Genomic DNA, 72,089 nt, shown 5'->3' on the forward strand with positions numbered 1-72,089 from the left:
TTCACTATGCATATATATAAGACAAGTTAAGTACAAAAATAATGAAAAAAAGTTTATCAAAAGCCTGAAAAAATCTAATGAACACGTGTCCTAATTCTAATGATTCATATAGCACAATAAATTAGTGCACGTAATACTGTTCTAATTTTAATAATTCATATCGACCAGTAAATTAGTTTGTTCAATATTGTCTTAATTTTATTGATTCATATAGCACAATAAATTTGTGCGAGTAATATTGTCTTAGTTTTATTGATCATATAGCACAATAAATTAGTACGTAATATTATCCTAATTTTAATGACTCATATATAGTACAGTAAATTAGTTCATGCAACATTGTCATAATTTTAATGACTCATATAGCACAATAAATTAGTGAGCACAATATTGTCCTAATTTTAAGGTCACAATAAATTAGTGAGCACAATATTGTCCTAATTTTGATGACTTATATAGCATAGTAAATTAGTGTGCGCAACATTGTCCTAATTTTAATGGCACATATAGCACAGTAAATTAGTGCCAAATTTGTCTAATTTTAATGACTCATATAGTACAGTAAATTACTAATTTAGTGTGTGCAACATTTTTCTAATTTTAATGACTCATATAGCACAGTAAACAACATTGTCCTAATTTTAATGACTCATATAGCACAGTAAATTAGTACGCCCAATATTATTCTAATTTGAGAAAATGATCAAAAGCCCCCTCAACCTATACTCGAAATCCCAACCAACTTCATGGGTGTCCCATTACCCACCTAAACTATATTTTTATCTATTTTCTACCCACCTAAGTGTTGACCTGTCATGGGAGGTGCTGTCACCGCCTCTAGGCGCGTTTGAAGCAAAATTTGACGAAAAATTTCCCCTTCTCCTATAGTCATCTTCCTCACTTTTAAATACCCATTACTTCTTCTTTCCCCACCATTAATCCTTGTTTCTTTAGTAAAAAATTCACGAATTCCACTCAAAATCAAGTAGGGTTTAGTTGTTAATGTTCATTTGTACTTCAAATCTTGAATTTAGGATTTGTAATCTGATGTAATTTCTTATTTAGGTTTCTAATTAGAAGTTTGAATTTTTTTGAAATTCATCAAAAATGGCAAATGAAAACTTGAATACGCTTTGTATGGATGAATCAGACCCAATGCTCAACGTTGTAGTGAGATGCAAACACGGAATTTTACTGAATTTGCAAACTTCTTGGTCGAAATTAAATTCGGGAAGAAGATTTTGGTGATATCACTTGATAATACAGAATCGTCTGATGTAAATGCTCTTACTTTTGATGATGCAGAATCGTTTGATGATAATCAAAAGTGGAGTGGGAGATGAAAAGAGGGTTTTTGGAATTTTCTTGCTTCCTTTGTTCTTCTTTCAGTTTAGGGAGAAATGGGGAGAAAAAGAAGAAACGGGAGTTTCTAGGTGTGGATCCCAGCGCGTGGAATCACGCAGCTTGACTTATTTGGTTTAAGTGTTGAGGTCAGCACTTAAGTGGATAGAAAATAGATAAAAATATAGTTTAGGTGGGTAATGGTACACCCATGAAATTGGATTGTGTAGTTAAAATTTCGGATATAGGTTTGAGGGACTTTTGATAATTTTCTCTTTCTAATTTTAATAACTCATATAACACAGTAAATTAATACAGGCAACATTATTTAGATTCCAAACTCTCAATTTGGTCAGAGGAAAAAATGAGGTGCATTAAAGGCTCTCTGCATCTACACACTTAAATTCTTGGACCCCATTTAGAAGGAGGAAAAGAAAAAACTACAGAATATGCATTTAGTATGAAAGAGAAGACAAGAGGGGAGTTAATGAGGGGATCATGAAATTTCAGAACAATATTGATATATACAACAAGACAAAACCAATATTCATGGTCAGAGCAATAATGGATGAGTTAGATCCATCAGAATTGTGACGGAGTGATAAATACTCTTTTATTGTTAATTAAAAAGTCTTGAATTTGAGTCTCTCTAAATACAATTTTTCTTTCGTTAAGAAGCGCTTTACCTTTCTTTATGTGAATCTAAATTTAATTGAACTCATTTATGAGTAGTGACTATCAAATGAAATAATAATTAATAATAATGGAGGTGATAGAGAACACTCAAAAGAGTGTAGAGGGAAATCTCTTATCTTGTGATAGGCTAACATGCCCTTCCTTTTCTGGCTCTAAATTTTGTCAATGAATTAAATGAATGTGGTCAAAATATATGGATAAAGTGAAATTAAAATTTAAATTTTATAATAATGATTAATAAAAATATTTTCTAAATTTAATATTCGTACTCAAGCCTTATATCAAAGCAATTATAGATATGCATAGGAGAAATGATTTTTTCATTTTTTTAAAGTTCTTTTTTTATTATATATTCACTTTTACACATAAAAAATATAAAAAGTCTAACATTTTTATTTAATTATAAGAGACACGAAATATCATTTCTTCCATATTATGTAACCCTACGCAAATTGACAACCTAAAAAATAATTGTACTAAACTTGGTAGAGTCTATTAATGTGAGCTGATATTTGTATTGTGTTGTCTTTGTTTGACTTTTTTCTCACAATCATGAGAATAAACGATTAGCTATTCAAAATTTAAACGTTATGAATTTTAAATTGAAAAAGTGCATCATGAATTGTATACCTAAGTATATATATACTTGTGTTATGAATTCTAAATCGAAAAAGTGTATCGTAAACTATATACCTAAGTGTGTGTGTATATATATATATATACATATATATATATATATACATACTTGTAATATGAATTCTAAATCGAAAAAGTATATCATGAACTATATAGCTAAGTATATACATATATATCTGTTTTCAATTCTGAGTCGAAAGAGCACGCTCTCTCTCACACACGCACACTCGGACAATATTGGAAATTTGATCCCAAAATATTGGAAAATACTAAATAAGTAAACTCATGATTGAATCCACCACCAACCATAATGAGAGATAAAAAAAATGTTTAAGTTTTGTATGGTAACTCAACAAAGGCAAAAAGATAAGTTTTTTTTTTTGAATTTTTATTCGGAGATCGATATTCATATTGAAATCCAGTTAAATTTAAATTTGCTCTAAAAAATCTCATATTAGGAGGTAAAAGCTTTCTCACAAAAGCAATTCCATAATCATGATAATTCGAACTCGAGACATCTGATTATGAATTAAAAAGACTTAACACTCTGTAACGATCCAATATCAAAAAAGAAATCTTAAACTAGAACGGAAAGTGATACTCCAGCATCGAATGCCTTTCTATCCTAACCAAACAAGACAGGGTGGATAAATGCTTTTTAGGATGGCAATGGGGCGGGGCGGATGTGGGGCGAGGTGGATTTAAAGCTATGCGGGGCGGGACGGGTTTAAGGTTGTGCGGGAGAGGGGGGAGGGTAGGATGTGGGGCGAATTGAAGTGGGTTCTTTTTAAATTAATGTGGGGCGGGACGTTGCGGGTATATGTGATTTCATGTGGGTTCAAACTTAATTTTAACTTTTTATATGTTATAAAAGTGATATAGCATATTATTAAAATAATTTTTTAACGTAAACTGTTTTGAATGACTAAGAAATTAGAAAGAAGAAAAAATTATCTCACTAATTGAATTTAATATTTTGTTATTACGTCAAACATAACCAATTCAAATCCATAAATATAATGATGATAACATATTAAAAGAGTTATAAAACATTGTAATCTTAAAATGATGTTATAACATGTTAATTTTAGTAATTAACGACTAACAAAATTTTAATTTCTTAAGCTAAAAACTTACTAAGCCTATTATTTGAAATGTTTTTACAAAATATGTGGGATGTGGCGGGGTAAGGCGGGGTTGAAAACAACAAAATATGTTATGTTGAGCGAAGCGAGGCGGTTTGAGATCTTAGCCGGCTTAAACGGGTATGCCCGCAATCGCCCTGCCCCATTGCTATCACCTAGTGCCATTCCCTTCATTTTCCCAAGACAATTGATAATTTATGTGGACCCAACCACATCAGTGATGTCTTTCTGTTCGTGGAAAATATAAATTAACTTGATTTGATTTGTTACATCAAAAAATAATTAATTTGACTCTTGAGAAAGAAATCATAACCATTTTAAAATGGAAGGAGTGTTAATTACAAGCAAAATGACAAGGATATGTATTAACAGATGACATATATAATTTTTTTTCAAAGGTAGATAACATATTTAAACTTTTTTATCAGTTTAATTTTCGTAGCATAGACCTCTAATAAGAGGTAACATGGCAAGAATGATTTCGCAAAATCATCAAACTTGTCCGTTAAAAAATAATGATATGAATTGACCCTTTATGTAGTGACAGCGGGAATGATTAAACGCAACTTTTTAACAACTGACATAAATGATTTTTTTCTCAAAGTTTGATAATATATTTGAGCATTTATAGCTTCTGAGAAAGACCAACATCAATTCACTAAGGAAAAATAACCTAATTACACAATCTTCTTTTCATAATTTCTAAAATTCCCTATCATTTTAAAATATTTCAAAAATCTCTCTTTTCTTTTTTTTTCCTCTCATTTTTCAGATACATTATTTATCTCCCTTCCAATCCAACGTTTTTGTTCCTATTTTTATGCCTAAAATCACTCTCATATATCAACAGTTACATCAATCACTCAATTTTTTAATTTCAAATCTATTATATCTCAAGTTCATCAATTTCAAGTTCCTATAGAGGTAAAACTATTTCTTCATCAATTTTTTATTTCAATTTTTCAGATTTTGTTTTTATTTTATTAAAAAAATTAATGTTTTAATTTACAATTTTCATATACATGTGAATTCTGCTCCGTCTTTTAGTATGATACCTTGTGTATTTTATTTTGATGATGAAAACTTTAATGAAAATAGATCTAATCAACTCATTATGATTTCGACGATGACGATTGGGCTGAATATAGATCTAAAAGCTTGTAGGATCCATTAACAATGAAAAAATGATAATATTTAGAAGACAAAGTCGAAGAAGGATGAAACTTCATCTTTTAAAGCGAATGTGAAAGAACCCCAAAAAAGGATAGAATTGTTGCACCTGCTATGTGGTGTGTTATCTTTGAAGAAAATGATCTAGGATTAACAATCTTAGGATGTTGGTTTCTGGATAAATGGTTACTTCTCTAAAAATTATTTTTTTGAATTTAAATTTTAATGTATTTTAATTTTGATCTCAGTATGTATATTTTCTTTATTTTTTAGTTATAATTGTAATGCTTGTGGTATACAATACATAATAGGATACTTTTAAAAATTATCTGACACAAATAAGTTTTATAAATTTAAGTATCACACAATTTTGTCATTCAAGAGGTTGTTTATTAAGTTAAAGATACCCTTTATATCTAGGGCAACTTTCACATATAACAAAAAAAAATTCATATTTGTATGCTATAACAAAGTTTGCATAATTGCGGTCCATACCAAACATAAAAATGTATAATTCGCTATACATATACAATTGTATAATTCGCTGACCTCGCTATACATATATAATTGTATGATTCGCTGGCGTAGATTGTATAATTCGCTGGCCTATTTCGCTGCAATTGTGTAATTCGGTAGCCTGTTTCATTACAATTGTATAATGCACAATTGTATAATTTGCTGTCCTATTTCGCTGCAATATCTGTATAAAATTTGCTTTGCATACAGTTGAATCGAAGTAAAATGTTTGTATATTGTATAATTATACGTGTATAGGAGGAAGATATCTGCTTTTCTCTCGCTTTATACAAAAACAGAAAACAATTTATACACTTCTGTTGTATAAAGCGAGAGAAAATTGTATTTCACTGCAGTTGTATAATTCACAATTGTATAATTCGCTGGCCTTTTTCGCTGTAATATTTGTATATAATTTGCATTTGTATACAATTGAATCGAAGTAAAATGTTTTTAAAATTGTATAATCAAGTGTAAAGCATGAAGATATATGTTTTTGCATGTGTATATACAATTTTCTCTCGCTTTATACAAAACAGAAACACAATTTATACACTTCTGTTGTATATAGCGAGAGGCGAGCAGAGGGAGAGTGGCGAGCGAGAAAGGGAGAGTGGCGAGCGAGAGTTTTGGGAGAGAGACGACTGGCAAACTTTGACAAACGTTTGGTATGGGGCACAATTAAATCAAACAGCAGCTACTCCATTTATTTTAGGTTCTTAGTTTGCTATTATGTACAATTATCCCTTAGATCCAACCACGACAATGTATATTTCAACATGTACCAATTACATAAATTAATATATCAAATATATTATTTTTCTTTTCTTTTATATGTAATATTTAACATAAAATTATAGTATATACGGTCGTTCACAATCATGACGTATCATATACATTATTATTAAAATAAAAAAATATATATTATATAAATATTTTACCAGATTTATAAAATTTAATAGTTTAACAGTGTGACTAAATTATTTTCCAGCAGAAATGTACACAAAGTTAAACAAATTTCTATTTTATTAATATATAATAGTAACACTTCATTATATTGGAAGTTGAATGTATTTTCTAAAAAAAATGTATCACTTTTCTTTGGGTAAGAAAGTACAAGATCGCATGTTGTGCCTTTCATGTCTATAACGTCCACAACGATTTCTGTTCGTGTTCTTTTCGTGACCGTCCAAGCATTCTTTTGTATTGAGATGACAAGACAATTTCTTATATGGTAATGGAATCATTGAATCTTTCAAAATTACTTATTTACCTTTCAAGGTAAACAACATAATGTTTCATCAATAGGCTTATTGTTTCTATTAAGTATCAATTTAACCGATTTACAATTTGTAGTTAGAATTATGTATCAAGTACAATTTTATATTTTTATGTATCATATTAAAACTTATCGTATCTATTGAATATAAATTTGATTGATTTATAATAGTTAGAATTATGCATAATACATATATTTGCCCTTAAACTTGGCTTTAAATTTTAAGTATGACCTCAAACTTTCATAGTGCACAAATAGACACTTTAACTATCCTATATTTTTTTATAAATACACACGCAATTTTTGAACCCAAAGAGCGTGAAATACAATCGCGCCCACGTGTATTAGTGAGCCACTCAATAACTGCCAACTAATTAAATATTTTACACGTCATTATTTTAAAAAAAAATTACACGTCATTTAAGAACTAAAAAAATTAAAATTAATTTTAATTAATATAGAGGGTAACGTTTCTAGAAGTTGTATTATCCACGTTTCTACCCATTTCACCCGTTTGTTCATCAGTCACTCAGCTCAAAGGTGAAAACCCTAGGTTATCAGGGGAATCAAAATCTTGGAATCAAAGGCGAAAATCATTCAACATTGCTACTGAAGTTGATGTTCATCTTCCTCGATTTAGTTCAGGTATGCCTCAATTTACCTCTTTTGAAAGTTTATCTTTGATTACAAAGTAGAATCTTTCAGTCACCATTAGTATAAAATTGTTATTTTCTTACAGATTTATGCATATGGGTCATATTATAGCTATTTTCACAATGAAGGTCGCTTTTATAAAGGTCAATATGTGTCGAAATTGGGAAACATCGTTTTCAGCATACATAAGGACCACTTCTCTTTGACCTAACTGAAATCGTATGCAAAAGATATTGGGTATGATAAAGTTGATGCTTTTTTTTATTGAAGACCCTATAACCCATAATTTTGTTAAGTTAGAAAGTGATAGCCAACTATATAACTTTGTTAAAGATTTGTGGAGTGGGTCATCTATTAAGTTGTTTTTGAAACATGTGACTAATAAACAAGGGGGGTCACTACTTTGGGACCATTTTCTATTGAAAAAAATAATCAAGAATTGGAAAATTGCTCTAGGGTTTCACACGGGATAGGTGAAGTTGAACAACCATTAGAAGAAGGAAATGGTGATTCTCTTGTTTTTGAAGAGGATGACTTAGATGATGTTCCAGATCAGGATGATAGTGAAATTGATGAAGAACTGAGAGCTTTTAGAGAAAAACTTAGGGAAGACAAAAAGAATGAAGCTGCAAAGAAAAAAAAGAGAACTAAAAAATCCTCAGAGGATCAAGGTGTTGAGCTTGGATAAGTTGGCATAGATAAGGGATTTGAAAATATCTTCAACAATAAGGCATCCAAATATAATGAAAAATTGGGAGTGATGAAGTGTTTATTAATTCATCAGATGAACCAAGTGAAGATAGTGATGAGGAGCTAGATGTTTTAGCACAAGCGGGTGTTGATTTACCTTCAAGAAGAAAAAGCAACAAACTTCCATTTCTTTCTTTGAGTTGGGTATGATATTTGAGAGTGCAACTCAATTTAGAAAGGTTGTTGCAAGGTTCAGTTAAGGCTTAAACCCAATGAACCTCATAGAGTTAGGGTAAAATGTGAAGGGAAGTGTAAATGGGAAATCTTTGCAAGCTTGGACAAAGATTATGGAAATTATTTTGTAAAGAAATACTATCCTGCTCATAGATGTATTTCAAAGAATAGGAACAGGTTGTGCACAGCCAAATATATGGAAATGAAGATGAGGGATAGAATAATATCTCAGCCTGATATGAGAGTTCATAAGCTTCAAGAGACACTAAGAAAAGAATGGGGATTAAAAGTGGGAAGATCAATATGTTACAGGGCAAAAATGAATGTTATTGCCAAGTTCTTGGGTGATTAAAAACTTAAGTTTTCAAGGTTGTTAGACTTTGCTGATATAATTAAGAGTACAAATCCTGGGAGTTCTTGTTGGGTAAGAACTGATAATGAAACAGTCCCTGGCTTACACTTGTTCAAATATTTTTATGTTTGTTTTGCTGCATTGAAAAATGGATGGCTAGAAGGTTGTAGGAAGATTATAAGATTGGATGGATGCTTTTTGAAGGGTGCTTGTAGAGGAGAATTATTAGTGGCTGTTGGAAAAAATGAAAACAATTAAATGTATCCAATAGCTTGGGCAGTGGTTGATCAAGAAACTAAACACTCTTGGAGTTGGTTCTTAAGCTATCTCATTGAAGACTTGCAACTTGGTGATGAAAATGGCATAACAATCATGTCTGACATGCAAAAGATATTTATTCTACTTTTTCTTTTTGTGTTACTATAACTTTTCACTGTTAGTTATTGTCACTGTCTGTCGTTAGTGTGTGAAGCAAGTGAAGTTAACTATTATTTTTGTTTATTTGTCTCAGTTTCTGCCAATGCATGTGGATGTTGTTAGTGTGTGAAGTAAGTGATATTGTTAGTGTGTGTGATAAATAAAGTGTCTTGATTTTATATTTCTTAGGGTCTTGAGGTGGCAGTGGAAGTCTTACTTCCTAATGCTGAAAGAAGAATGTGTGCAAGACATATTTGGGCAAACTGACAAAAAAGATGGAGAGGTGAGGAAAGGAGAAAAGCATTTTGGAGGTGCTCCAAAGCTAGTTTTGAGGTTAAATTAAGAGATGAATTTGAATATATGGGGAAATTGGGTCATAAAATATATGAGACATTGCTTGGATATAACAAAGAATATCGGTGTAGAGCTTTATTTAGTGAAAAATCAAAGTATGATGTGGTGGAAAATAATATGTGTGAAACATTTAACTCATGAATTGTTGGTCCTAGACACAAATCTGTGATTAGTATGCTTGAAGATATTAGGCATAAAATGATGGATAGGAATGGAGATATGATTAAGTTTGCAAATACTTGGATCAGTGACATTTCACATATGGCAAGATTGATTTTAGAAGAAACCCAAGAGATTGGCATGGCACTAAGGGTGAATTGGAATCATGACATTGGATTTGAAATCCAAGAAGGAGAGTATAGACACATAATTGACATGGCTAGAAAGACATGTAGCTGTAGGTTGTGGCAGTTGAGGGGCATACCTTGCCAACATGCAGTTTGTGCCTTATATCATATTGGGCAAGAACCAGAAGATCATGTGAAACTTTGGTACAAAAAAGATACATTCCTAAGTGCATATAAGTACTTTTTACAACTCATTTCCAATATGGTAATGTGGCCTGACACTAATAACCCACCCGTTGAGCCTCCTGAAGTGAAGTCAATGCCTGGAAGACCAGGTAGATGTAGAAGAAAAGATAAAGATGAACCAAGAAAAAATAAATGGGGGAAAACGTCAAAGAATGGAGTGAAGATGTCATGTTTCAAATGCCATCAAGTTGGGCGTAACAAAAGAACTTGTAAATCAGTGGTAAGTACTTTTGTCTTTCTTTTAAATTTTAATCAGTTTTATACTTCTAATTGTGTGTCTTTACAACCTTGTGAACAGCCCACACAACAGCCTGCAAGGCCCTTTCAACAATCACCAGTGAGGCAGCCTTCACAACCACCAGTGAGGCAACCTTCACAGCCACCAGTGAGGCAGCCTAGCACTGGAAATGCCTACTTCTTTATGTGCAGATACTTCAAAGGTTAAAAGAAGAAAAAAGAAGCAGGCAACTGCAAGGGCAACATCTTCTGCAACTGCATGGGCATCATCTTCTTCAGTTGGAATGCCACCACCTTCTTCAGTTGGAAGGCCACCAACTTCTTTAGTTGGAATGCAACCAGCTGCTTCAGTTGGAAGGAAAAGAACAAGAGATGTGGGATTTGGTGTTTACACAGACATACAATCTGAAAGACAAGTGATTAACGTATGTATATTGCCTTCTTTAATTGATTTTCTTACATCTTTATTTAGGTATACTAAATAATGCCCTATGGATTATGCAACCAAAAAGATCAAGTGAAAGAGTTATCTCAAGTGGAATAGGGGTAGCATTTAAAGATGCATCACAAACAAATGTTGATCTTGGATTCAAGCCACCTAGTTTAAAATGGAAAGGAAAAGATGTAATGACTGAAAATCAACTTCAACAATTGTCAAAGAAAAAGGTGCAAAGCAAATCCAAGGGAAAGTGGGTTCCATAAGAGCTCAAAGTCTTACCGATGTGTATAAATGTTGATCTAGAAGGTCTTTGTTTTTGTTTATTTTGGTAACTTTTTGTAAAGGCATACTCCAATTACTGATCATTTTGATGTATTTCGGGTATTTTGATGTATGTTTGCATAGACAAATATTTGGAGTTTGTTAAGTTGTGTTCAATGGATATTAAGTTGTGTTTTGTGAAGCCTTTTGGTGTTTGTTATAATTGATGTTAAGGCTGCCTTGATGTTAGGTGTTTACTATGTATGAAAGTGTGTGAATAATGCTATTCGATTGTAAAAGTGATGAATATTGAAGCCAATGTTGAAGAAAAACTGTCAACTCTAAAATAGTGCATTTCAATCCATTACTTTGATTGCTTAAAATACATATTGACAGCCCCTAACCCATAAAGAAAGCTATACATAATGATTCTGGCATAATTTTTTCAATCAGTATATCTAACATTTACTACATAAAGAACTCTCTATAAATCCAAGATAGTATCACAATGATCAGCAAAAGTCGATATTTTCTCCTATCTTTTCCTTTTCTTCATCATGTTTTTTTATCCTCTTTTGTAATCCCGAAATAGCAATTCTAGCGTGTTCAGCATAATCAAGTTCACACCACCTAAAAAAATTGCATCCAACCTGTTTAAGAAGAACAAATTCACTATCAAAATTGAATCTTGAGAACTAAAATTTAAACAAAAAAATATGTTTTAAACGGAACCATACCCGACTATCTTCACATCCAAGAAACCAACGACCTGGATTGTTTACAGACCAAGAAATCTTCATTATAGCTCTTTTTCCTCAATGACAAAAAAATTAAAAGTCATTTGCACAAAATATGAGCACAAATCGTTTTAAAGAGAGGAAAAAAATTTTGATTTGAAAGAGGAGGAAAGAGAAATTAGATTTTAATTTGAAAATATAAAGATATATATAAAAGGAATTCATTAAGGGTATATTTGTCATTTCTGCTTTTTTTTACCGTTGTGGGCCTCGAAAATAGTCATAACTCGCGCAGAAAACGTGCATAACACGCGTTTTTCCATGTAGAATTCGAGTGTGTATCTATAAAAAAAATAGGATACTTAAAGTGCCTATTTTTGCACTGTGAAAGTTTGAGGTCATACTTAAATTTGAAGCCAAGTCTAAGGACAAATATATGTATTATGTCTTAGAATTATGTATCAAGTACAATTTTACATTTTTATGTATCATATTAAAGCTTATTATTTGTATTAAGTAACAACATCATTTTTTTTTAATTGCAAAATATCCGCTTTATTATTAATAGATACAAAATTTAGAAAAAAGATATTATGGATATGATATATCGTTGCTTCAAATGATACCTTTTTTATATGTCTTCTCGTTTAACTTTGGCACACATCACAACTATTGATAATACTATTCTATCCAACACAAAATTTACAAACAATTAAGTCTCAGACACACAATAATGTATACCAAATTAACTTATAAAAAATTAAGAATAAAAAAATGTAACCAGAATTGAAAACATAACATTTTTCATTTGTCGCATCATAAAATAGGAACCTAAAAGTACTTCATAAAGTATCTAATTTAAGAATTATTACGCATGAAGCAGAAAAGTACTTCTAAAAAGCAAGAATCAAGAATCTTTCAGGAAGAAAATACATGTTTGCATCCATTTTTTCACCTTCAACGCACACAATTTCACCTGTTATTGCATCAAAATTTTGTATCTCTTCATCACTTTTATCCGATGTATCAATGCATAGTGAATACATATCAAATCCTATACTTCTTGTTTCATCATTCCTATGTACAATTTCACCCCCATATCATTCTGAATACACAATGGAGACAAATTACCTTCAACAATATATCTTCTCGATGTTTTTTTTCAATTTATCAATACCCAATTCAGCTGCAATTGTTGAAATAAAATTTACAAACGAAATATTTTCTCCAACCACTATCACATCACTTCTATATTGCTCATATCTAACATCACTTTTCCATGATCCAAAATGCCTTAACAAGATCAAAATATTCATTTCGAATCTTCACAAAATTGCATTCCAGAATTGTTTGAATCAAACTTTTAATTTTTTTCCGAAGAACAGGAAGAAGATTTCACAATTTGAAATTTTAAAATTATAATTTAGTTAGAGGTTTATGACTGATTGGTTAAAAGAAGAAACGTACGCGTGATTAGTGAAAATCAATTAATTTATGTTTTTAATCACTTATTTAATGCTCAAACTGATAACAACAACTTAATAATTTAAGTATCAATCGTTATTAATTAAAGTATCTGCTTACAATATTATGTATTCGAAAAACACTAAAAAAGGGAACTTTTAGTAATTAATGAAAGAGTAGGGATAGAAAGAAAATTTCTTTCTTATAGATCTGCTTAACTTTTGCCAATTTTTACCTTCAATAACCACAAGAAAGAAATACAAGTCCAGTAACAAAAAGATTGCTAATTCCACAGAACTCAAATAAAAAATAGTTAAAAAGGGAAATAACAAAGGAAAAATATTCAGAAACTAAATGATCAGCAATGACTCACACAACACCTCATTTCTGCAACAAGATGATTTCCTCAGTAACAATATGTTCACTTTGAAGGGCCTAGGAAAACAGACCTGCTAACACACTCTCCATTGGCACAAATACAACCAACATATACTACTACTATTAGCTAATATACGATCATATTCTCCGCATCAGCAACGCCAAATATACTCATTCATGGATACAATCACCTCTTTATATTTCGGAAAAACCTAACTTAAAAGTAGAAACAACCACAGAAGGATGAAATTCCCCTTCTAACACAGGGCAATAGGCTATAAATTATAAAAGCTGGTAAATACTGAAGCTGCACTTGAATGTCTCAGGTCATTTCACCATTAAAGAATGTTCTACAACTCGACATGTTTGACACAATAAGTGTATCTCCATGACAATCTCTACGTCAATGCCATGTTGTCAATGACCCTAAGGTGGAAAAACTAACAGAGTAATTTCGACAGCTTAGTTCTACAGCCAAAGGAATAAAACAACTATGAATGCCACACACTACAGATCCCAGAGCTCAGCAAAGGATAGTCGGTCAATGAACAGACCCTTCCAGTGTCAATATCTATATCTGCCATTAAATTCTTTTGCATCATCTAAAAGGAAGTTAGGAGCCAAAGATCTACAATTCACTTTGTCATCTCAGCAACCATGAAACACCCAAGTCTCTCATTCTTTTAGACTCTCAGGGGTCACATATTTTCAAACAGAAAATACTGAGAATTTCATGAAAGCATGTGTTAAAAAAATATCTCCCCACCCTCTCTCCTTATGTTTGGGGAAGATATTCAAAGCAATAAGACATCATAACTTATGCAAGATGTGCCAACAATCTTCAATGCCAGTAAAACTAACTACTAACACTAATGGACAATTAAAGTTGTCGAAAGATGCACTCAAGTATGCATGGAAAAACTAGATTCTCGGGTAGCTCAGCTCAGCACTTAGACAAACTGTGTGCATGAAACACCTCGTCATTAACGACTCACCATCCAGAAAAGTATTTGACCATGCAAATGATCAATTTTACCCGCATTACACAGCCTGGTCTATATGTGGCGGAATTTGCTTAATCTCGGTTCCTAGCTCTTGTTCAATTCTATACCTGTCAAAATAAAAATAAATAAATAAAACGAAGAGTGCAAACCAAATGACCTATATAAGAGATGAGCTACTTTATACTTACAAACTGAAGCGATCCTCAAATGTAATTAGGTTGATAGCTAAACCCAGGTGACCGAATCTCCCAGACCGCCCAACCTGCGCAAAAAGTAAATAAGAATGATATAATAGTAGAAAATAGATAGACGATTCACTTGGTAAGGATCTTCACGTACCCTGTGTAAATATGTTCTCTGAGTTCTTTGGGAAATCAAAGTTGATAACAACATTGACTGCTTGAATGTCTATCCCTCTAGTAAACAGATCTGAGTTCAACATGAAGTAATCTAAGTTACTTGATCAATCTACAAGATATATAAGCATTAATAATAAGCAAAACATGCGATTCATTATCATCATGCAATTAGTAAAGCAGATCTGCGGACAATATGAAAGTGACGAAGTTCCTTAACCAATCTAAGCGACATACATAAAAAGAGACCCAGTTATTTATCACCGTGCGCGAGCAGGACTTGAGGAAACGTTTTTATTTGGGGAAAGTAAAAGGATTCAGGGAATTAAGTGTGGATCATGAATATAAAGGCAAGATTTATATCTATAAATAGGCAACAATGCCAGGATCATCAGTGAGGACCCAGGATTTTCATTCGGGGGTTAGAAAAATAAATGTATAAACGTGTAAATACGCCTTTAGAAATGGGACCCTTGAATTCTTTTGGGTTTAAAACCACACTTTTAGCATGTTTTTTAAAATTTTTTAAAAAAACTTTAAAAGCAAAACTGATCATAAATAAATAAAAAGAAACTGAAACTAAAAAAGAAAAAAAGAGAACGCTATCTCAGGGATTCGAACTCGTGACGTGAAGCTTGATTTCAGGGGACTTGCCACTGCGCCATCAGTTTTGTTATTGAGGAGGTTCAAAATATATATATCTACAGAATTACAGAAAATTTATCTTAAATACAGTGTAATTTTTTGCCGAGGTGGTTCGGGTGAACCGCCTAGAACCCACATGGTTCCGCCCCTGATCATGCAATAGTAAAATTCAAATGGATGCTACACTAGGTCAGAATTTGGACAGTTTTGAGTAGAAGTCGAAAAAAAATATATTTTAAGTTGAAGTTGAAAAAGAGTTTGTGGTAGTTGAAGTTGTGTTTGGACATGAATGGAAAAAGGAAATTATGAAAGTAAAAAATTTGTGGTAAAAACGAATCACTTGAAATACACCTTTAAACCACTGACACTTGTAATTCAACTACTGAAATTCAGCATTGAAAAGTCTCATGGTCTAACAAAAACTTTGACAGTGTTATCAACGGCGAAAAATGCAAAAGATATCTAGTTGTATTACTTGGCGATAACGTACACTCGTGTGTGTACTGGGACTACAAATGTGTCTCTATCATTTCTCCGAAAAAAAATAATCTTGAACACAACGGGATCCCTCTTCTCATCAAATTGTCTTGTGTAAGGGTCGCTTCTTTGGTTAGTAGCCACACAAAACAAGCTACTTCGTGTGGTGTTCTAGTTTTCGAAATGTGCTCCCATGGCCAGTTAGTTGGCTGTCTGTTGATTAGGATGGCACTGACCTTGAATAATCCCCTCTTGTTTCCTATCCACCAAAAAAACGTCTTGCTCTGTTTATAGCCCACTAAACTGTTTAAGCGTGCTAAAAGATCAGTCTCTTTTTGTACAGTCACTGATTCATCTTCCAAAAATGATGTTCCATCCTTGAGCTGTCCACATTTTTTGTATAGTCCTTTGCTGCTATAGAACTATGAGTCTGTTTGGATTGACTTTTGGCTTTTGACTTATAAGCCAAAAGCCATAAGTTAGTAATCATAACTTATTGCTTTTGACTTACTTTTACTGTTTTAGATTTAAAATCAAGTGCTTATAAGTGCTTGTTTAATTTACACAAACACTGCATAAATGCTTAAAAGCTATTTTGGCTTAAAAACACTTAAAGTAATTCAATCCAAACAGGGTCTAAATTGAAGACATCTGGAAAATCCATTTCCTGAATGCCCAACACGTGCCAATGATCCTACAAAAGGCTAGTTTTGCTCCCATTAAGTACTTTGATCTTGGAATTGATCTTCAGTTCAGCCCACACAGTGTTTTGGGAGGCGAGAAGCGAAAAAAAGTGACGAGGGCTTGCTTCACAGAAGCGAGAAGCGCGAAGCGAAGCGCACTTTTTTTTTTTTTTAAAAGCGACATTTAGCATAAAAATAAAAAAATATAAAATAAATAAATAGAGGTAATATAGTCTTAGATTAAAAGAAAATAGATAGTCAATAATACTCATAAGTCATAACATATAAAGCAAAAAATCAAAACCATAATTACATCACAAAGACTCAAACTCCTATTCTTCAACAAGATCCTCAAACTCTTCAAGTGCCATAACCAAGGGTTATAATTGGTCATCATCTTCTTCATCATCAGAAGTGTCAAAAGATAAAAAAAAGAGCTGCTAGCATACACACTGATCACAAAATAAAAACGAAAAAAAAAGCAAAAGAATTGAAAAAAGGCAGTCAGTAATTGTGAACAGAAACAGAGCAGATCGCAGCAGAGATGAAGAGAAGAAGAGAAGAAGAAGAAAAAACTACAGCAGTCGCATCGTGAAGAGAAAAGAAACTCACAGAGATGAAGCAAAGGCGAAGATTGTATATTTCAGGAGAAAAGGAACTCATAGAGATGAACTAATAAACATCGGTTAAAACTTACCTGCAGTCGCGGTCGAGGTGTGAAGAGAGACACAGTCTCAGGCGCGATCGTGAAGAGAGAAGAAGCGAAAGAAGAGTCATGAAAGAAAAATTAAGTTATATTGTATATTTCAGATTTTTTTTTACAAAAAACCTATTTTTTTTTTAAAAAAACCCTAATTGTCGCTTTTTTTTTATAAAAAGCGCGCTTTATTGCGCTTTTGCACTTAGTGTCGCTTCTCGCTTCTTTATCTGAAGCGAGCGCTTTTTTCAGATCGCATCGCCTCAGGAGAAAGAAGCGCACTGGTGTCGCCTCGCTTTGAAGCGCGCTTTTTTGCGTTTTTCACAACACTGAGCCCACATGACACTAATGGATCTCTATATGCCAATGATCCTACAAAAGGCTAGTTTTGCTCCCATTAAGTACTTTGATCTTGGAATTGATTTCAGTTCACCCCATATGACACTAATGGATCTCTATAAACTAACCCCAAAAGGTGTAGTGACCTCTTTAGTCATCCGATTGTCTTTCTGTCCATATTTAAACCTAGTAATATTCCCCTCAAAAGTTAATTCTCATTGGTGAACTTCCACAACCATTTTTTTCTTGAGTGGAATGGATCTTCAAATTTTTGATACCCAAACCCCCATACTTCTTGCCAAAAGCAAGTGGTTTCCTATCTTTCTTTGTTCCCTTCCAACAGAAAATTACGCATAATACATAAATGTGTCTTTTAACTTGGCTTCAGCTGCCATCGAACTCCAACTTTGAATGTGCAGAAGCAGACACTTAGACTTGTACAAAATTGCACCCAAAGGTGTGACCTAGTGACCACTGAAGTGTGTGAGAACCATGAGGTCTTAGCTACTAATCCCAGCAGAGAAAAAAACGTTAGGTTATTTCTTCCTATCTGCCCTAGTTTTGGTGGATAAAGTTACCTCGTACCTGTTGTTGGTGTGAGGTGGCAGGTATCTATGGAATTAGTTGAGGTGCACACAAGCTGGCCCGGACACCACGATTATCAATAAAGATTATATAAAGTTGAACAAGTAGATCCATGTGTCCTACATGGCAATTCACGAGTATACACTCGATATGATTTGCATTATGTCATATAGGACGTGTATGTCTACTTATTCGACTTTATAAAAGTTAAAGCGAGTCCTAACTTCACCTCCTAGGATTGCAAACAAAAATCCATGTTTGTAACTACATTGATTGGAAGAGAAAACTTATTCTTCCATTGATGCGTAAGCTAGATATCCATTCAAAAGGTACCAGAATCACCCTTAGGTATGTATTTCAACTGATCTTCTTCAGCATCACAAAAGATAAGTGTGTGTTATCAATACGCTGTAGATGAGTTGCCTTTACACTGTCATTGCCAACTCCAGCTACATCAAAGTCTCTTATCCACCCTGCAAATTGGTTGTTCTTAGTTCTAATCATATAGTCGAGTCCTTCCATAGCAATCACAGACAGAAGGGGTGACGAAGGATCTCCTTGCCTGAGAACTCTTTGTGCTTTGAAGAACTCTGCTGGGTATCCATTTACAGATAAAATGATAGTTGAGATGAAAAATTTGATACGGTGTATCTATTTCTGTCCAAACTCCCCGGCAAACTTAGCCGGGAACTCCAACTGTCATGATCATAAGCTTTCTGTCAAGTTTGCACAAAATTCCAGATTTCTTTTGCTTAACCTGGAATTAACTATTTCATCCGCTATAAATAAGCATCCACGATCTGTCTACTTTTAATGAAAGTCATTTGTTGAGAAACTACCAGTTTAGAAATCACTTCTTTTAATCTCTCAAGGTGCTTTGGAGAACAACTTGTAAATGCTTCATGTCAAACTGATAGGCTTGAAGTCCCTCAATTCCTTAACACCTTTCGTCTTGGGAATGAGAGCTATAAAGGTTGCATTGAAGCTTCTTTCAAAAACTTCTTGAACATAGAAGTTTTGAAAATCACACTTGATGTCCTGTTTCACTCTCTCCCAGATTTGATGCCGGAGCCCATGGCAAACCCATCAGACCTTGAGCTTTGTGTGCTACATAATTTCAGACACGTTAGCACTTCATTTTCATCAAAGTTACCTTGTAAGACTTCACTGTCCTCCTCGATATGACGAGACAATTGTCATAATGACAAGTACACCTCCATTGTCAGTGTTTTGGGAAGCCAGAAGCGGAAAAAAGCGACGAGGGCTTGCTTCACAGAAGCGAGAAGCGTGAAGCGAAGCGCACACTTTTTTAAAAAAAAGCGACATTTAGTATAAAAATAAAAAAATATTAAATAACTAAATATAGGTAATATAGTCTTAGATTGAAAGAAATTACATAGGCAAAAATACTCATAAGTCATAACATATAAAGCAAAAAATCAAAAACATATTTAAATCACAAAGATTCAAACTCCTATTCTTCAACAAGGCTGCTAGACTGATAAAAAAAAAAAGGAAAAGAATTGAAAAAAAAACCAGAGGAGGCAACAGTCAGTAATTAGAAACAGAGCAGGCAGCAGAGATGAAGAAAAGAAGAGAAGAAGAAGAAAAAACTAGAGTAGTCGAAACTCAGAGAGATGAAGAGATGAAGCACAGGCGAAGATTGTATATTTCAGGAGAAAAGAAACTCATAGAGATGAACTAATAAACATTAGCTAAAAAAGAGATGAACAAAAAGTTACCTGCAGTCGCGGTCGAGGTTGAAGAGAGAGGCAGCCTCAGTCGAGATCGTCAGGAGAGAAAGGAGAGAAAGAAGTATTGTGAAAGAAGAGTCGCGAGGAGAGAAAGAAGGGAAAGAGTCGTGAGGAGAGAGAAGGTTATATTTCAGATTATTTTTTTTAAAAAAAAACCTATTTTTTTTAAAAAAACACTAATTGTCGCTTTTTTTTTTATAAAAAGCGCGCTTTATTGCGCTTTTGCCTTGGGGTCGCTTCTCGCTTCTTCATCTGAAGCGAGAGCTTTTTTCAGATCGCCTCGCCTCAAGATAAAAAAGCGCACAAGGTTCGCCTCGCTTTGAAGCGCGCTTTTCTGCGCTTTTCACAACACTGTCCATTGTATTGTTTCAGTACAGAGCTTCTGGTAGAAGCCAATGATTGCTCCTTCAATATTAATTGGCTCCTTAGTTACTTCTCCCTGAACCCAAAGTTGATCAATATTGTTGAATCTTTTGTGTCCATTTTCCACTTTGTGAAAGAACTTCGTGTTCCTATCACCTTCTTTTAACTACAAAGCCCTTGATTTTTGTCCGAAGAGATTTCTTCATGTTTGATTGGTTCCTCCAAGAACCATCTCCGTATCTATACCTAACAGTTTCTTCCTTTGGTAGTCTATTCTCACTTCTGCTCCACTCTTTGAATTAAGATTTAAGAGCTTTTAGTTTGCAGGCAAGTATGTAGTAAGGATTCCCTGAGAAGTTGAACGAACTCCACCTCTCCTATTCTGTTATTGAATCCTGTTGAACCTCACCACCAAATCTCAAATCCTTTTTTTTCCTGTTCCAAGAACAACCCAGTAAAGCTTGTGTTGGGACTTGTTTAATATTGTCATCCCATTCCTTAGAGATTAAAAATTCTAGAAGCTATCTCTGCATTGTCCCCTTTAAACAAGTATATGTGACATCTTCTAAATGTAGATCAATTAAGTTCATGTCTTCAAGAATACTATGCTGAGGAGGCTGAATCGCTAGTTGATATGATAGGATCCTTGTGAAATAGTAGCCTAAGGGCCTGTTTGGATTGGCTTTTGGCTTATGACTTATAAGCCAAAAGCCATAAGTTAGGATTTCTAACTTATGGCTTTTGGTTTATTTTTGTTATTTTGGCTTTAAAATAAGTGCTTATAAGTACTTTTTAAGTTTACCCAAACCGCTTAAAAGTTATTTTGGCTTTAAAACACCTAAAATAAGTCAATCCAAACGGGCACAAAGTTTGGTTGGGATTTTGTAAAGTCTTTCTGCACTGTTATGGTTCAACTTTAATATATATAGTAGTTATCAGTTTCAAAAAGAAGTAAATGTCTTCAATAAAATCAGCAAATTCCACCATACCCCCCTTGTTGAGATTTTTTTTTACAATTACAATGTGACATGTAAAATCAAAGCCAACTTTATAAATGAATGAGTCTCCACAAATTGGAAGAGGTGAGAACAAGAAGGGGTTACTGTTGACAGACAAATTAGCTTGTTGGATATTGCCGGCAAAGCTTCATAAAAATTTGGGTTGCGATAGACAGACTGGTGGTGTGAGTTGGAGGCGAGAAAAGCTGGGTTTCTGAAAATTGGAGCAAGGGTTTCTTCTCTTCCATGGAGCGAAGTTGAGTTTGGGATTGAGACTTACCATATTTGAAAATCAAAAGAATTATCATCCAAATTTGTTAAAAAACTGGATTCACTAAGGAGAAGCTTCCTTTGGTAAGGCTGTAACGAAAAGAAGGGGTCTGCTTGGTAAAATAGGAAATAATTTTACTTAGCAAGAAAAGGGGTTTATTGGAAATCAGATACCTAAGAATACATAATAACTGCTTATTAATGAAGTGGCTTTGGAGATGCAATGGGAGGAGCAAACTCTATGGAAAGAGGTAATTAGAGCAAGGTATGGGAGGAAAACTCTTTTTTTTTTTGAACTGGTAACTTTTTGTATTCCTCGGCATTAAGGGCTATGCTGGCCACCTCCAAAAAAATGTTACAAAAAAGGGGAAAAAACTAAAAAGAAATACTTACAGAGAACCTATGAAGTCCACTAATTGGAACTCCTCTTCTATATCCTGTTCCTTACACCAAAACCTAAAGTAGTAATTACTTTCCATTGATCTTCTGTATTGTACACTCCTTTCCTTCAATAATTCTCTGATTCCTTTCTTTCCATATAATCCACCAGATACATGCTGGAACTGTTCTCCACCATCTTTTCTGACTTTTGCTGCCTCCCCTTTTGATCCAGCAACTAAGAAGGTCAGAGGTGTATTCAGGCATAGTCCAATATTCATTTGCTATGCTTGTACACAGAGCCCACACCTGAGCAGTTACCTTACAGTGCATGAAAAGGTGTTTGTTAGTCTCTAGAGCTTCTTTACAAAGGAGGCATCTGGATACTATGTTGATGTGCCTCTTCTGCATTGCCTCAAGAGTCGAAACATTTTTTCCTAGCAATCAACCAAGTGAAGCACTTCACCTTGGCAGGAGCCACACTTTTCCATATTGTGTTCCAAGGTCCAATGGATGCTCTACAGAGGTAGGTCAGATGTCAGAAAACCCTATGGAGTAGGAGTTTGGAAAATCATCAGGGCCTTCAGGCCCATGATGGGACCAAATCTAAAACTAAAGGTTGGGAATGGTAGCAAAATTCAATTCTAGTAGGAATGTAAGACAGACCAAACCCCGTCATGGAATCATTCTCAAATTTCACACTATCTACAACGATCCAGATGCTAGAGTAGGTTAGTGTTGGACACCTCAGGGAGTGGGATCTATCCTTCAAGAGACTTCTAAATGACTCGGAAGTGGAAAGGGTGACATCATAACTGGAAACACTTGAGGGGTTCAGTGGCATACGAACAATCTGACATAATACTTTGGAGGCATAACAAGGATGGTTGCTACACTGTCAATAGTACTTACAAAAGAGATATCCTTAATCTTAGTGGGAGGCTAGGGGAGGTAGACTAACCATGGTTAATAGTGTTCTAGATGCAATACCTGCTTATATGATGTCTGTGCTCCCAGCACCAGATAAGGTCATACAGAGGATAGATGCTTTGAGAAGAAATTTCTTTTGGTGGGGAAATGAAGACAAAAAGAAGTTTCATCTAGTCAAGTGGGAAGAGGTCATAGAAAAAAAGAAAGAGGGGGGACTGGGGATTAGGAACATGAAGAAACAAAACAAAAGCCTAATGCTGAAATGGCTTTGGAAGTTTATGACAGGAGAGAATATGCTTAGGAGAGAGGTGATCAGGGAAAAATATGAAATGGAGAATAGGTGGATGACAAAGATGGTGACTACACCATATGGATGTGGTATTTGGAGATCAGTAAGAAATCTTTGGCCTCTGTTTCGTTCTAGAATCAGATTCCAGGTGGGTAATGGAATGAAGGTGTCATTTTGGGAGGACAGATGGATAGCCCAAAGAATCCTAAAACAATTATTCGCAGACTTATATACACTGAGCTATCAACAAAATGCAACTGTGGCTGATATGTGGACAGGACAGGGGTGGAACTTACATCTTAGGAGGAATCTAAATGATTGGGAGATGGGGAACATAGTGGCCTTCCATGATACAATGGCACAATTTAGTAATCTGACTAGGGAAGAAGACAAGGTTGTGTGGAAGATTGGCAGCAAAGGGGTTTTCAGTGTCAAGTCAGCTTACAAAGATCTCAATCATTCAAATTCAAATGACAGGAAGGAGCTCTGGCCATGGCAGATGATATGGAAACCTAAAATCCCATACAAGGTAAACTGTTTCACATGGTTACTAGCAAAGGAAGCAGTGCTGACACAAGAGAATATAAAGAAGAGGAAGTTCCAACTATGCTCAAGATGCTTTTTGTGTGAGGAACAGGCAGAGACAGTCAACCATCTCTTCCTGCATTACAAATGGACAGATCAATTATGGAGAATATTCAGTAGCCTTAGGAAGATCATTTGGGTGAAACCAAGAAACATAGCACAACTCGTAAATTGTTGGATAAATATAGGCAATACTACAATTACGGTGGAGAGATGGAGGATTGTCCCAGCTTGTATATCGTGGACAGTGTGGAAAGAAAGGAATCAAAGATGTTTTGAGGGCAAGAAGAACAATTTGCAGAATTTTAAGATGAATTCTATAGCTCTTTATTATTTTTGGTGTAAACAGAAAGTTTTAGTACAGGCAGAAGAACTTTTTGATGTTATAGAATATTTGTGACAAAAAGCACAGATGGAGTCAGACTAGTTTGTAATACTTTTGGAGGGGGGCTACTTTGATGTAGTATACCTGTGGATAAATAGAAAAGAAAAGTCATCATTCTCAAAAAGAAAATCTTAGTGGGAGGCAGCAGTATCAATGGAATTATCTCTGGAACTCTGGATAGGTATGATCCCTAACACGGTGAAGTGCCTTACTTGGTGGTGAAGAAAGCTTATCTTACACATGAAGTTCTACAAAGGAAAGGGAAGCAGATAGTGTCCAGATGCTTTCTCTGCAACAAAACAGGGAAACTGACAAGCACTTGTTTATTCATTGTAGCTTCACTGCGCAGTCATGGTCAATCTTACTCAAGCTTCATTGACACAAGATGGACCATGCCTGCGCACACAACCGATCACTAAGTTGTTGGAGTATGAGGGGAGACAGCAAAAGCAATAAGAGACGGTGGAGGATAATACATCTCGTGTGGACTATGAGGAGGAAGAGAAATGGCAGATGTTTTGAAGATAGATCCAACTCTATTCAGAAAGTAAATGAGATTGGAAGGTGGGGCTGTTGGGATAAAAGTTAAAACTAAAGGGGAAAAGAAAGAAGCAAAAAAAAACTCTGCCAAACGTATATATGGGCTGATGAGTAAAGGACGTCCATTTGACTCAAAAATAGAAAGAAATAAGGTGCACGGAAGGGGAGTCGAACCTAGATGGTCAAGAAAAAAAATTCATATTATAACATTCTCTTCTGTTTTTTCAAAAAAAAAATTCTCATCCAGACAAGTTCCCCCAAGCAGGTTTTTTTTAAAAAAATGACAAGGAAAACCCGCAGCCGCTACCCTTTGGGTGCGCACAAGGAAAAACCCCCGCTCCTATGCGCACAGTGTCCCCAAGCAGGTCTTGTAACTTTGAGTGCCTAGTAAACAACGTTTTTCCAATATATTACACATATATATAGGATCTTTTCGAGATTACCTGGTGCAGGTGATTCCCCTAACACCAACGTAGGTCTGCCTCTAGTCACAACCAAATGACTTCCATACAGGAACCATTACCATCAAATTTCTCTTGATATTTGACTACTCGAAAACATTTTCTAAAGACAACGATCAACAGGTAAATATGCTTAGAGGGGGCATCAGAATCGATCTTCAATGTTAATATTTGCAATGAGACACTTCATCCACAATCATAGGAGCAATTTCAACAATTAACTTCAATGACCACCTACCACTGACTCAGCACTTACAACAAGAAGCACCAGCAAGTATGAGTACTAGCAGTTCAACGTAGATACAATTACCATACCAGTATAGACAAGGTTCCTGCAGGCACCATTGCGGAAGTCATGAAAAACCCTGTTCCTATGATCTTGAAGCATCTTCGCATGGATATAGAAGCATGAATAACCCAGTTCCGTGATCTTCTTGGCAAGAAGTTCTACACGATTTACAGAGTTGCAAAAAATTATTGATTGGTTTATTTGAAGCTGCAAACACAGAAGAGAATGTTATAATATGAATTGCTGTAAGTTCTCATATCACCATTAATCATTTGGTGAAGGACCAACCTTTGAGAACAAAGTGTTTCAGGCAATGAAGCTTCTGTCTTTCTTCAACAAAAGCATAAAACTGGGTAATACCCTTGAGTGTAAGTTCATCCATAAGGTTGATAACATAAGGCTTCTGCAAGTATCTATCTTTGAAGGCCTTGACTGTAACAGGAAATGTAGCAGAAAACATTAATATCTGCCGACTTGCAGGCAAGAAGCGGATCAGCTGCTCAATGGAAGGTAGGAACTCTGGTGATAGCAGCTTATCAGCCTGAAGGACAATAGTAAACATATAGTGTCATCCCTGTGAATTCTTTTTGCGTGGGGGCTGGGGTGGGTGGGTATGGGAGGAAATGTTCAAGATAATCATTTATTCCAGTGAACTCTAATAGAATGTGTATTCATGTAAGAGACAGTTAAAAATTATTATTCAGGAAAGGGAAGGATTTTATAGCTTGATTCTTGACTTTCTAGGTTCCAAATGAAAGTCATAACTACACTAGCTTAAAGTATTACTTGTATATTCTTCTCCAAATCAGAAATAAATGTTATGGACATGTCAAAAATGTTATGTTGATTAGACTTTCTTAATATTGCACATGAGCTTCCCCGTATTCAACAAGGTTCGTGAAGAACTGATAACATTTGGCAATCACTATGGCCTTTTGGTTGTCCGCAATCTAAGAGAAAAATAGCCATGCGGCTTCACAGAAGGAAAAAGCAAAAGGAAAAGGGAAGAAGAAGAATTACCTCATCCATGACAAGCATGGAGCAATCTTTCAAAACACACACTCCTTTCCTTGCAAGGTCAAGTATTCTTCCAGGAGTTCCAACAAGCAAATGCACTGGCTGATACAGTCTCATTATGTCGTCTTTTAAGCTTGTCCCCCCAGTGGAAACCATGACTTGAATTTTTAAGTGCTTCCCAAGTTCTTTGCAAACTTGAGATGTTTGAAGAGCCAATTCCTGAGTCGGGACAAGGATAATAACTGCATATGGAGGCATCAAAAGTAACTTAGTGAACCAATTATAAGGATCCAACCTAAAGCTTACTAAACTAAATTGCATCAAGAAACAGTGTTTTTTTCAAAGAAAAGGACAAATATTTTATTTTGCAGCGGGGAATCGATTTCTAGGACCAACAAAGACTACTTAATGTGTAGTATCAACTACATTTCACATGACCAAACTTTTTTAGCTTCTAACATGAGAAAATATTTGTAGCAGTCTATGCATTACAACAGATATCCAGGAAACTATAGTACTGAATAACTTTCTGATGTGCAGTTAAGATATTAACAACGTATCCCATTATACTAATATCTGTAACTGATGAAACTTGCTGTCAGAAGCTCTTGATGGCAATTTATTTAAATCCACCACTTTACCTATTGAGCCAGCATCCTACTAGCATATAAGGTGCTCACTCAGTGATAGACTATCCCACCAAAAATGGTTTCAGTACACATCATTAAAACACTCCCATAAGAAGCAAAGACATGTGAAGATTATATGAGCTCATTCAATGTGCAACCGATAATAGTTGGAGAAAGAGCATTGTGAAGAGTTGAACTTCGTTAACTAGTAACCACTCCACCCAAAGAAAATAAACTTGAGTTAAAAGATGTTGAGTGTCATCACTTAACTATATTAGGCTCAAGCTGAACATCATAACATACACAAACATGTTGCTACATTCTTTAAAGAGTATAAGTTTCATCCATAGATGGTATAAAAGATATCAAGTCAGATATTTTTTATAGGTAATATGCCAAGTCACCTTAAACAAATTACATGTAATCGCTTTCATGGTTTAGCAACCTAGAAAACAAAAACAGTAAAGAACCTCTTGGAGCAGGATAAATTATACCAAACGTGTAAAAATTATACATTGCCGTGCATGAGAACTTCAATTTTTTCCCTCCCTCGGAGATCCCATTTTTTTGCTCACTTGGTGACTCAAACCCACAACCTTAAGGTACAAATTTAATTCTTTTCTTTCTTGCCTACAATATTAATTCTTTTCTTAAGTTATTTTACAACTTGACATTAAAACTTTTTTTTAACAATATCATGACCGTGAATTTAAGTTCAAGATATTTCCAAATAAACCAAAAGAAAAGCTACTAAATGTTCTCTTATTATAATTCAAGTAGCAATTAACTCCAAAGAATCTCTTTGCAAGAGATTTATTGTTGGTGATTAAAGGTATGCACACATAAAGGGGTTGACAATCAAACAGTTTGTTATGTTAGGGCTTTCAAGAGGATTTAAGCAATTGCGTCATAGACAAATCCATACCAATAGTGTATGCAGGTTAAAATATTAAGGAGGTTGCATCATCAACAAGAGAAGTTAGATTCATAACCCAATCCGCGCAGTGTAATATCATGTTCGCATGTTCCCAACAACAACATACCAGTGTAATCCCACAAGTGGGTTCTAGGGAGAGAGATTGTTTTCGATAGAGATGTAAGCAGATCATACCTCGATTTTTGTGGGGTAGAAAGGTTGTTTCCACTAGATCGTAGACTTGACAGACAAGAAAAGAAATCGAAGCATGGTAGCAAGAAAATATGACAACAAAATATCAAGATGCATGTGAAGCAACAGGTAGTAATACACTTAATTACGTGGACTCTTCACTTTTGATGCCTCACCCATGTCGGATTCTCCAATAATACACTAGTTTTGGAGAATCCGACACGCACCCATTGACATTTTTGAAGAGTCCGAGCAACATAGGTAATACACATAGAAGAAAAGGAACAAAACAAGTACCAAATGACACTACTAATAAGGAGAAACATAGAGGAGGTTATCCCCTGCCCCCTAAATTGCTCGAACTCTATTGCACCTTTTTCGACATGACATAGGTGTGGGTGTGGGATACGTACCAAATTTGGATACTTTGACAAAAATCTATGGAAAAATTTGAGACAAATACAATGATTTCATAATCAAAACAAAAGTGAATTGTGAAATTGAAGAAAATGGAGTACCTTATATTGAAAACAATATGTCAGTCCTTTTTCTTAAATCACCTTCTAGATTCTCCTCTTGATCAATATTTTCTCCACATAATACCTTGTAAATTTTCCACATAATGTCTCCAAATTTAGACACTCTATTTTTTTAGATATTTGAAGCCGAATCCCCGCACCTGGGTCCATACCCCTGAATCTTAAAATTAGATTATGAAAGATGCGACCTCTAGATCTGCACCCAAGTCCGCGCAACTTAGTTTCCCACTATATGCCACGATACTCGGCTACCTACTAACCTTGTAGACTAATCCTCAACCTCCACCCCTTCCTATCTTGGATCATGTCCGACTGGCTGGATTATTATCATATCATGTCTAAATTCTAATCACCACCCAGTTCTTCTTTAGTCTACATCTACTTTTCTCTGAAATCTTGTTACAACCAACTCCTCACTAATCCTTATTGGTGCATTCGCACACTTCTTCACATGCTTAAACCATCTCAGCCTTGCTTCCCTCATCTTGTCCACCACCGGAGTTATTCCCACGTTGCCCTGTATAACTTCATCCCTAATCATCTATCCTAGTATCCCAACACATCATGAACCTTCTCATCTTTGCTACATTCATCGTTTGAATGTGGGTCTAGCCAACACTTCACCCCATACAACAATGTCGATCTAACTAGCATGGTACAATTTACCTTTAAGCCTTCACAATATATTCGTATCGCACAACAGCCTGGATGTGATTCTCCATTTCATTGACCTGCTTCAATACGATGTGCAACATCATCATCAATCTTCACATCCCTCCTCGGATTATAGACCCAAGATACTTGAAACTTTCTTTCATGGGTATGACCTAGGCATTGATCTTCACTTCTACCTCCACATCATGCGTTGTTTCACACAACTTGTACTACAGGTACTCTATTTTAGTCTTGCTTAACCTGAAATCTTAAGACTATAGTCTATTGCCAAACTTCCCGCCTATCATTAACTCAACTATGTCCCTTCAATTAGTACTATGTGATATGCGAATAGCATACAACTTTTTACTGGTCTTTTTAAGAGAAACAAGAATGCCTACATGATGGGGCCTTGAATTTATGGTTTGCAAAATTGCAACCTCATGAAAGGCGGAACATTTTAACAGACTAGTTTGAAATTGAGTACCTCAAAATATCACTTTTTTGACCTGTAGATATGTTGGTGATTTGGTTTACCATGGCACCCATATTGTCATATAGTTACCATACTGATACATTGCAATTTTTTACTAGAAGGAAAGGGGATGTTCTTGAGGGGCTCAAACTTAGTTCATTCAGTACCTTAGCTATAAGCCCAGCTTGTGTAGTGATCGAATAAGTAAGCAAATTAAAACTGCACTATGTAGGTAATTTAGTTTTTGTTACAGTTCCCAGAGAACCAACAATATAACAGCTATGCAATTAGATAAGAACCTTGAATGACATTGTTGTCCTGATCAATTTTTTCTAATGCAGGGATGCAGAAGGCAGCAGTCTTCCCAGTTATATTCTTAGCCCTCGCCAAAATATCACTTCCTGTTAGAACAATTGGAATACTCTCCTCCTGGATTGGTGATGGCCTCTCAAATCCCTTTTCGTAAATTCCCATAAGCAGTTCACGCTTTAGAAAATAGTCTTCGAAATCGTTTCCCTTGGTTGCTGTCACATCCTGCCAGGAACAATAACTATTGTAAGTGCACAAACTTCAAGTTGAGAAGCAGCAGTTGAAGGGCGATTAGTGTAGTGTAGAACATGACTTCTATTAAACAATTAAAATCACTGCGGTAAGGAACCATGAACCACATCAATGAACACGACACAATTAACCAAAATCCTTGGAGACTAAAGTATCATAGTGATAGGAGCCAGTGATGTTACGTTACGTCAACTTAGTGTTAAAAACATGTATTATATTTTTAGTAGAACCATAACACACAAAAACGATAAGATGTTATCACAAGAATAGACTCAGATTCATTGAGCAATTGCGTGAACATAGTGAAAAGGCCACAATTATGAGCAAAAACTGCACAAGCTTCATATAGGAGAACAATTTTCAGCAAATTTCGACAACTTTACAGAAGTATTTGTTTTTTATCTTCCAGTATCTCTGGATCAATTTGTTTTCCTTATGAGAGGCGATTGCACAAGTGTATTTAATAGGTTTTCAGGGAAAATATTATGGGACTAAAAGATCAGACATAGGTAGCCTTCCCTATTCCTTCAAAGTTAATCTTGATGTGATTTGAAGAGGAACGCCACGAGATTGAGATAGATATATTTGATTTTTTTCCTTATAATTGAGCAAAACAACAAAACCTCCCATAACCCAACACCTGAACAGCCATGCAACATCTGTGTCCGCAATCTGAAGGCACCCCTCTCTTTCAAGAGGATTCGCTTTCACGAGACGTTGATAAGATCCATCCATTTAGCAGAATATTAGGATGACCTAACCTTATAAGTTAAAAGGGAAGGGTGAGGTTCAAGTGAGTAGAGGCTTATAGCAGATACCTGGTAATAGTTGACAAATTGGAATTAAGATGAGTATTTTGGTTTGAAACTGCTCCTGAAAAAAGAAGGGATTTACGCCCAAGTTAAACTTGGTGATGGAAGTCTTACTTCCCAAACTGACTAATGTTGAAGAACCAAGGGATTTACGTCTAAGTTAAACTTGGTGATGGAAGTCTTACTTCCCAAACTGACTAATGTTGAAGAACCAGCCGACAAGTTGTGGTTAGGAGTGACCCAGAGCTTGCTTGTTTTTCCCATACTAATAAAGTATATTGCTGGTTTTGTTTGTTTCTCAATTCTAGTCCAAATATCTATAGAGTGGCTCAGAGTTGTCAGACAAGGAAATAACAAGGTCGATAGAAAAGAACTGTCACAATTAAGGAAAATAGGCAGAGAATATTATAATATTCCAATAGCAGGGATAATTAAGAATTAAAGCACCACATTAACCTCCATACAGAAGCTAGATGGCATTTAGCAGATATTATTTGTCCTCTGCCAGTTTCTTTTTGGTTGTAGGGTCATGGGAGGAATAAGATAATCTATGCTACCTCAAAAACATGAACTCCAAAAAGGAATGTTAAATTACATAAATACCCCCTCACTTAAAAAGATAATACCCCTCATTTTTTAAATAAACCTGCCTAAACACCCCTAGCCCAACAAACACCTGCTAATATTCACCACTTTCACTGGACAGATTGCAAGTTCCCCTGCATCTGCCCAACGTCCAAATATTGCGAACCAACGCAACCTCACAAACACCTGTGAATAGTCACCTCTTTCACAGGAAAGACGCCAAGTTTCCTTTGCCCAACGTCCAAAGATTTGCCAACACATGCAAGCTCACCAACACCAGCGTATAGTCACCTCTTTCACAAGAAAGACGTCAAGTTTCCCTGCATCAGCCCAACGGCCAAATATACGCCAACCAACGCATCATCTGCATATTATCCTATTTATATTCTACCACACGTACAACACAGTCTCCCATTAGTAATCAACTTCTGGAAAAACGCATAGGTCTGCCCAGTTTCCTCCTCTTCTACCAGCGTATTGTTTTGTTGTTCATGCCTACATCTGCACTTTGTAAGTCACTTGACCTTTTTGCGCTGTTTCTCCAGGAAATTATTGATCTTCTTTCGGCAAAACAATTGGACTCGACTTTGACATATTTCACTCGCATCTTAAATTGTAAGTTTCCACTTTCCTTGTATATCCTGTAATGCTCTTCATTGGGCTACTTGCAGCACACTTTTCTTGGGATAACATTGCTGCAATCTACTTAATGATTCCTTTGTATTTTACTATTACACGTTACGGCCCGGAATTGATATTGATTTTTACTTTCCCCTGTGCACCTCTAACTATCCAGATTCATCACACATGGCGACGAAACTGATTATCAAAGCAGAGTGTCCCCATTAACAAGATACTAAGACACTCTGTTAATTGGGTGATGAAAGAATTAGTTATTTAAAAGGGTTCTCTGATTTCATACAAGAATTCACGCCATGAAGGTACTTTCCAAACAGTAATATTAGCGGACGACGAGGAAACACTTTTACTTAGGTTGTATGCTAATGTTCCTATCTACTCCCCTTAATACTTATGTAATAATATTACATATCAATTACATCAATACTAGGGGACGAAGTTACAAGCGGCACTATTTAATAAGCAAAATCGACACATAGGACTTCTTAAGACAAATAAGAGTTACTAGATTGCTAATGGGCTGTTGGATCGGGTCAACTCCAACTACACTTCCGTGCACAAAGTGATTAAACTATCCATTACAGACAACACAATCATAAAGGAGAGTGGCCATGTTGTTTCAACACACAACTTCTCTGAAGGCTTTGTATTTTTGGAACGCAGAAAAATTGCCATATGGTGCCATATTCAGTAACTCTTCACATGACTTACTGAAAATTCTCGATTTCTGTTACAAATACCTATCACTAATTTTTATTTTTATTTTGAAAATGGTAATAGTGTATTCTTCAGCATTAAGGAGATGTTGGTGACCTGCAAACAGAGGGGAACAAAAGAAGAGAAAAAAAAATACTTACAAGGGTCCTAATAATTCTACAATCTGTTCTGTAACCTCTAAACCTTCCTCTTTACACCAAAAATAAAAGGATGCAATACAATCCCATCTAACCTTCTGAATTAATTGGACCTATCTTCAGAATTTCTACTATTTCTTTCTTTCCATACTGTCACCAAATGCAATGTGGAATTATCCTCCACCATGCCTGTTGACTCTTGCTCCCCCCTCTTCTTATCCAACAACTCAACAATCTGCCGTATGCTCGGGATGGTCCAGTTTGTTTTTGTGAGACTAAGGAAGATGGCCCAAATTTGTGTTGTAAAGTTGCAATGCAAGAATAGATGTTGGTTGGTCTCTGCTCATTCCCGCATAATGAACACCAAGATACTATAATCTTTCCTTTTCTCCTAAGCACTTCATGTGTCAGGCAAGCCCTTCTAGCAACCGACCATGTAAAGCATTTTATCTTAGTTGGTGCTAAGGTTCTCCATACCTTACTCCATAAACTCTGCTTAGAGTTGCGTTGCTGTGGACTTCCCATTTTGTATGCTCCGTTAACCGTGAAAGCCCCATCTTTACTATGTTTCCATCTCAAAGAATCAGGAGCATTGGTGATGCCAGGGATTTTTCTACTAGCTCTAGCAATTTGGCCACTCTCTCCACTTCCCAATCATTCAAAAACCTTCTGAAGATTAGATCCCACCCTTGTGTTCTCCAACATTCATTGATATTTGCATCAGGATTACTACATAGTAAGAACAGATATGGAAAGGATTCTTTTAGAGGAATCTGTTTGTTCCACGCATCTGTCCAAAACTTAGTTCTCCTGCCATCTCCCACTTAAATGTACGTACTAGCTTCAAGTTTTGCCATAAGTTTCTGATAGTTCTCCAGATCCCCACCCCATAGGCACCAACACTAACATTACTGCACCAAGGATTGTACTCACCATACTTGGATTTGATGACATCCTTCCATAAAGCTTGCCCCTCTTCATTATACCTCCATAACCATTTAATCAAAAGACTATTGTTTTGTTTCCTTAGATCTCTAATACCCATGCCTCCTTTGTCTTTGCTTTTCAAGGGCTATCACTAATTTACCTCATCTCTATTCAGACTAGCTTGGCGTGTTAGTTATAGCGAATCCTATCATTGTAAAAGGCAATAGCAAAAGACGTGAAATTGTTGTTACAAATGAACTCTAATTTGTCATTATGACAGGGGTCATACAACTGTTACTCTATAGGGAGTTTTGTAGTAAACGATGGCGCAAATCTGGAAAAGATGAAAGATGATCAACCTATTCTTGGATTATGTGATATGAAATTCTCAATATATAAAGGTATACCAAGCCTCTTCTATCTGCTTATTGTTTAAATGTAGAGTATATTTGTTCATTCCTCATTTAATATTTTGTTATCCAAACAAAGTACTTATGGGATACCGACACAACCCGTGAGCACTATGTTGATCAACCCAGTGTTTAAAAAAGCACTAGATACTCACTCCTAGTAGACAACCTAATTTACTAATATGCTCGACAATATTTATTTTGAAAAAAATATTTGTTATGACTGAACAACCATATACCAAGACAGGGATATATATAAAAAAAAATCATATACAAGGAAATATTAGGTGAGAAATGATTGTTATCTTTTCTAGCATAATGAATGAGGAACAAAACCAATACATTACATTAAGCTAATGAAAATGACATTGGTTATATTTGCTAGGTTTGGTTGAAGAAGAGACAAGCTGGCCATCACCATGCAACATATGAAGAAAATACAACTATTTGTAGACTTAGATATTGATAATTATGATACAAAGTTATTGACTTGGAACTACTAAAAGGTATCATTTATTTCTGGACGGCGTCATAACCAGTACCAAATGTTCCTTCGAGCAAAATTATATATTAACATAGTAATTAGAGCTGTGGCCCTAAGTTTCATGCATTTAGTTCAAGACTTTTAGTCGCGTGTGATGGAGTAATGTTTAGAAACTAATATTTGATATCTGAGAAACATCCATACAAAGTCTTCACTTACATATTCAATATATTGAATAATGGTAGTATGCATACAATTTTTGGTTAAATTAGGTAAAAGGTACTATGCACATAATTACATCGATATATTATGATGAATAAGTATGCTTACTGTTTCACAATTGAAGGCATCACAAGACAAGGCAACGATGTGCAATGCACGTGCAGTAAATTTAGTTTATAAATAAAAGTACCAAGAACTACCGATACGTACGCAAGATCCTGGAATCGTTTCTTTAGTTTTGAAATGGTAAATATATCATACACTGAGACACAAAGAGTGCAGTAAAGTTACATAACAAAAGAAGCAATAAAGATCCCTAGCTATCTATGTAATGATTCTAGAACTGTAACAAGGTTTCTGCTTCGTTTAGAAGGATGATGCAGATATTATCTTAAGAGTGGCATTGTCTTTTCATTTGAAAACTCTACTTTTTTTGCCACCATATACATGCTAGAATGGTGTTCCATATAATCTTCATAGCTTTTGACAAATCTTTCCTGTTCCGTCATTTCAAAACATGTGCACTCGACCTGGAATGACCCATTTCAACCCAGACAATAGAACATTTGCCAGACCTGAGTTACCATGGAACAGTGAACAAAAAGATGGTCAATTGTCTCAGATATTTCTCCACACATGTCGCATAAACTGCTTAGCTGGACGCCTCTTCTTTGCAAGTTATCACTGAATGAGTCAAGCTTCTTTCATCACTAACCAAACAAAACATATTACTTTGCAGGTGCTTTTAATTTCCAGCCTAGTTTCCGTGGAACATCAGGATTGCCCAAAGACCTTCGTTTTAAAACCATGTAGCAGAACCTACTGTGAAACTTCCATCCATATTTCCTTTCCATACGGCACTGTGTTTTAGCTCTTGGAAGCTGAGGAGAACATTATAAAACCAGTCATCCCACTAAGCTCCCAGTAATTTAAACTCATTCTGAAAATAACATTCCAACAATTGTTTTCTTCGCTTTTGAACTACTGTGTTGTTGGTATCTTGAGTTAACTAATGAATATGAGATAACTGGTCTCTCAAAATAGTTCCTGGGTCCTTTTATGGACAATTTATAATGGATAAAAGGATCTAACGATAGTAGAATGTTTTCCCAGTCATTTTCTACACACCAAGAATGAATTTTATAAAAATTGACTTTTTACAAGAAACGTATTCCTTTTCCCTTCAGAACATACTATTTAAGGGCAGCCCAGTGCATTAAAGTTCCCGCTATGCGCAGGGTCCGGGGAAGGGCCAGAACATCCACTTTCTCACTAGAAAAATTGTACACCAGGCGTAGCCCTTGAAACCTATGCAGGTTGATAAACATGGCACAATTCTGCCAAAAAAAATCTGCAAAGGATAAATATGTGATTGACTAACTACATTGCTTCTTCCATAACCAGAGAATCTGATACACAACATATGACCTCTTCTCCTGTAAATTATCTTGTGTTAGGCATGTGTCAATGGTTAGCAATCTATCCAAAGCAGGCCAGCTTTGAAAATCTGTAGCCTCCCAAATCATCTTCCAGGGACAATGACTCTCAACTGCTATGTTCTGTGTTACCAGCTTTTTGAAGCATGCATCAACTGCAAATTTCCTATATTTACAACCTATTCAGATTGTTGAATCTTCAACACTTCCAATCAGCACCACTGTAATTAGTATCTCGAGTAGGTAATTACTGTTCCTATTAAGAAATTGTTATTCACTACCACCCAAATTCAACTGCCAATATTGCTCTAACTTTTTCATTTTAAAGCAAAGGGTTTGAACTGGTATCTGAATTTCAAGACTTGCTGCAGATGACCCAAGGATTTGGTTTAATGGTAACTATAGTACAATGGTATTGTGCTAGGCGCACATCACGAGTTTGAACCTTGCATATGAACCAAGTCTAGCATATAAAAATTGAGGACGATGGAGGAGTGAACCTATTAGTCACGAGTTACGAAATGGTATACAGAGGACTTCTTGATTATCAAATACAAAATATTTCAAAGCTCCAGGTGATCTGTTCAACTAAAAAGTGAAGTTGGCGGAAGGGGGAGGGGGGACAAGAGAATTTCTTTGCTAGGAAAATAGATGCTTTCACCTTGTGGGATGTAAGTAGAAAAATTGGGGGATTGAACATTACAAACTTAAGAACGCAAAGAAAAGCCTTCCATGGAAATGACTTTGAAGATACAATACTGCTGATAAAGCATTACGAAAGAAGGTGATCCAACAGAAATATTGTCAGCAGGGATACTGGAGTACTAAACCTGTTGGGCCTTCTATAAGGATTCACATTTGGAAAGCTATCAGAAAATATTGGGGAGGAGTTTGTTGTCAATACTGGGTTCAGAATAGGTAATGGGAGGAAAATATCATTTTGGAGTGATAATTGGTTAGGACATGTCCCTCTTAAAGACTTGTATCCAGATCTACTCAGTCTGGTTTCTTCACCTGATGCTACAAGTGAAGATGTATGGAATCAGTTGGTTGCAGTCTTTTTAGACGACCAAATGACTGGGAGACTGTGAGAATGGACGATTTTCTGAAAACACACAGCATTCCATGGTACAAGCAATATGGATGAAAGTAATGTGGAATAGAAGCAGCAACAAAAAGTTCACAACTAGATTTGCTTTAGTTTTGTCAAATAAATCTACACTGGTGTGGCCTTGGAAAGCTATGTGAAAGACTAAAGCTCCTTTTAAGGTAATCTGTTTCACTTGGTTCGTGGCTAGAAAAGCATGTTTGACACATGAGAATTTCAGAAAAGAGGTTTTCAGTTGACTTCAGGTGCTATTTGTGTCAGGAGGAGGCAGCAATAACAGTCATTTATTTCTTTATTGTAAGTTCACATAAATCTTGTGACAATTGTTTTTGTCTTTGGTTAGGATCAAATGGGTAATGCCAAGAGATAATAAGGCCTTACTATGGAGCTGGTTCAATGTAATAGGTAGCTTTAGAAAGAAGTGGAGGAATGTTCTCCCGACTTGTATTTGGTGGACTCTACAAGACAGAGGAACCACATGTGTTTTGAAGACAAGTCATCGTCTACACAGAATATCAAGATGAAGTGTGCTCTTTATATCCATTATGTTTGTGCTAGCTTGCAAGCACCTTGACCAATTCCAATGGGTACCAGCTACCTCCCAACACAGATACCGGCCATGGCATGGACAGATGGGAACAAGTCACCTATTTTTGTCTCAGTAGAGGAATTGAGCCCGAAACTTCATGGTACTCAACCCACTTAATTGATCACTAGACCACACTCTTGGGTGAAAATGAAGTGTTATGTGTCTTCTATTCTCTATTGTAACTAGTAAGTATAACTATATAGAGGATGGAAAAACATTTTTTTGAATCTTTAGAAGCCTTGTAAGATTAGCAAGGCCTTTGGCACTTGTAATATGGATTCCGCACATGTTACCTTTCTCAAATAACAATTAAAAAAAATTCGCTCGAATGAAATAGTTGGAGGTGGTTGAACATGATGAGAGAAAACAAATAGCGGGTCAAAATCATTGAGACGTATAATTGCTTCAATTAAGGACGAGCACTACTCAAATCTTTAGATGCATTCTCACTATAAGTAGTTGAACCCTCTAAAAGAATCAGGATGGGATGCACAAGAGCTTCAAATGGTTGTAACACCCTGCTTATGACTTCTGAGGATAAAAGTTAATAAGCCAAAAATGGTGTGTAAATCTGCAAGTATCAAGGGGTACAGGATTCATTTGGTCCTGAGTTCCTAATGTTTTTTTACATGATCTTAAATGAAATTCTGAGCTTGTTAGACCTTTAGCTCTTCCAAGATAGAGGAAGGTAATTGAGCATAGGCCCAACCTCAAAATCCATGGCAATGTTGCAAAGTTGCCAACATGATCAGTAAATGAGCCCCACCACATACGGCAATTTCTGCTCCGACAAAATCCCTACTTAGCTACCATAAGTAATTAGAAGCATCCAATTCCCCAAAGCTCCTCCATGGGCCTGAAGCTAGGCCAATGAACAGTCTCTTCTTATATTTGGTACAGACAATAATAATAATATCAATTCTATGTAGATGTAAAATGGTGGATAGAATGCTCAAAAACAAACAACCCAAGAGCTGAAATTTTATAGACATAAAGCATGACCAGGTTTTCCATGACAAAAATTGATTATGAGATGCTTGTAGACTACATCAGATAAGTCGCATAAAAATAGCATCTGATCTTTAAAGGTGTGAAATCAAGATGGAGTAAGTGAAACACAAAGGAAGTTCAAAATAAATTATGTTAGATAAGAAGAGAAACAAACATGGCTGTCAAAACAGTCATTTCATAGAGAATAATCAGATATAAATTGAACTGCATGAGCATGAGATGACAATTGCTAATTTACCTCTGTCCTGTATCGAGCATCAAGTGGTGGTATCTTCAACCTAGCCTTCCAATCTTGTGAACTAAATAAGAGGAAAACAAAAATGACTTATTTCTCAATATCACAGAGTGAAGTTTAACTTTTGAAACATAAAACTCATAGTTACCCTAACTACTATTATCAACCAAAATCTTAAGTTGGACTTCGGGGAAAGAAAAGTTTTTCATGATATAATCTATTTGATCTCTGAATTTATAATCAAATCCATCCCTCCTTTCCATTACCACTGCCATATGTAAACTAAACCTCCCTTCAAAGTGCAGGCCCTTTTTGGTCTGTGGCCTCAGAAAGACTCGCCGCTAATAATTTGCTTCCGACAATAAGACATAGTGCCCATTTGGATTCACTTATTATTTTAGGTGTTTTTAAGCCAAAATAGTTTTTAAGCAGCTTTGAAGTGTTTAAGTAAAATTAAAAAGTGCTTATAAGCACTTATTCTAAAGCCAAAATAACAAAAATAAGCCAAAAGGCATAAGTTAGAAATCCTAACTTATGGCTTTTGGCTTATAAGTCGTAAGCCAAAAGCCAATCCAAACAGGCACATAAAAAGGCTCTTCCCGCAAATATTTGTGTTGACCGCAAACATCACAATGAGACCCATAACTTTCTCCTTCATATTGTCCCATCGCAATGTTGTAAGGAAAGTGTGGTATCCCTGACATGACACTGTCCTATCACTGCATCGTAAGGGAAAGTCTAGTATCCCCAGTATTCTATTCTTTTTCGGAGTATGCCATTGTGTTATTTTAGAGAAAGGAAATTGTTTAATAAAACTAGAACTAAAGAAGTGTTGTACTAATTACAAGTGAGCAGAAAAAACAAAAGAAAAATTCTAAGAGGCTAAGTATTGATTTTGTTTCATTTAAAGTTCCCCTGTACACCAAAAAGAAAGCAAAAGCATGCAGTCGTTAAAAAGAGTTGGTTTGTTACTCCCTTTGTCCCTATTTATATGAGACACTTTCTTTTTTAGTCTGTCCCAAAAAGAATCCCAAAAAGAATGACACATTTCCTTGTTTGGCAAATGTTTAATGACACTATCAACAATTTACCCATGTAGGGATCTACTTATTTAGCAAGAAGTCTGCAAAGGTAAGTACTATACTATTATTTAAAATTTTATTTATTTTAAGGGTAGTTTTGGAACATTGCAAAGTGTTCCCACATTTCATACTCTGTGCCCAATCAAACTCCGTGATCCACAACAGTGTCTTGTTTCTTCTCCTTAACCTATGTTTCAACAGTTTAACAATATGCGGCAAAAAGTATCTCATTTTTTTTTGAAGCTGGTAACTTTGCCTATATATGTTAAAATCCGAATCTTATAAGAGTTGTAGAATTTACAAAGTACTACCTACATCTATGATTATGTGATCCTATGTCTATAATGAGTCTAAAACATCAATGATAGAGATATGATCATTTAAAAGTAACTGATTACACAAAAACATAGTAGCAAGATGCAATTGAACTTAATCTGTTGCATATTGTTCTCTATGCGCTCAAAACACCTAGAATTCCTCTCCTTCCATATTATCCACAAAAAGCTTGCTGAGACTATCCTCCACCTGCCTCTATTCTTGGACAACAACCCAACTTGTTCCCAGCTTGTTAAGGACTCTTGTAATGTTCCCAGCTTGTTAAGGACTCTTGTAATTTTCCCAGGCATGCTCCATGCTATTCCTCTGAGGTTCAAAAACAATCTCCATAGATGTCATGCGATTCTACAATGTAGGAATAGATGGTTCACAGTCTCTGCCAGCTCCCCACAAGTATCTCATTGTTTTTAAGAACAGAAAGCGCAAAAAACAACTAGGTCCATGGGGTTGAAGTGCAAATCATGAAATGAAATGCACACTTCTTTCTTTGAACGACTTATAGAAACTAGTGTACCAAAAATATATAAATTTAGTATTCTCTTTTTTTAAAAAAAATAATCGAGAAATCCGTCTGTGACCCGCCCTTTGGACCAATCACAGCCTTCTAAACTCGGTGGATAATGGGCCCACCCCTCTACCCTTCTCCACTTAAATACTGGCTTCGCTTTGTATGGTGTGGGGCTTGAACTTGCGACCTAAGTCACAAATCTTCCCCCTTTTGCCACTCGAGCTAGGCCTTGGGGGTAAATTTAATATTCTAACAATCAAATTTCAATTAAAACATACAATAATGACGATACTAATCCAACTCATTAATGAGATCCAAAGAACCAATAGTTTCTCATTGGGATCACTTTGCACAACAATGTTTAAAGCACATACTTCTTTAAAGCGCATGACTTCACCCATAAAGCGATAACCTATGGCTTCACATATCCCTACGATACTAGGACATGTTGGTTTTAGAATTTGGTACAGTGAGGATTGAAGCAATATGAAGAGGAAAGAGAGGATTTAGTTTTTTTTTTGAAATCGGTAACATATGTGTCACACAAACAGGAAAAACACGTGAAAGTGGAGAGTAGGAGAGGGCCTTTCTTGCTGAGGTCTTTCTATCATAGTTTACTGAAAGAAAGGATTTAGTTTTTTTTTTCTGAAATTGGTAACATGTGTGTCTGTATACATATATATATATATACATATACATATACATACATACATATACATATACATATACATACATACATATATATATATATATATATGTATATATATATATATATATATATATATTAGATGTACACCATAACAGTGCTATCTACAATTACAAAACCCAACCATGCTTAGGACTACTGCTTCACTAGGAACATATCATATAAGTAGTGATTCAGTCTCCTCTACATAGTTTTCTTCACACCAAAAATGAAATAAAAGAATACAATTCATCTAGACTTTCTGCTTCTGTCTTTAAGAATTCTATAGTTCCTCTCCTTCCAAATTTTCCACCATTTACAAGCTGGGGAAGTTTCCACCACTTCTTTTGTCTCACTACACCACCATTATAGTTCCAGAACTTCAATAAATTACAGTTTCATGTTGGCATTGACCATCTTACTCCTGCCGTATCCGAAAAAGTTGCAACAATTGTCCAGTTATAGGACAGTGTAGAACCAGATGGCTATTCTTTTCTCTGGCTGCACAGCGCATACAACATCTAGAGCATAAATGAAATCCCCTACTTCTTTAAGTTTTCTTGAGTGAGACATGCTTCTCTTGAATAACATAAAACTTGTAAGGAGTCTAAGGCCTCATCTGTTTGCACTTAATGGAGATTTGAATTTGAATGGTCCAGATATTAGGTCATTAAGTGTGCTTATCTTTTCTACTTAATAATTTCTTAGTGGATTTGAAGGGTCTATGTGACAGAGTCTTATTCTCATTCAAACTCTTTTAAAGATACTTTTATTTTCGTAAAAACATTGTGATCCATTTTTTTCATTAAAAAAAATCAAGTCTCTCTCCTTCACCAACTTTATTATTTATCCAAATTATTTCCCTTAAACTTTTAATTTTTGTTCTTGCTACGTGTTTATCAAGAATTTATAAAATTTATTGAAAAAATTTATTTGATTGAAGTGCAACGCAACTTCATAAATGTATTGTTGAGATTGAATGATAATGCATTTATAAATTTATTTTAAATCATTTAAATGTATCATGTTCGTTATTTATTTTAGAGAAGAGTACATGAGCAAACATAGAGATGTTTCACTTATTTATTTCCAGCCAAAGATGGCCACAAGGAAGTAATGGCTCTCCAATATCATAACCACGAGTTCTCCAATTAGAGTTGCACCCAAGATGTCAGATAAAGAGGTAAACTTTCATGCTAGAATTAAGTCGAGACTTGTAAACAATCTAAGCTAGCTTGGGATATGAAATGCGGTTATAATTTAAGCTAGAGCACAATCAAGGTCCTAGTATCAAACTAATGGCCAACATCTATGTCAACATGAAAATGAAACTCTGAAGCCCAACAACGACAACAACATACCCAGTGTGGTACCTAGAGTTGGGTCTAGGGAGGGAAAGAGTGTACGCCAACCTTACCGGCTTACCCTCACCTTGTTAAGGTAAAGGTTGTTTCTGATAGACTCTATGCTCAAGAAAGGTGTTTTCAAACATATTTGAAAATTGCAAGTGAAAGGAGCTGAAGCTCTCAAATCTTAAGCCCAACTAAATTCCATCTTGACATACTCTAATGGAGCTCAAAAGTCAGCCCTATACAATAAGTTTACAGATAGCATAAAGCCATAAATAAAATCTTGAACCCACTCTAAGTCTCTAATGGAACTCCAAAGTGAGCCCTACCATAAGTTTTCCAACGACATTGTTAGAGCTTACTCCGCAAACTGAAGTGAATGTTGGTATAGGTAAAGACATGTACATAGACGTCATGGAAATGCAGTTTAAGGCCCTAGTTCACTGCAGTACTATTTAAAAAGTTGGAGGTTTTTCTGTCTTGCTGCATGACTCCTACAAGCTACTTTCCGCTAATGATATAAAAATAAATAAGGGATTCCTACAAACAACTAAAACTAATTTAAAGCCGTGAGGATTTAGAAAAAGAAGTTAAGTCATTTGTAAACAAGATGACACCCACTAAAATGCCAATTTGATTATTCTCTGCTAACCAATTTTAGCTTGTCATATTATCTAATTATAACTGATTCTCCCACCAATAAAAGGCCCATGCTACTTGCTACTTCAGCTAAACTTAATACTTGTCCCGCAACTTTCAATTTGTTCGTGTGTTATACTTCAGTCTACCACACAACAAAACACACATAAAAGAAGAAAACAAAAAGTACCAATAACTAAGTCTAAATTTCAATATTCAATCAGGGGCAGAGTCACCATTGCACTTATGGCTTCGGCAGAAAAATCTCCACCCCTTTATAAATTAAAGTTCTCAAATTTTATTTTTAAAAAAGGTAAGGAACCCCTACCTTCCGTTTTCGGATTGCACAGTCTTTTCAACCTCATCAATAGCAGAATCTGATGATAACTGGTTCCTTCTCATCCACTGCTGCGTTTGCTGGTTCTGAAATTGTTTTTGATGCGGCACTGAACTTCTCTGCATATATTGCTGTTGATTTCTTTGTTGAAAACTAGTGTTAGCATTAGGATGCATACTGCCACCACCACCACCGCCACGTCCGCCACTCATCCAAGGTGGCAGATATCTTGATCTCGAATTCATTACCAGTATGGTTCGCCGACGGCCGGAGGAACTCTATGTACGTTCTCCGATGAGAAAAGGACCAAAAATTAGATTGGGAGTCCAGGAATTTTTATTTTTTGTATATGAAAATTGAGTATACTACTACTAAATTAAAGTTATTTTATTCTTAAAAAATATATACAAACAGTATAAACTTATAAATACAAATAACTTTTAAGAGTTAAAAAATCGAGTAATTTCTCTAAATAGTTATCCATGTTGAGAAATTATCTAAGAATATCATTTATGTTTGTTTTAGGACTATAATATCATCAACTTTACCTATTTTTTTCAAACTATATTTGACACAACAAATGCATTATCTCTCTTCTATTAGGATGTCATGTCATATTATTTATTTTTTATTTTTAAAAAAAATGCTTCAAATCTATTTCAACATTTAGTTGCAATATGTTTTTTTTAAAATATTGTTTTCTATTTATGTTTTTTGAAAATGTTTTATTTTTTAAATATATAAAGATAAACGAAAAAGGGCCTAAAATACCGTTGAAATATTGAAAATGTTACAAAATTACCCTTCATCCACTTATTGGTTCCAAAATGCTCTTTTCATCCACCTATTGGCTCCAAAATACCCTTGTCATCTACCTTTGGGTTCAAAATTGACCACTTCTTTAATTGTTTTAAAATTAACTCTTTAAATTTTTTTTAAAATACTTGACGTTCAACTATTGGTTATAATTTAATTTATTAATATAATTTATAAATCAACCCACTATCCACTCCTTACTAACTAAATCCCACCCAATTAATAATCCAATTATAATATCAAAATCGTCATAAACACTACTAAAACACGATGAAATTATAGATTTCTGAAAATGACATCCAAAATTATTCGAGTCCGAATCGAAGCCCCAATAAATTTAGATTGAGCCGCTTATTTAGGAGGACACTTTCAATATGATTCTATTTCAAGATTGAATTAGAAATTTATGATTAAAGGTAAAAAAGCAATACATCCCGAATTAATTCATGCACTTTTTTAAGATATAATTTTATAAATATTTATGATTTGTTTTAAAACCTTTAATATATTATTTTGAAAAAAAAGTTACCTATGAAGTAACATCACATAATTGAGACGTAAAAATAATTAAGATGAACATAGTCAGACTTTTAAGTTTATCGGTAATTTTTATTTAGACACTTGAATGTATGATAATTTACTTCTATAGATATTTTCGCCTCAAATTTTTAAAAACACTCAATTGGCAGTAGCTTTTCTGTTGTTGCATTAATAATGTGACGGATTTATTAATTTAGAGCGGTTTAATTAGTAATGGATGGATAGTGAATTGATTTATAAATTATACTAATAAGTTAAATTATAACAAATAGTTGACCGCCACGTATTTAAAAAATATTTAAATAGTTTAAATATAAAATTTAATAAGTAGTCAATTTTGAACCAAAAGGTGGATGACAAGGGTATTTTGGACCCAATAGGTGGGTGGGTAGGGTATTTTGGAGCCAATAGGTGGGTGGAGGATAATTTTGTACCATTTTCAATACTTTGAGGGTATTTTAGGACCTTTTCCGAAAGATAAATTCTAAAAATGAATGAAAAAAAAGTACCCTATTTCTACAAGTAACTACTAGTGGACTGTTTTAACTATTTTTTTAAAAATAAGTTTTTTAATTTTTTAATGATAATTATTATTTTTACTTTAATTTTCTAATTAATTTTTAAATAATAATTATAGTTTTTTTATGGTGCACTTTTCTTCTCCTGGTTAGATAGATATTTCTACATTCCATTTTGTTGGAGCATTTCCTAAAATCACTGAAAGTGTGATAAATATAAATAGACATTACAGTTTTTTTTATAAAATAATTCTGTTAGATAAAGATATAACAGAAAGTAAATGCAGTTTAACAACAGAGGAGTTTTACGTGGAAACCTCCTTGATCAAGTGAGTAAAATCACGACCTGTCTCACAGGATTTTCACAACCGTTTCACTAATCTTCACAAGCAAAAGTAAAATCGGTTACACAAATGTGAGAAAAAGTTTTTAATCTCACCAACAAGCAATAACTCTATTGCTTGATGAGCCTAAGTAGAAGTTATTCTACCCACTAAGCTATCACTCTAGACAACTTAGAATTTCAACTCAAACCACACTGATTCCTTTATAGATTTAGGATCAGTTTACAATGTAAGACCGAAAAAATATATTCTCAAACAACTACACAATATACGTCTGAGTTTAGGTTGTTCTTGAATGATTCTTCTCCTTGATTTTCTTTAGCATTTGCAAGAGTTCTTGAATGTGCTTTTTCAAGTTGCAAAAACTAAAGAGCCATGTTTAGAAAGATGACATTGTATAGACAAGTCCCTTTCCTTAAACTCATGCCATTGGTTGAAAAGGTCTGACTTTTCTGACACGGTTGGGAATTGTGCACCAACTTTCTGTACCTTCTCCAGCTGGCAGTCAACGATCTGTTCATGTAGAGAATCGGGTACCTTCACAAGGTCCCTGAGTTTGTTACATTATCAAAACTACAAATAACATTTTCCCCCTTTTTGATGATGACAAACAATACACCAGACACCACTCCAGCTTTATGACAAGTTCCCCCTAAATTACTTGTCCACCCTCCTGGCATAAGATCGAAACCAAAAGAAACACAATATACACTGCACAAGTTGTCTTCCCCCTCACAAACATGTCTAGCCACAACAATCAGTTAAAATTCCCCCTTTTGGCATCATAAAAAAGAGATACATTAAACCAACAGTATCAATAATAATATCAGAGAAGATCAAAGCCTTGTAGCAATCAAACATAAAAGAAAGAATTCGATAAAAGATAGCAGCTAGAACACCAGGGGAATAATATAAATAGCATTGCAAGATTAACATTTAATACATTGACAGCAAACTGAAATACAAGGACGAAAAGATAAGCCACACAAGGAAGACACGGAAAGAGTTTTGAACGGACTATGAAAGGGGGAGGCTGATGGGAAAGGGACTGAATGATGAGAGTGAGTCTAGCATTAGCATCATCATTATCCTTTATTGATTTTTCTTGTATAGCAATAACCTTGGCCCTCAGTTCTGCATTTTCCCTTTCCACTGCTTGAACCACAGCGGTACAAGGCCCCTCTGTCTGTGCAGTGAGCAGCTCTGCTTTGAGAATAGCAATTTCAGCATCCTTTCCACTCAGCCGCATAGTTAGTTCTTCAACTTCATGCTTGAGTTGGTCCTGGTCTTCAATGAGTTGAGTCATTTTGCTCTTGGGGTTTCCTTTCCCTTCAATGCACTCACATTCAACCAAGTTTGTCTCTGAAAAAGCTTGCTTCACTGTACCAACCTTGCCAACACTCAGCGGAATGTTAAAGTATTTGAATACTTCAGTGAGAAAGTATCCATATCCCATTCCATGTATTCCTTTCCGCTCAATGACAGTCTTGTACATATGTTCAAGTTTGATTCCTGGAAGATTCAGAGGTTCAAACTTGCACAACAATTCCATCACATACAAATCAGCAGAAGTTGCTGAGGTCCTCTTTTCAGTTCGAGGAAGTAGAGTTTTGTTGACAAATTCAAAGACTAACTGATATTCACTTTTCATCACTTTCTTAAACAACCCTGCACATTTTGTAGTAGGAAGTTTCGAACACAGTGTCACAAATTCAACAGAACATGTTTTCCCTACCACAGACCTGGTACCATCTCGAGGTACCCTAAGAATTTTCCCCAACAGAGTTTCATCAAGGTGAACTGCAATGTCATTCACTCTGGTATTGATACTTCCATCTTCCTGAAATTGAATGTTATAGTAAAATTCACGCACTTCCTCTTCATGAAGAATGGGAGATTTTTTTTGTTGAAGAGATGCATCCACGACTGAATCTCAACCATATCATGAAGTGAGTCCATTCCAGGAAGATTAATTATCCCCATGTCAAAAACCCTGCCAGCCAGTACAGACTGCTTTCTCAGATTGTCAACAGTTTCTTGTTTGTTGACCTGCTCTTCAATTTTTCTTTGCGTACCAGGCCCCTGTGACCTTTTCCTTTTTCCTTTAGAAGTCTCCTTTGTTGATTTTGTTTGCTGAGTTTTCTTGATATCTCTTGGTTTTGTCTTTCTTGATTTCTTCTTCCTGTATCCCTTTTCTGTCTCTTCAGTAGACACCTCTATGACACCAGACTCAAGCATTTTAAAATTTGACACTTTAAAAATTCTAGCACTCATGTTTTCTGCTGTAGACTTAGCACTGGCTTTCAAAGCATCAGCCATCATCTTTTTGGCATCAGATCTAATAGTAGGTCTCCTTTTAGACACTTCTGCCACCACTTTCTCTTTTCCCTTTTTAGATACACTTACATCTCTCCTTTCAACCTTCCACTGTATGGATTGTTCATCACTTGCTGAGTTAGATGAATCAGAAGATGGAAATCTCCCGAAATCTGGAGTTTTATCAAAAATAGGTTGGGTCTCTCTGATATTTTCACCTTGAAAGGGTTCATTTTCCTCAACCCTGACTTCCTCTCTCATCATAACAAGACTCTCAATCACCAACTCTTCACTTGCAGCAAGAATGTTCGACTCAGAAGATTTGTTTCTTGGCAAATCTCCTTTGAAGAGAGCATCTGAAAGCATTTCATGATGAGGACCAGGTTCAGTAGGAACACTTGAACTGCTCAGATCTATAGAGTCAAAAGGGTTTTCGGGAATATCGGGGGAAGAACTTGTTGGAAGATTAGACCTTGACCCTACTAATGAAGGAGAATAGAATGCAATTGGTTCAATCTCACTAAGGGCTGTAAGCATTTGCTTAGAGGCAGACGAAGGATCAGACATTTTGTCAAGAAGAAGAAAAGAGTAGCAGTATTGAAGAATGAAAAAAATTTAGATAAACGCAAATTTAGCCTCCCTCTTTTTTTTTCATAGTGAAGGAATATTGCAAAGAGAATTAAGGATTAAAAAGGAGAGAAGAAGGGTTTAAAAAAGAACTGAAATGGTGCCAGGTCCCTATTGATTTGACGCAATGCTTGGAAAGTAAGCGATGGGACTAACGGTCAGAATAACCGATGACTGACACGTGGCTTGATCAACGCTCACTTCATCTCAGTTTGAAATTAATGTACAAATACTAACCTCGACTAGGACCAGGTCCCATAACGCAACTTTATCATCATTCCTCAACTGTTCTAGCCATGTCTTTGCTAGTCCCTCATGAATGTATACCTGCAATAGGTACAAAATCGATCTAACTTAGATAATATATTATTGACACAGAGGATACCTGCACTGCAAGTTTAGCCATCAAGGAAATTCAATGATTGAATGTCTGAAAATCAGTGTTAAGTCATCATGCCCAACTTCAACCTATTACTCTCAAATTGATCTTTGCTAAGAGCCTTGGTGAAGATATCTGCAATTTGTTCTTCCGTTGGACAATATGTAAGCACAATATTTCCTTTTTCAACATTGTCTCTCAGAAAATGATGTCTAACATCAATGTGCTTGGTTCTCTTGTGTTGAACATGATTCTTTCTCATACTGACTGCACTAGTATTGTCACATATAAGAGGTATAGCCTTGATGATTACACCAAAATCCTCTAAGTGTTGCTTGATCCATAACAATTGTGAACAACATTCAGCAGCTGCTACATATTCAGCTTCGGCTGTTGAGAGAGCTACTGAATTCTGTTTGTTAGTTCCCCATGAGATAAGTGAAGATCCAAGGAAATGGGCCATCCCAGAAGTACTCTTTCTGTCAACTTGATAACCAGCAAAATCAGCATCTACAAAACCAACAAGATCAAAAGTGTCACCTGCTGGATAGAAAAGGACCAGGTCCCCTGTCTTCTTCAACTATCTTAGAATCCGTTTTGCAGCCTTCAAATATGAATCACGAGAACATGCTTGGAATCTATCACACATTCCAACACTATATACAATATCAAGTCTGCTAGCAGTCAGATACAATAAGGATCCAATGATTCCCCTATACATGGTTTGATTCACAAGAGAATCAGATTCATCTGCTATAAGCTTGGAGTTTGTTCCCATAGGAGTATCAATAGGTTTAGAATCAAACATATTGAATTTCTTCAACAGCTCCTTAATGTACTTCTCCTGACTTTCCATTTGATGATTGCTTGATTTGTAGCCCCAGAAAGAAGGTCAATTCACCCATCATGCTTATCTCAAACTCCTTTCCCATTAATGATGAAAATTCTTCACACAAATGCTACGAAGTAGCTCCAAAGATAATGTCATCCACATATACCTGTATAATAAGCAATTCCTGTTCTCTTTTTAATAAGAACAAGGTATTGTCTATTTCCCTCTTTTGAACCCATTTTTCAATAGAAACTTTGACAATCTTTCATACCAAGCTCTGGGAGCTTGTTTTAAACCATATAGAGCCTTGTTCAATTTGAACACATGATTTGGTAACTCAGCATCCTCAAACCCAGGAGGTTGTTTAACAAACACCTCCTCTTTTAAGTCTCCATTTAGGAAAGCACTCTTGACATCCATTTGATATAGCTTGAATCCCATGAATGCTGCAAAGGCTATGAGAATTCTGATAGTCTCCATCCTTGCAACAGGAGCAAAAGTTTCATCATAGTCTATTCCTTCCTCCTGATTGTATCCTTGAACAACTAATCTGGATTTGTTTCTAGTAATCACACCATTTTCATCAAGCTTGTTTCTGAAAACCCATCTGGTTCCTATAACTGTTCTGTCAACAGGTCGAGGAACCAGGTACCACACCTTACTTCTTTCAAACTGATGAAGTTCTTCTTGCATTGAATTTATCCAATCTGCATCACCTAGTGCCTCTTTCACATTCTTAGGCTCAATTGATGGTATAAACGCTGAGAATGCAACTAGATTTCTTGTTTTTGATCTAGTGTGAATTCCAGAGTTCAGAGGTGAGATAAGATTATCAAGAGGATGTGATGAACTATGTTTCCATCCTGGTCTCAAGGTCAACTGGTTCAGTTGATCAGTATGCTCTTCTTCTTCAAGGAGTTCATCATTTTCTGGAGAGTTTGAGATATTTTGACTTGAGTTCAGAATAGTACCAGGTTCCTCTTCACATTTTTCAACTTCATCAGCCTTTCCAGATAAGCTATGATCATCATTGTCATTTCTCCACTGGTCATTTACAACAACTTCACTTCCTTCAATTTTCTGTGAATTAAACAGCTCAATCAACTCATCTTCATCATTTGATGCAGCACCTTTCAAACTTCCATCTTCATCAAACACAACATGAATACTTTCTTCAATACATTGAGTTCTTTTGTTAAAAACTCTGTATGCTTTACTTGATGAAGAATATCCTACAAACACTCCTTCATCACTTCTAGGATCAAACTTTCCTAGATCATCCTTTCCATTGTTCAAAACAAAACATTTGCATCCAAACGCCCTAAGATAACTCAACATAATTTTTCTGTTGTTGAGCAATTCATATGGAGTCTTATTCAATGAAAACCTTATCAAACATCTGTTAGTAACATGACATGCTGTGTTGATTGCTTCAGCCCAAAAACTTTGAGGAAGATTTGACTCAATAATCATGGTCCTTGCAATATTTACTAAAGTTCTGTTTTTTCTTTCCACTACTCCATTTTGCTGGGGAGTTCTTGGAGCAGAAAAATTGTGACTAGTACCATTTTTCACACAAAATTGATCAATTTTTGAGTTTTCAATCTCAGTTTCATGATCAGACCTAATTCCAGCAATCACTTGATTCAACTTTGTTTGAATCATTTTGAAAAACACTATCAATTCTTCTGGTGTTTCTGCTTTTGATCTTAGGAATCTTGTCCATGTGTACCTTGAGTAGTCATCAACTATCACCAGAATGTATTTTTTTCCATTTCTACTTTGAACCTTCAAAGGTCCACATAAATCCATGTGTAGCAGATCCAATACTCTTGATGAGGTTGCTTGCTTCTTTGGCTTGAAGGATGATCTGATTTGTTTTCCTTTGACACAGGCTTCACAAATTTTGTTTTCACAAAATTTCAACTTTGGCAAACCTAGGATCAGGTCCTTAGAAATCAGTTTATTCAATAGAGATGAGCTCACATGCCCTAGTCTTCGATGCGACAGATCAGCATTTTCATTTTGAGCACTAAGACATGTCAGATCATCTCCATGAGATGTTTCTAAGTTAGCCACATACATGTTTTTACTTCTATAAGCAGTAAGAATCACTTTCTTTGTATTTAGATTAACTACAGTGCACTTCTCAGAAGTAAACTTCACTTCATTTCCCTTATCACAAATTTGAGACACACTCAAAAGACTATACTTCAACCCACTGACATGATACACATTATCAATTGATTCTCCAAGCGATTTTCCCACTTTACCAACTCCCAAAATATACCTCTTCTTTCCATCACCAAAAGAGACACCTCCTCCCTGAAGTGCCTTGAGTGAGAGGAAATTTTTGATATCACCAATCATATGTTTTGAGCATCCACTGTCTATGTACCAACATTGACTGCTGCTCCTCTCACTCACCTGCAACAAGAATCACTTGTTAGGCTTGGGAACCCATTTCAATTTGAGTTCCCAGAAAGCAGACAAAGGAGTGATCAGATTGTTTCTACTCCAATGAGGTAGTTTCAAATTCTTTTTTAACAAATGATTTTGGAGCAGAATCAGGTCTTTTCTTTGAAAACCTTTTTTTTTAGAATTGTTTTGCGGGACCAAGTCTCTCTTTTGATACTCTTTGCTTCTCTGTATACTTTGAGAGTCTTTCATGTGACTATCTCCATGCAGTACACACTTCTTTTAAATGCCCATTTTTACCACAATGAAGGCACAGCAAATTTTCAGACACAAATACATATTTGCTGTGGGGATTAAAAGGAGGAGTAATATTCAAACTTCCTAGACCCTTCTTGTTGAAATTACTTTGATTTGTTACTTTTGACAGCAGCTTAGAAGATTTTGTCCACTTAAGAGATTTTTCAAGTTCATCTTTAAGTTTGACAATTTCTCTTTCTAAGTTGTTGCTCTTTTCCAAAGCCAAACCAAGATTAGTCTCAGAGATTTTCAGTTTTTCTTCAAGTTCAACTTGTAAAACATTAGACTTTCCCTTTTGCTTTTCAGCTTTCTCATTTATCAGATGCAATTGTTTTTTAAGTTCTGTTTTGTCAGATTCCAGAGAAGCCATTTTATCTTCAATTTTCAACATTTTCTCATCCATTTTATCTCTATTTTCATTTAAACTTTCAAGCTCAGCATTCATAATATCTCTTTCAGAAGTTAACTCAATCACTGAATCAATCATAACATTTGCTAATGTTCTCAATTTTTTAAGAGAATAAGTATTCAGATCATGTTTCATATCAAGAAGAGTTACCTTGTCCTCATCATCCTCATTTTCTGAATGAGCCATGAAAGCAAACATCTCATTGAATATGGTTTCCTCTTCATGAACCACCACCATTGACACATCATTTGGTTCATCAAGATCTTCTGAGTCACTTGAAGAGTCTCCCCATGCAGCAAGAGCTTTCTTGACCACATAGTCAGCAGCAGCTTTCCGATCATTCTTATTAAGTACCAGGTCCCTTTTCTTTTCTTTATCACTTCTTGATTTTTGATATTCTTTGTTTTCAGCTTTGAGTAATGGACAATCTCTTCTAAAGTGTCCAGATTTTCCACACTTATAACAGGTATCATTTTGAGTGGCAGTTCGAGGAACATTTGCTCCCTTTTTAAAACCTTTGTTTTTTCTCACAATCTTCTGAAATCTCTTGATGAGATAAGCCATATCATCATCATCATCACTGGAGTCCTCTTCAGATTTGTATTTCAGCATCAAGGACTTATCTTTCTTGACTTCCTTCTTTGACTGATCATGACTTCGATTCATCTCATGAGTCCTTAGATTTCCAATGAGAGCATCCATTGTTAACACTTTCAGATCTTTTGCTTCAGTAATAGCATCAACCTTACTTTCCCAAGACTTGGGAAGGATTCGGAGCACTTTCCTAACTTGCTTGCTCATACTGATAGGTTCTCCAAGACTTCTCAACTCATTTGTGATGGATGACAGTTTAGTGAACATTTCATGAATAGTTTCACCTTCTCTCATTTTGAAATTTTTATACTAAGATATGATCATATCAATCTTTGACTCTTTCACTTGTTCAGTTCCCTCATGGGCTGTTTTTAAGCAATCCCAGATCTCTTTGCAGATTCACAGGCTGAGACACGATTGAACTCATCCGGTCCTATACCACAGAGAAGAAGTTTCTTTGCTTTGTACCCCTTTTCAATCTTCTTCCTATCAGCTTCATCATATTTTTGTCTAGGCTTAGGAACAAGCCTAGTTTTTCACCATCTTTCTCTTCAATCATAGGAATAAATGGTCCATCTAGAACAATGTCCCATAGCTCACTGTCTTCAGCCATAAGGAAATCATGCATTCTCACTTTCCACCAACTATAAAAGTTTCCATTGAAACGAGGAGGTCTAGTTGAAGACTGACCCTCTTCCAGATTAAGTGGAGCAACCATTCTAGAACAGAAATCACTTTCTTGGTGTTAACCAGATAGAAAGTGCCTGCTCTGATACCAAATTCAATTTTCAGTTTTCATTTTTTAACCTTAAAAATTGAAATTTGAAGCATTTAAAGATCTTTCATTTATTTTTTCCCGTAATAGCCATTATTGTTTTTGTAAAAAAAATAGCTCAATTTCATTTTTTTCCTTTAAAATTAAAATTAGAGGAATTTAAAAATCATTCATTTTTTGTCATTACAGTTTTTTTAACAAAAGAACTTTTATTTTCTATTTAAAATAACTATATTAAAATTTCTGTTTTTTTAATTGTATTTTTAGAGCATATTTAAAATGTTTTTTGAAAAATTAAAATTCTTGAATAATAGTGGTGCTGACATGTGACACTTTTTACTTCTCCTATTAGATATAGATAGATTTTTTTAAAAAAATAGACAAACCCATATATTATACCCAGTGAAAAAAAATTACATTAAGAACTGTAATATGAGCTCCTCCGATTCTTCAAGAAAATATGTGGGTTCTTCCTTTTCTTTAAAAGAATTAGAAAAATATTAATAATAGATTAAAAATGTGACATGGCACCCTAGTAGGAGAGAAATAATGTATTTTTTGTGTCAAGTATATTTTGAGGAAAATAGTCAAAGTTGGGTGATATTGTAGTCCTAAAACAAACATTAATGATATTTTTAGATAATTTCCTAAACATGGGTGACTATTTAGGGAAATTACTCTTAGAAAAACCCTTAACTTTGACAAATGAACACATAATTTTTGTGATAATTAAAACACGACAAAAAAACGATTGACAATTTGATTAAAAATTAATTTAAATTAAAAAATCATATTAATTGGTATTATCTAGCGTGCTTGAAGCTTGTTTATTGACACTTAAGCTATTGAAATTGTTAGATTGATACAAAATTGACGATGACTCTATTTTATTTTTTGAGACATTGATGTAACATATTATATGAATTCAAGAAGTCACTAACAACTTGTGAAACTAAGCACTCTTGGAAGTAGGTTAAGGTTGTTGGGGTTAAGATAGGTAGAGGACCAGACATGGATTAATATTTAGTGATGAGTTGTCTTTAAAAAAAGGGAACAATAGGTAACTTGTGTTGATTTGGAGTTTTTCGTCCAACTAAAAAGTACGGGCGACAAGCTTGTAGAAAACAATCTATTAAGCGAAAGTTGAAGAGTGTTTTTGAGTCAAAGGAACAAATTCTCTAATGAGTTCCCCTAGCAATGTTGCATGTAAATTTATTTTTTTCTTGTAGAACGGTGAGAACTAATTCTTGATACCTTCAACCGTTAGCATATAAATTGACACAATTAAAATTTTACATGATCTTTTATATAGATCTAGAAATTACTATGCTTTAAAAAACGAAAAAGAGCCTAAAATGCCCTTAACTATGCGAATTGATACAAAATTACCATTCGTCTACCTTTTGGGCCTAAAATACCCTTGACGTTAACCTTTTGGCTCTATTTTACTCTTATCTTTACCAACCAAAATAATAACTAAATTCATTTATGACGTGTCGTTATCCTATTGGCTACCCTAATAATTGATTAAATTAATTAATAAAACTAATACCCACCCAAATGCCCTATCCATTACCTAAGTCTTTTAACCCAAATATTGTCACCCGAACCTACACCTTCAAATCTCTTCTGTTCTTCCCTAATCGAAACCCCAAATCTAGACCTTCAAATCTCGTCTGTTCTTCCTCAATTGAAACCACAAGAACTCAATTTGGGTTAGAATATTTGGGTTAAAAGATTTGGGCTATGGGTAGGGATTTTGGGTGGGTATCTAGTTTTATTAATTAATTTAATTAATTTTTAGGGTAGCCAATAGGACGACGACACGTCATAAATGAATTAGTTATTATTTTGGTTGTTAAAGATAAGGGTAAAATAGAGCCAAAAGGTTAACGCCAAGGGCATTTTAGGCCCAAAAGGTAGAAGAAGGGTAATTTTGTACCAATTCGCATAGTTAAGGTGTATTTTAGGCCCTTTTCCGTTGAAAAAATCTTTTAAATCTTGAATCTAGAAAATAAGTTACTTTATTATAATTATTAATTAATTTATTAAATTTGGCTTGAAGTGTAACTGCTCATTTTTATTTAAATCACTCAAATTTGTATTTACGAAACTTGTACAAGTCACAACAATCACTTCGAACTTATTTTGTGTGATTTTTATTTAAATTGGAGTGGTTCAAATATGATTTGAATAACAATGTGTAACTATTATAATTTTTCTCTATCATGCGTCACATTTGCGCACAAGGGTCCTATAAAGGGGTTATCACACATAAAATTTTAGAATTGATGGTGCACTGTTGCACTGGTCTATCTGGACGTCTAGGAAATTATTATACTAAAGTACCACGATATTACTAAGGCATCACAATCGTTTTAAAGCACTATTTCAAGTATAAATTGAATAGGATTGGGATATTTAAGTTTTTTCACAATGATTAAATCTAGGAACCTGAAAATTACGATTTCAATGGGAAATTTATCTACTAATATCAGGTAAATACTATTATCATGTTATTACTTGATTAGCTTGGTTGACTACTTGTTTTAAGCTCAAATCGTGAGATATTCAATGTGAAAAAAAAGGAGGGGGGGGGGGAGTCACCATAGGTTTTGAGATAGGGAAAACATTGATTTTGAAGGTCAATTTGTTATCGATTTTGAGGTCTTTAAGTAATTTTATTTTTGTGGCATTATGAATAAAGTACAATCGTAATAAAATTTGAATTTTGACTTTGACTATTTGATAAACTTCACTTCTAATTCTTAAAATATTATTATATAGAATAGTTCAACATGTTTAACCTCATAATATATTATTTTGAATATATATTAAGAACATTATAAACTCCAACAAAAGATAAAGTTATTCGTAGAGATTAAAATATTAAAGATCGAGATAATTTAAGACTTTAACTTTGATGAATTTTTTTCCCTCAAATTGAATTTGTTTGTGATACATTATGTATATGGGATGCCTTGCATAATTATGTGAGCTCACTTTATACTAGTGATGATGTAATTGATATTATTTTCATGTTAGGTTTTTTCACGCGGTGTTTGGAAGGTCATATTGGATTTTCAACTAAATTTGAATCGCGTACTACATGATCCATTCAAGGGTGACACTCTCAAGAGGATTTTCTCCATACCTAGGGCTCGAACTCAAGACCTCTGGTTAAAAGTGAAGCACTACTACTAGTGCACCATAACCCATGTTGGTAGTGTTAAAAGAATGACAAAAGTCCACATTGGCAGGGGCAGACCCACGTTAGGTCCAGGGGGTTCACCCGAATCCTCTCGGCGAAAAATTACACTATATATAAGGTAGATTTTTTGTATTTTTGTAAATATATATATTTTGAACCCCCTCATTTACAAAAAAAAACTGATGGTGAAGTGTTAAGTCTCTTTTGAAATTAAGTTTCACAGCAGCAATTCAATTCCCCATGATAATTTTTTTTTGTTTTTTTTAATGTAATTTTCAGATTTGTTTTCAAGTTTTTTTAGTTTCTTTTTGTAATTTACGGTTTCTGTTTTCACGTTTTCTTATTTTTAAACAACGTGCTAAAAGTGTGATTTTAAACCAAAAAGAATTCAAGAATCTCATATCTTAAGATTTGTTTACACGTTTAGACTTTTATTTTTTGAACCCCCAGAACAAAATTTCTAGGTCCGCCACTGCACATCGGTGGTTAATGAGATAGTTGAAAAACTGTCACGCACCAGATGCTAAGCACTGGGCGTGGGTGAGGTGTTAAAGAATGACAAAAGTTCCACATCGATGGTTAATGAGATGAGTGGACTCCTTATAAGGCTTGGGCAATCCTCCTCCCTTTGAGCTAGCTTTTGGGGTGTAAGTTAGCCTAAGACCTAATTTAATAGAATTTTGAAAAAGATTGACAACATCTTGAATGGAGCCTTCTACTCTGATTTTTTACGAAAATATGATTGTTTTGAGCCATATATTAGTCAAGAAATTCGTTTAGGATTTTCTTGGAGGTAAAAAGACAAAAGACCATTTTTGATGTTTTCTCATTGGCAAATATGATTGTTTTGAGCCATATATTAGTCAAGAAATTCGTTTAGGATTTTCTTGGAGAGAAAAAGACAAAAGACCATTTTTGATATTACCTCATTGGCTAATTCGTCACTGCACTGTATCAATTACTAAAATGACCATAACTTTTTATTTAAAAAAATGGAATTGAAAATTAGTGGCATTGAAAAGTAGATTCAAATACCTTTAATTTGATAGGTTATGAGCCATGTAACTCCTTATATTCTAAGAGATATGGTCGTTTGAAGTTGACTCAATTAGAATCTTACATCAAAACTTAATCGATAAGGAAATTTTCAACTCTACTTTGTGCTAGGGAATTCTAGTGATATTACTTCATATCCAGATCATTCCACACTAAACAATTTACCTTTTACACATGTTGTTTATGAGTCACCCGATATGACTCTACAAGTAAATGAAGAATGGTTCAAGTTTCAACTTAGAAATTTTTGAGGTGTTACAATTTCAAATTATAATTGTATAAAAATAGTTTTATTGTTAAATTACAGGAATATCGTGTAACACTCTGAAAGTCCATGACTTAAGCTAGAGCCTCACATGATGAACTAAACTTTAAAACATTGTTTCTAAGCCTAAAATAATGTTTATAAACCATTTAGGAAGTTTTTGAGTCAAGGCATCAAGAAACGTCCATGACGTCAGGAAACTAGCTAAATTGAACTAGTTGACGTCCCTATGTTTGGTAAAGGATTGGGAGGGTCAAATGAATTTTAAAACTAGTAAAAAGACTTTAAATAGGTAAAATGTAGTGCAAAGGGTCCAAACGTCTAGTAAAGACTCCCCAAGGACTGACTGAAGGGTCCTTGAGGAGGATCCAACCTTGGCGAGCAAGCTGTCAAAGCAGCTTGGGCAGCCTAGAATTGAAGGTCACTACGCGACGCACAGCTGACACGTGGGGAGGCAAAATTTTCCTCGCGACGTGTTCTCTCCACGAGGATCACTTCCTAAAACCGAATTTAAAAAATAAAATGTGAAATTAGCCCCGCGATGCGCAGCCACTTCCTAGATTCGTTGAAATCATATACTAAGCATTTTGGCTTCTCAAAAAAACCCAATTAAGTGAGGGGTCTTTTGGGTAATTTAGGGGGTGATTATATATAGCCTAAGGGTCAATTTTAAGTCATTTTTCACTCACCTAAACCAATTTCCCAAATTAAACCCAAAAGCTCTCATCTCTCTCTACTTTCTCTCTCCCAAAATCCTCCATTAAGGGGTCAAGGAATCTTGGAGAAGAAAACCAGGTTCTCAACTCTTTTTCTCAAATTTTGTGGATTAAACTTCATTAAGGTATGGGTTCTTCACTCTTGGGATTTCTTTCCTCAAAAGGTCCTTTCAAAGTTGATTTCTAAATCACCCAATTCCAAGGGTTTTCCTATTCTAATGAGTTTTCTTCTAATCTTCAAATTGATGATAAATTATGATTATCTATGATTAATTAAGTGTTTATTATTGATTAATTGATGTTAATTGATGCAATTTTTATGTAGATCAAGTCCTTTTCCCCAATTTCTCCACGAATTGAAGTTAATTGGGATACTGATGATGCAATTAATCTAGTTATTGTATTAATTACTATTGAATGATGTTACTACACCTATTATTGGATGAAATTGGTTGGTTGATGGTAAGACCATGATGATGACTTTTGAAGGATATTGGGTAAGTCTTTGTTATTCTAAATCTTTGCTTCAATTATGATGACCTGTATTTGATGATGAAGTTCAATTGAAGTATATCTTGTAATTGTATTAAGTAGGTGTGGTATGATGATGCAATTGAAATGTCTTGATTATGTGATTGTGAGATTATGCTTAAGATATAATGATATAAGGTTGGTTATGAAGTATCTATGTGCCTTACTATGATATGATGATGTTAATGTGCTAATCTCATATATGAGGGTTGCAATGAAAGGTGTTCTCATGCAATTACTATTGAGCTCATGACTATGACTATACAAGGAGTTATTATCCTATGACCTAAACTAAGTTATGATTGCTAAAAAAACATTTCAAAAAGAGACTCTAGCTTAGCACCGAGTGAACTAGTAGTGAGGAGCGTCTCTTCCCAAGTAGGTAAGGTAGGTTCACTATTTTACTCATGAGATTGGAGACTATAATGCCAAAGGCATAAAGAGGGTCCCAAGTAATACCTCCTAGTTCTTGAATTATGTTTCCCTCATAGGAATACTAGCTAGTGGATCCACTTAGATGCTATGTTCATGTCTTAGTACTACCTTGGCAAGTAGTCCTCCTTTCGGGATTCCATATTAGCTCATGTGGTCTATGTCGGTTAAGACAAGATGTTCCCAAAAGTAAAATGAAGTAATAAAGTGAACACTAACTAGGGTGACTTAAGGGGTTTGACTTAGTATAGGTAGGGGTATGAGACTCTACCTAGACATTGCACAAGTTGACTCTAAGAGGAGTCTAGGAGGTTGTTCTTATGTATGATATTATGAAATGTATGATGTTGACTTTATATTATGATATTCTTACATGATGATGATTATTGATGAATATGATATTGGTCTATATTGTTAATTATGATGATATCTACTCATGCTGTTATGTTATGTGAAGTTAGACATTGCTTGTGATAATTCATTCGTTTTATTTGGTTGAGTAAGGTTATGGGGCTCTACTTGATTATTGTACTTGTAGGCTAAATGAGGGTTTATGGATAAGGCTCTTGATTATATTATGATGTTATGAACTCTTATATATGTTGACTTGACTATACTTGATGATGTTGGTCTTGTATTATTATGGCCTTGACTTAAGAGTTATGTCTTCATTGATTTATTTTGATTTTTGGATGTGCGTGAGGCTTTTGAAAGTAAATTAGCATGTTTTGAACAAATGTCCTCTTTAGCATGTTTCAATTGGTGTGTGTGCATATACTCATACTTAGTACAAGTGTATACTAACCCATGTTTTATGTTTACTACAAATGTAGGATCCGTCCGTTGAGCTTTTAGAGGCCCATTGAAGAAGGCTTGGAATCCTATTCTCCAAGTTCGGTAGGTCTTCACTTTTCGAGGACGATGCCACTATCTTGCTATTGGATATTGTTTAGTCTTAAAGACAATTTAGTTCATTTTCTTTCTTTGATGACTTTGTATATGCCTATATGAGGCCTTTATTGTAATGAAGTATGGGCTACTCCCAATTTTGTACTCGTTTTAGATGGTTTAATATGAGACGTATCCTAGGCATTCTTATGAATCTATATTGCTATATTATGTATGTGAAATAAAAATAGAAGCCTATGTATTGCTTTCTATTGCAACGAGTCTATGTGAACTCCCTATGTATATATTAAGAGTAAGCAAGAGGTCTATGTAAACCTCAATGTAGAAGTAGTTAATTTTTTTTTAAATTTTCCGCAATTTAACCTATGAAATGTCATGACGAATGCTGAGAGGTTAGTCTTAGTTTTCTTCGAGGACGACGACACCAGTTACTTCAGGGGGTGCTCCCTGGTTGTGACATATCATTCATTTTTTAACAAATTAGTTCAAATATTTTGAACCTAATCTTGGATATCAATAACAAATTAAAATATGATTGCAAAGTATCTCTTCTCCAAATGAAATAAAAGATGAGAATATTTAGTAATTTAAAATACTATAATTATAATCACATTAATATATGTATACTCTTATCTCACATGTTAATCATCTACAAGATAAAGTTCAGAGAAAAGAAGAAAGATAAAGAATGAAAAGAATTTGATAGTCATTTTGTAGTGTTAATTAAAATAAAATGAAGGTTGCAATTAATAACTAATATTACATTTTTATGATTATTAAATTAATTTTTTAAAAATGAGCTTAGAATACAGAAACATAGCATCAACGGAGTAACAATTTTAAATAACAAACGATACCAAAAGTTGAAACATTAAATTTTCATTTCTCAAAATGAGACAAAATGAAAAAAAAATAAGAATAAACATTTATATCACTATTTCTTCAATGAACTAAAGAAGTTACTAATAATTTAATTATATGTTATTTTTTCTATCTCAAATTATTCATCCTGCTTCATTCTTATATACCTCTTTAGATAAAGTTAATTAAAAGAATATAGTTTCATACATTATACTAGTGAATTTGATCACGCTTCGCGCGATTATTAAATATATTTTAAAAAGATTGAGAGTTATTTTTTTACATAGTGTTAAATTTTAATTTATTTTTAGTATTTGAATTTTACGATTTATTTTTAGATGTTTTAGTAGATAGAGCTTAAATGAATTAAATATTTTTATCATTTGAAGTTTATTAAAATGAAAAGACTAATTTGTGTTAGTGAAAAACTTACAAGATAATAAAATTGCAAGATTACAATTGAAAATAAAATGAAGAAAATTAATCTCTTCAGGCTGAGGCGCGGATATCTCGCTCTCTTTTTAAGGAGATTCAAGCCCACTGCAGCAAATGTTTTTACCGGTCCAGCAGTAGTCCTCTTTGACTTGTCCCCTCCAGGATACAACAACCTTCACAAAGTATAACTCAACAACTCTGGACAAGAGTTGAGTCCAAAGCTCCACAAAAAAGAACACCTCCCTTCAACTAATAAGAACTCTCTTTTATACTAACTCTTTCACTCTTTGTTTTCTCTTGTGTTTTGTGTATCTCTAAAACCAAATGAAGACTACCACTATTTATACTACAAGAAGTCTTCCTAGCAATGAATAGGAAGATAATGGAGGTAGTAAATAGTGAAGATAATGGTCTTAGGAATTTCATAGGTTACAATGGGAGTTACATAGGTTACAATGGGAGTTACATAGGTTACATAGGTTACAAAGAGTAATGGAGGAATTAAGAATGAAATACATTGATGGATAACCAATGCTAATGGATGATGTAGAAGTCATCCATTCCAATGTTCATTCTTATAACTCCAAAATAAAGCAATTTAATATGTTAAATATTAATATTAAAATGCTAATAACCTAACAATCCCCCACTCATTTTAATATTTAGATGAGAGAGTATATCAGTTGAAGGAAGACTACTATGCATAATGAAGGTGTGCTCTGCATTGAACCTCCACTTAGTGAAACAGTAACTTTTACTCCAGAGTCGTAGTGGTCTCAGACTTGAATTATGACTGCTTAAGGGAAATAAAATATCACTGCTCACACATAATAATCAAGGTGTTGACATGAGCTTTAACAGCCAGCACGTTATGGCCATGTGCTATCCCGGTTTCATGAGTGCATTTGAGAATAAGCCCCATTCTCATAGGAAGCGACCTACTTCCACACATCACATAGGTGAAATCTGTCGAGAGTGCTCCTGTAAGATTAACACTCCACCCATACGGGCTACAGATATTCATTAAGAGTTTTATCAACTCAACCTTCACAAACTACAGGAAATAATGCACTCACATCATAGGGAGGGAAAAAAATAGTGCATTTTTCACAACAAGTCATCATATGATTAGTTTTTCCCGTTGAACCTGGTTATAGGATCTCTAGTCCCCAGGTTGGGTTTCCTCATATATGAATCAAGGATTTGTAGGCTTCAATTCCATCCCCCTCGATGTGCTCCAGACCTTTTCTCTTGTTAAGGTCTTCGTAAGAGGATCTGCAAGATTATTACAAGATTTGACATAATCAACATTAATGGTACCATTTGTCAAATACGATCTTACATTACTGTGTTTCCTCCTTATAGGTCTGGATTTACCGTTGTAATAACGATTTTGAACTCTACCAATTGCAGCGGTGCTATCACAATGAATTAAAATAGGAGGAATTGATATTTCAAAATAAGGAATTTGAAACAATAAATCTCTTAACCAATTCGCTTCCTCACTAGCTGAAACTAAAGCAATTAGTTCAGCCTCCATGGTAGAGTTAGCAATTATAGTTTGCTTTTTTGATCTCCAACAAACAGCACCACCACCTAAAGTAAAGACATACCCAGTGGTAGAAGAGGAATCACCTGACAAAGTGTTCCAATCTGCATCACAAAAGCCTTCAAGTACAGCAGGATATTTTTTATAGAACAAACCACAATTTTTCGTTCCAATTAAATATCTCATAACTCTTGTTATAGCATGCCAATGTTCATTACCTGGCTTGCTTGTAAACCTGCCAAGTACTCCTACTGCATATGCAATATCAGGCCTAGTGCAATCAGTCACATATCTCAAACTTCCGATTATACTAGCATATTCCTTTTGATTTATTACAGCATTTTCACTTTCAACAGGAAATAAGTGAACACTTGAATCAAAAGGAGTAGCAACCTGCTTGCAATCATGAAAGTTATATTTTTTCAAAATTTTCTCAACATAATGTGACTGGTCAAGGAAAATCCCCTCACATGTTCTTGTTATTTTTATTCCAAGAATAAAATTTGCCTCACCAAGATCTTTCATATCAAAATGGCTTCTAAGAACATTTTTAGCTTCATCAATAACATTCATGTTAGAGCCAAAGATCAACAAATCATCAACATATAGGCAAATAATCACATGAGAATTATTCCAAGACTTATGATATATGCACTTATCACACTCATTTGTTTTAAAATCATTTTCAATCATGCAGGAATCAAACTTTTCATGCCATTGCTTTGGTGCCTGTTTCAAGCCATATAGGGATTTAGTAAGTTTACATACTTTGCTTTCTTGGCCTGCTTCAACAAAACACTCGGGTTGGTCCATATAAATTTCTTCATTTAGGTCTTCATTTAGAAAAGCAGTTTTTACATCCATTTGATTAATTTGCAAATCAAAAATTGCAGCCATAGCAACTAAAAGTCTAATGGATGTAATTCTTGTTACCGGAGAAGAAGTATCAAAAAATTCTAGGCCTTCTAGTTGTTTAAAACATTTTGCAACTAGCCTAGCTTTGTATTTATCAATAGATCCATCCGGTTTCAACTTTTTCCGTAAGACCCATTTACAACCAATTGTTTTACAACCCGGTGGTAAATCTACTAACTTCCAAGTTTTATTAGAAATTAGAGATTCCATTTCATCATTTACAGCCTCTTTCCAAAAAATAGAATCATGTGAAGATAATGCTTCTTTCAAAGTTAGAGGGTCATTTTCAACATTAAACACACAAAAATCAGGACCAAAATCTTTTTCTACTCTAGCACTTTTACTTCTTCTTAACTCAAAATCAACAACTTCTTTATTTTTCAAAGTTAAAGTAGAAGAACTAGGTAGTGACAAAATGTTTTGTTCAATCCTTTCAACCCCCACTATTTTTAGTATCAAAAGGAAATTTATTTTCATGAAAAATAGCATCACCAGATTCTATTACAATATTATCTTCAAGATTAAAAAATCTATAGGCTGTACTATTTGAAGCATAACCAAGAAAAGCACAAGTAGTAACTTTCTTACCCAACTTTGTAATCTTGGGATCCATTAGCCTCACAAAGGCTAGACAACCCCAAACTCTTAGATATCCCAAACTTGGCTTATAACCTTTCCACAATTCAAAATGTGTCAATTTAGACTTTTTATGAGGCACACGATTCAACACATAACAAGCAGTTAAGATAACTTCACCCCAAAAATTTAAAGGTGCATGTGACTCAATTAGCATGGCATTAGTCAATTCAATTAAAGTTCTATTTTTCCTTTCTGCTACTCCATTAGATGAAGGAGAGTAAGGAGGAGTAGTTTCATGAATTATTCCCAATGATCTAACAAAAGAATTAAACTCATTTGATTCATATTCACGGCCTCTATCACTTCTAATTCTTTTTATTTTTCTTCCAAACTGATTTTCAACCTCATTGAGATAAGTTTTGAAATTTTCAAAAGCATCACTTTTATTTTTCATCAAGTAAACATATGTAAACTTAGAAAAATCATCAATGAAAGTGATAAAATATCTATTACCTCCACGAGTTAGAATTCCACCAAGTTCACAAATATCAGTATGAACTAATTCTAACAAATCCGTTTTTCTTTCAACTTGAAAATGAGGCCTTTTAGTGATCTTGGCTTTACTACAAGCCTCACACTTTTCAAAATTCTTTTTAACCATTGGGATTAATCCTAAACTACTCATGATTCCAACATAACGATCATTAATATGACACAAACGAGCATGCCAAAAATTAGTAGAAGAAAGCATATAAACAGAAGTAGAAGTTTTATTCATTTCAACATTCAACTTAAACATCCCATCACATGCATACCCCTTCCCCACAAAAATACCTTTCTTCACTATTACATATTGATCAGATTCAATAATCTGTTTAAAGCCTGCTTTATTAAGAAGAAAACTAGACATCAAATTTTTTCTCATAGAAGGAGTATAAAGTACATCTTTCAATGTTAATATCCTTCCAGAAGTAAAACACAATTCAACATCTCCCTTTCCAAGCACTTGAGTAGTGTGAGCATCACCAAGCATGATGGTTTTGGGCTCCTCAAAATGAGTATATTTTTTAAACCAGTCTTTGTCATAACAGACATGACGGTTTGCACCAGAATCAGCCCACCATCCATCAACATTCTCAACCATGTTTATGTCGGTAATCACCGCCACAAAAGGTTCTTCGGTAACGTTTGCCTGAGGGTTAGGACCACGTTTCCGGAATCTGCAAAATCGAGCAATATGCCCACTCTTGCCACAAACAAAGCATGGTCCCTTTTCTTGAACTTGTTGATTTTGTGCTTGGTGATTTTCACCATTATTTTTCTTGGGAGGTCTACCATTATTTTTCTTGAATTTTTTCTTCTTAGGCTTTAAAGAAGTATTTTTGTGAGTTTCAGGAGTAGCATTATTCGAAGTGATTAAATTTACCTTCGATGTGATGTTGTTCTCTTCTGTTTGTAAAAGTGCATCTTGGCCCCTTGCTTCTTCTTCCATGCGGATTTTCATTATCAAGGTTTCAAGAGAGGTTTCCTTTTGTTTGTGGCGCATAGTTTTTTGAAATTCCTTCCAAGAAGGTGGAAGTTTATCCACTATGCCACAAACAATAAGGTTATCTCCAATTTTAACCTCTTCGGACCTAAGCTCTCCAACAATCATGATGAAGTCTTGAGCTTGATCTACCACTGATTTGTTGTCCACCATTTGGAAACGAAAAAATCTACTAGCTGCATATTTTTTCGCTCCAGCCTCTTCGGTATCATACTTACTCTGCAATGCCTTCCAAATTTTCTTTGCACTAGAGTAAGTTCTATCATAATAATCATAAAAATTATCAGATAGACAATTAAGAAGATAATACAGACACTTATAGGAATCACCATCGTACTTTTCTACTTTCTCTACATGAGAAATAGTTTCACATCATTCATAGTGGTGATGTCTTCTTTATTTGGATTCTTCTCAGTTAATACATAAGAAACATTGAGAAGACTTAAGTAGAAAAGTACTTTACCCTTCCATCTCTTGAAATGGTTACCATTGAACCGAAATGGCTTGTTAAGATCTCCCATCTTGACATCCGCGGTTTTTTCAATTGTAGCCATCGTTGATTCTCCTTAAAATTGTTAGTGAAAAACTTACAAGATAATAAAATTGCAAGATACAATTGAAAATAAAATGAAGAAATTAATCTCTTCAGGCTGAGGTGCGGATATCTCGCTCTCTTTAAGGAGATTCAAGCCCACTGCAGCAAATGTTTTTACCGGTCCAGCAGTAGTCTTCTTTGACTTGTCCCCTCCAGGATACAACAGCCTTCATAAAGTATAACTCAACAACTCTGGACAAGAGTTGAGTCCAAAGCTCCACAAAAAAGAACACCTCCCTTCAACTAATAAGAACTCTTTTTTATACTAACTCTTTCACTCTTTGTTTTCTCTTGTGTTTTGTGTATCTCTAAAACCAAATGAAGAATACCACTATTTATACTACAAGAAGTCTTCCTAGCAATGAATAGGAAGATAATGGAGGTAGTAAATAGTGAAGATAATGGTCTTAGGAGTTTCATAGGTTACAATGGGAGTTACATAGGTTACAAAGAGTAATGGAGGAATTAAGAATGAAATACATTGATGGATAACAAATGCTAATGGATGATGTAGAAGTCATCCATTCCAATGTTCATTCTTATAACTCCAAAATAAAGCAATTTAATATGTTAAATATTAATATTAAAATGCTAATAACCTAACAATTTGTATTTAAAAATTCATATTATGATGTTAATACAACATATTTTTTATTTTAATATAGTTTAAAATATGTATTTTGGAAATAAATTATTGATTTCATCAAACGGTAAAATTTTTATTGAAATAATCTTTTCTGTTAAATTTTTAAAAATGTTATGAAACTATATAAATTTAGAAGAAGAAGAAAGTAGGGAGAAAGAGAAAATATTTCTTATTCATAGTATATTCAGGATTCGTAGACCTTTCACAAATCTTATTTACAACAAAAGGAAAACCCTTTATTTATAGGAAAAACCTTACTTGGTCCCCAAGTAGGATTCGTAACCATATCCTACAAGGACTCCACATAATTAGACATTCACTATAATAAAAATTGTTTATTACACTCCCCCTTGAATGTCGGTAGATTATGTGCCTCGTTAAAACCTTACTAGATAAAATCCAGTGGGAAAAAAATCTAGTGAAGGAAAAAGAGTACATATATCTAATAATACGCATTATGGATGTCTCATTAAAAACCTTACAAGGAAAACCCAGTGGGACAAAACCTTGTGAGAAAAAAAGAGTACATCTCGTATTAACTCCCCCTATTGACAACATCAATTCAGAGACTAGAATCTTCATTTTCCAAACTTTTGCACCATCTTCTTGAAAGTTGTAGTTGGTAGAGACTTGGTGAATAAATCAACAAAAGTATTACTTGAACAGACCTCTTGCATGTTGATATCACCATTCTTGGAAGCTTATGAGTGTAGAAAAACCTTGACGAAATATGTTTTTTTTCTATCTGCTTTTATAAATCTTCCCTTCAGAGTCAAAGATTTCTGCAAATTCCTTACTTCAACTTCTTTAAGCAAATAATCTATTGCCAATAGTTTCAATTCTAGTCATCAACTTGCATAATAATACTTGTATATGCTCTATGCATTTTGAATCTATTTAATCCTTATGAGGATGATAAACAAGTTTTTCAAAAACTTGTATATGCTTTAGATTTTAAACCCATTGGATATTTAATTTTGTCAAGTAACAACATTCAAATTAGATGTATGACATCTTATAGTGCCTAGATTGCAAGTCAAATAAGCTTTACACTTATCAAGATGCATCATTCCACTTTTCATTTGATAATTATTTCTACACAAGCATGCTTTAATAGTCGTAGAATTTATATCATAATAATCTTTTACAATATTGCATGATATTGTATCAAAGATATCGTCAATGATATACCATTTTGTATCGATTCACAATATGACAAAACTTATTGAGATCTCATCACTTCATTATTTTTAGGTAGCTACCCCTCTCATGAGGTTTCATAAAGTGTTATGTCGTAGGCTCTCCAAGCGCACATTGTCTCCTTAATATGATCATTTTGATTCTTTGATCCTCCCCCTTTTTTCAAGGATTATTTTATTTAAAATTGATTAGTCTATCATGCTACATGCATGTCATAGACTTCATCCTTAAGGGACATTCAATAGATGTATTTATAACTCTTATATATATATATATATATATATATATATTTATATATATATAGAGAGAGAGAGAGAGACTAGTTTTCTGTTAAAGGAAAGGTTAACAAACAGAACAATAATGAAGAATTTGTATTATGACAATGAAAACTAAAAAAGAAGTGGGGTCATTATTAAAGTAGGAATGTTTAATTGCATAACATTTCAAAAAATCTGATTCCATATGGAAGACAAAGAAAACTAGATAAAAAGTAAAAGTATATGTTTGCTTTTGGAATTTTCTCTGCAATTGATCATGTGAGTCATGTTGAAGCCCTTGTTCTCTACTATTGAAGTGNTGTGTATGTGTGTGTGTGTGTGTGTGTGTGTGTGTGTGTGTGTGAAAAAACACTTTCTACTATCCTACACATAGTTTCATTATTTTTTTTTATCTCAATTAATCTCATTTATTGTTGTCATAAATATTTTTCAAAAACTATTTTTGTAAAAAAATTCATCAAATATTGTTAATTAATCTTTCCTAAAACCTTCATCTTCTTTCTCTCATATTTCTTTAATTCATAAAAAATTATAAAACAAATAAAGTTAGTGATAACAAAATAAGACGATCGAAAAGAAAAAAATATTGACAAAAATATGAGAGTATAAATATAATATTATTATGGAAAGCATAACGGTTGTTTTCCTATTTATACATATTTAGATTGAGCAATAAATAAAAGCACTTATTATTATTTTTAAAATTAT

The 72,089-nt window shown here is 34.5% G+C and overlaps 1 protein-coding gene and 1 pseudogene across 2 annotated transcripts; one reads left to right on the forward strand and one right to left on the reverse strand.

Annotated features, from left to right (window-relative positions):
- The first annotated feature begins 7,811 nt into the window (after positions 1 to 7,811).
- LOC107019952 lies at positions 7,812 to 11,156 on the forward strand. Its single transcript, XM_015220304.2, has 2 exons — positions 7,812 to 10,237; positions 10,316 to 11,156. Exons 1-2 carry the CDS (start codon positions 9,659 to 9,661, stop codon positions 10,460 to 10,462), a joined length of 726 nt encoding a protein of 241 aa, XP_015075790.1. The 5' UTR covers positions 7,812 to 9,658; the 3' UTR covers positions 10,463 to 11,156.
- A 2,182-nt stretch (positions 11,157 to 13,338) lies between these two features.
- Positions 13,339 to 45,214, reverse strand: LOC107018684 (annotated as a pseudogene). Its single transcript, XR_001456656.2, has 9 exons — positions 44,784 to 45,214; positions 39,860 to 39,920; positions 30,283 to 30,517; positions 26,582 to 26,820; positions 25,850 to 26,102; positions 25,588 to 25,768; positions 14,877 to 14,966; positions 14,726 to 14,799; positions 13,339 to 14,644 (listed from the first exon to the last, which is right to left on the reverse strand). The product of XR_001456656.2 is annotated as a DEAD-box ATP-dependent RNA helicase 8-like (transcript).
- Between the last annotated feature and the right edge of the window lie 26,875 nt (positions 45,215 to 72,089).

This window comes from Solanum pennellii, chromosome 5, assembly GCF_001406875.1.
Source record: "Solanum pennellii chromosome 5, SPENNV200".
NCBI lineage: Eukaryota > Viridiplantae > Streptophyta > Magnoliopsida > Solanales > Solanaceae > Solanum > Solanum pennellii.

Coding starts and splice junctions, on each gene's coding strand:
- LOC107019952 (XM_015220304.2), top strand. CDS start 9,659: ATGCTTGAAGATATTAGGCATAAAATGATGGATAGGAATGGAGATATG. Junction 10,238..10,315: donor AAAGAACTTGTAAATCAGTG/GTAAGTACTTTT, acceptor CCTTGTGAACAG/CCCACACAACAGCCTGCAAG.